Consider the following 70,873-nt stretch of genomic DNA (forward strand, 5'->3'; position numbering starts at 1 on the left):
AAAGGCCTCGCCACTTCCTCTCCAGCTGATGTTCTCACCCTCGCTGAGCCTCAGTCTCCCCGTCTGCCGAGTGGGGGTAAGGAGACCAGCAGCCTCATGGGAGCATTGGATGTCACACGCTCAGACACTTAAATAGCCCAGGCCAGAGCTGGGCCCATGGAAAGCGCTGACTCATGTCACCTGAACCTCAGTGGGTCTGGGCATCCCTGCCCGAGGGGGCTGCCGTGTGCCATCAGAGCAGGGAGGGTTGGGAGGGCAGGGGATTTGCAGCCCCATCACAAAGGTAAACTGTGTCGCATGCAAGTATAAAATCCTTGAACATGTGTCAGAGATTTTATTAACTCATCAGTTAATGAGGGAACTTGCAAAACGTGGTAGCCAACTTAAAGGAGCATGAAAAAGCACACCCATGTGTCCGCGATCAGGGATGCTGGCGTGAATGTACAAACAGGTGCAAAGCTGGTTGCGAGCCGCAGGGCAGTAAGACAGTGTGTCTGTGCCCGATAGAATGCATTTGTGTATCTGGGACTGAGGATAATTTGCATTACAATCAGTTTGCTACAACTTAGAGAGTTGTCACATAGCTTGAAGATGAGGCCAAGAGAACCAAGAAGGGTGCACTAAGCAAGGCACCCGTAATCTTTTTGGCCTGTTTCAAAGCGTCTCATCATTTTTCCTGACAGTCTGCACATACACAGACACACGAGCACACACATGTATGCATGCATGCACACGTAGTCACGCCAACGCGTGCCCGGATCCCACAGACATGTCTCACACTGTGTGTGTGTGTGTATCTGGGTGTCTTTCAGTCTCTCAGATGGCTCTCTCTGCGAGAGAGTGACTTTGACATTGACTCCCACCTCCACACCTTTGCTCCGGATGCCTCCCCTGCTAAGCACAGTCCCTCAAGGCTTGTCAGCCCACTGACATCATGCGCATCTCTCAGAGCTCCAGGTGACTGCCTCTCTGAGCTGGAACCCCTCCAAGCCTCGGGTCTTGTTTCCCTCCCTCCATGGGGCGCCCATGTCAGGTGGAAGGAGCGTGGGCTCCAGAGTCGTTCAGTCTGGGTTCGAATCCCAGCCCTGACGCTTCCCAGCAGGAGGCAAGTCACAGCGGCTCCCAGAGCCTCAGTCTTCCCACCTAGGAGGTGGGAGAACAGAACCAACCTCATGGGGATTTTGTTTTGTATTGTTTTTAAAGATTAAATTAGCAGAGGCGGGGAGTGCTCTTGGCAGAGGGCCTGACACGTAGTAAGTGCTCAGTCTCCTGTCATGCTATGAAAACAGGGCTCTGAGTTCCCATTTCCTGCGTGGCTGTGAGGCCCCTCGGAGCAATGCCTGCAAAAGGGCTCTGTCAGCATGTGTGTGGGGGTGAGGGGTTGCCTACGAACAGCGGGGTGTGTGGGGGGTCTCCTTGGCTCCTCAGGCCTGCCCCCGCCCAGCTGCTGTCAGGAGGTGCTGGGTTCAAAGCTGGGATGAAGTGGAGAGGCTGCCGGGAGCGCCGGCCCCAGGAGGGGATGCTGGGAGCCCAACGGCTGCAGCTGAGCTCAGTCCTGGGGCTGCTGTGGTTAGCGGAGGAAGTGGCTGCTCCGGCCAACAGCTGGCTGACACGGATGGATGGCAGAGGCAGCAGGGAGGCAGGGAGGACCGGAGAGTCCGAGGGGCTGTGGAGGGCTGAAGCCCAGATCCAGGACAAAGCTGCCTGGTGCTCAGCTAGAGAAGCAGGCTGGTGCCCGTGCTAGGCTTGTGGGTGCGGGGGTTGGAGACGCAGAGCACGGGCCTCCCAGCTGGATGACCTCGGGCACAGTGTGTCCCAGACACACCTTCCTCGTATCCCATCACGAGAGCGTCTTTAAACAGCCCATGAGCTCCAACACCAGGCCTTTGGGAGCCAGGCTGTGAGACCTTGGCAGGTAGACCCAACGATAATGTGATCCCACTTAATCCTCATGACCACCTGGGAAATGGATTCCTGTCATCCCAAGCTTGCATATGGGGAAACCAAGGCTTGGATTGCGTGAAAGAAGGCAAGACATGTGTCAGGGCAAAGTCCTCTCCACGTCCCACAAAGCCAAGAGCCCCCTCTAAATGGCACTCAGCAATCCTTTCCTGTGCTCGTCAGCTCTGGCTCGCTTATCCAACCTCATTCATCCGTTCCTTCATTTGTTCACTCATTCATCCGTCCATCTACCAAACCCCCAAACTGGCCTTCTTCCTCTATGCCAGGCCCCGGCTAGGTGCGAGAGACACCTGTGTCCTCAGACACAGACCCTGACCTCACAGAGCTCACAGCCCCCAAAAGGCAGACGGACCAAAAGCAACCCAGTATATCCCAGCCCAGCATGCCAAGTGCCGGGACTCAAGGAAGGACTCTGGGGGTGTGGGGGTAGTCAGGAATGGCTTCCTGGAGGAGGTGGAGCCTGGGCAAAGACTTGAAGGACAAGTTGAAGGAGGGACCCACTCTTCTCTTGACAGCACAAGGAAGTGGGAAGGAGAGGTCTTTTCAGCAGGGGGACATTTGAGCTGCATCCCGAAAGGCAAGTAGTGGACAGAGGTAAAGGTGAGGGCTTCCAAGAAGCAAGGGCAGCACATGCAAAGGCCCAGACGCAAGAATCACACAGGGTGAGAGGAGAGGTGTACGACGTAATGATTCGGTATGGGCATAGATTGTAAAGGCTCACTACCGTTAGTCTAGTTAACGTCCATTACCACACACGGTTACAATTTTTTTTCTAGAGATGAGAACTCTTTTGTTGTTGTTTTGCTTTTTTGAGAGAGAGAGAATGCACGGGGTGGGGAGGGGCAGAGGGAGAAGGAGAGAGAGAATCCTATGCAGGATCCATACTCGGCGCAGAGCCTGAGGCGGGGCTTGATCCCATGACCCTGAAATCAAGACCTGAGCTGAAATCAAGAGTCGGACCCTTAACTGACTGAGCCACCCGGGCGCCCCCGCCCCGAGATGAGAACTCTTAAGATTACTCTCTTAGCAACTTCAAAATATCCAGCACTGCATTGTTAGCTAGAGTCACCATGCTGTACGTCACCTCCCTGGGACTGACTTATCTTATAACGAAGTTTGTAGCTATTGACCACCTTCACCCGTGTCACTCCCTACCCCTACCCCGGCTTCTGGCTACCACCAGCCTGTTCTCTGCATCTACGAGTTTAGTATTTTTACATTCCACATATAAGTGAGATCATACAGTGTTTGTCTTTCTCTGTCTGACTTATATCACTGAGCATAATGCCCTCAAGTTCCCTCCATGTTGTCACAGATGGCAGGGTTTCCTTTTCCTTCTTCTTTTTTTAAATAATGGAATAGTACTATATATATATATATGTTTTTTTTTTTGTCTGTTCATCTGTTGATGGACACTTAGGTTGTTTCCACGTCTTGGCTGTTGGAATAATACTGCAGTGAACATGGGGGTACAGCTATCTTTTCAAGGTAGTGAATAAATACCCAGAAGTGGGATTGCTGGATCATATGGTAGTTCTATTTTTAATTTTTTGAGAAACCTCCATAGTATTTTCCATAACAGTGGCTCCAGTGTGCATCCCAACCAGTACACAAGGGTCCGCCTTTCTCCACATCCTCGCCAATCCTTGTTACCTCTTTCTCTCCCCACCCTGCTTTTATAATAGCCGTACTAACAGATGCAAGGTAAACCATTTTGAATGCTGGGCAGGGTGTGACTTTATCCTGAAGGTGCTAGGGAGCCATGGAGTGTTGCAAGCAGGGGAGAGACTCATGAGATCTGTGTTCTAGATAAAGAACCCTGGCTGCAGTGTGGAGGGTAGACTGGAGAGGAGATGTGGGCCATTTGAAGGACGAGGCACTAATTTGAGAGCGAGGCTAGCCTGGGCAGGGACCCCAGGGTGGGTGGGCGGAAATGACAGTACTGAGGATGCACAGTGGATAAGGCTGAGGGGCAATACTTTCCCGGGCAGACATTACCACAGAGAGGCATAGATGTTCTGGTCACTGGTCATTTAGCCGCTCATTCTACTGCACTCAGCGTGGGCTCCAAATACAGCCGTGAGGAAAGGACTCTGCCACTGACCAGGAGTGGGGAGTGGGGAAGAGAAAAGGATACCAGAGCCACCCATGGGGTGCTTTCCTGCATGCTCAGTGGGTTGCGGTGCGCAATACCCACATCTGACCCTCATCAAAACCGAGAAGAGGGCGTAAATATGAGTGTACATGGCATGCGGTGCTGGAATTTAGGCTGGTGGCTACATTTGGGGAGGAGAAAGGAAGGGAGCAGTGAATGGGGGTGAGAAGGATGGGGTTTTCTGGGATGCCGACAGTGTTTCAGTTCTCGCCCTGGGTAGCTCACGAGTGTGTTTTCTTTGTGCGGGCTCGTTGAGCTGTGACTTAAGATGTGCTGTGCCTTTACTTTTTTCTGTAAGGTTTTTATGCCTCAACTAAAAATAAAGGCATAAAGAATGTGTTATATTGCATTTTACAAACGACAAAGCATTGGGTTACGTTTTGATGGGGTCCAGGGCACACTTAAGGTTCCATTAGTAGGTGGAAGAGCTCAGATCGGAACCCAGGAGTGCTCAAATCTGGAAACTTGGTTCTGGTCTCTTTCTTGAAGACTTTCAACTGAGCTGCCCTTCCCCTAATGACCTGCAGGGGGAGGCAGAAAGCAAGGGACGCGCCACTGGGGCCAAGACGCACCCGACCAGAAGGGGGCGCTGCTGTCACAGGCGGCGGGTGCGGAGAGTGGGGGGCGGGGGTGGTGGGGAGGCGGGACAGGGCATGCCCCAAGGAGTCAGCTCTTACTCCATTTTACAAGGAGGACCCTGAAGCCCTGGAGCAGGAAGGAGTCTCCCAAGGGAAAAATTAGCATCGCAGGATTCCCCCAGTCCGGTGCTCCCGCTGGGGGAACCTGAGCTGCATTTCCCAGGTCTGAGGGAACCGGGGAACACTCAGGGGTCAAGAGTAGGGTCCAGGGACCCCAGCTCTCCCTTATGAGTAAGCCCTTCTGGTTTCACTGATGCCCGGCCCAGCTCTGGTGGGAGGCAGGGGGATGATGGAGATGAGCCTCAGGGCATGATCCCGGGAGGGAGCCAAGCCCCTCTGAATGAACCTTCCAGGCTTCTCCCCGTGGGTGGGCACCCAGCACGCCCTGTATAAAGGGTGGGGGGAGGGGCGATGCCAGGGGGCGCCCTTCAGGCGAGGTGTCCTGCAGCTCATCTCTTGACCTTTTTAATTTCCTAACTCGAGGTGCGGGAGCAGCAGAGGGAGGCCTCTGAAGTAACACACCCGTGGGGTTCCAGGCCCCCACCCATGGTGCCCCATCGGTAGAAGGCAGAGGATCCAGGCTGATATAATGCCCCCCTTCTGTGGCCTGGGTTTCTTCCTGCTCTCCAGCAGTTAGATTTAGCAAGTGTAAGCTAGGGGAAGCCAGTGGGTTCAAACCTTACAGCTGCCTCCCACACCGTGTGACCCCGGGGCTCTGTAGTCACCTTTCTGAGCCTCGCTTGTAAATTGGGGGGGGCTGAGCCCCATTTTTGCCAGAAAGCAGCCTCTTATGTGAAATGAAAATACCCCACACAGGCCTGGCACACAGAGGGGGCTCTCTGTCCTCTGGCAGACCCCATTTGGCCAGCTGGAGTCTACAGTGGTGACAGCCAGAATTTAAGGCTTTGCTGATAATTTTTTTTTTAAGATTTTATTTATTTATTTGACAGAGAGACAGCCAGCGAGAGAGGGAACACAAGCAGGGGGAGTGGGAGAGGAAGAAGCAGGCTCCCAGCGGAGGAGCCTGATGTGGGGCTTGATCCCAGAACGCTGGAATCACGCCCTGAGCCGAAGGCAGACGCTTAACAACTGCGCCACCCAGGCGCCCCTGATAATTTTTTTTTAATTGGGCGAGGGGTAATTCTCCTATGCAGATTTCCAAATAATTCGCCTCTATCAGCTCAGTGAGAAGGACAACAGCAACAGTGATAGGTTGTCCTGAAGGCATATACCCATCGTCGCATATACTGTGAAGAAATGGTCTTTCTTCTCGGTGGTCTCCCTCCCAAACACACTTCCTCCCCATTCTGATCATGAGGAAAACATCAGACAAATCCCGATTGAGGGACATTCTGCAAATGCATGACGAATACCTCTCAAAACTGTCAAGGTGATCAAAACAGGGAAAGTCTGAGAAACCGTCCCAGCCCAGAGGAGCCCAAGGACACGTGACAATTCCATGTAATGTGGTGTCCCAGCTGGGATCCTGGAACAGCAAAAGGACATTAGGAAAAACTAAGGAAATGCCACTAAAGCACGGACTGTATGTAGTTAATAAGAGAGAGTCGTTGTTGGTTCATTACCTGTGGCCAGTGCCCCACGGAATAATAGGAGAAGTGGCTGTGAGTCTCCAACATTCTGAACCGTACTCACCGTCCCCAAGTCTTGAGTCTATTAAAATTTAAAGGTTATTAAGAACATTTTTGAGGGTGGCCATGAGATTGCTAAGTTCTTATTTTCACTATTGAGCACATTAAAAACCTCACCAAGCCATTACCCCCCACCCACAGTTTCAGAAAAGGAAGGATATTCGCAACAGCAGGGAGGCCTCCTGTCTCCAAGACAGAATGCGGGTTGACAGGGAGTGAGTCCAGGTTAGCAAAGAATTCAGACTCGTCGTTTTTCTCATCTTGCCGAGGACGCATGAGAAGCTGGGGTTTGGCATCAGCCCTGGAGGATGTGGGCAGGATGACAGATGGTTAAAGACGATGACTGAGAACAGCAACCCCCGACAAAGGAAGGGGTGAGGTCCTATAGCGCAGGGTGCTAGGGGGGCAGAGCTGGGTGGCAGGGACGGCAGGTGACAAGGCTCCAGACCCAGCAGGGTGACTGACTATCCCATTTTGCCTGGGACAGAGGGCATTTCCTGGGCATTAGGCTTTTGGTTTATAACTGGGACAGTGCTAAAAGAAAAAAATAAAAATCTAAAAACCGGGATAGCCTTGGGCCAGCCGGGTTGCATAGTCACACCTAACCAGGCAGGTGGGCTGGGGGATAGGAGAGAGCGCAGACTTGTCCTAAGGGGACGGCACCAGCCTTCAGCGGCTGTCCCTAGCTCCTAGAGCGGGAAAGGACGGGCCTGTGTGGCTAGATCTTGTGATTCCTATTATTTGTTTGTTTATTTATTACTTTTTTCAAAAGAAGCTAGAAAGTTGTTGTTTTTTTTTTTTAACACAAAAACTTCCAAGTTTCAAAGGTGGGCAGCTAATTCAAACAACCGTGGAATCCTTGCCAGGCCAAACCAAACAGCATGTTCCATGTTGGCCCCCAGGCGGCCAGTTTGAGACCTCTGGGAGTAGCTCTGATTTGCATCCTCAAGCCGGTCCTGTGGCTCTTCCGTGCCTCAGTTTCCCTGATTGTGAGATGGGAGCCATTTTGCCTCCTGTAGGGCTGTGGGATCTGTCTGCAAGGCAAGGGCTCAGGCTGACACATAAGAAGTTCTCCATCAACGGGAGTTAACAAGAAAACACCCCCAAGGCAACCGTAGGGCTGTCACTCACCAGATGGATGCATACAGTGTGGACTATCCATGCAATGGAGTCTTACTCAGTCTCAGAGGAATGAAGCACTGGCACCTGCTGTAACATAGGTGAATCTCGAAGTCATGATGCTAAGCGAAATGAGCTGGTCCTTAAAGACCATGCCTTGTACGATTCCATTTATAGGAGATGTTCAGAATAGGCAGAAATGAGCCAGTGGTTGTCCGGGGTAGGGGGAGTTGGGGGAAAACCGGAGTGGGGGGCAGTTGCTAACGGGTGTGGATTTTGGGGAAGGGCGATGAAAATGTTCTAGAGTGGATGGTGGTGACGACTGTGCAGCTCTGCAAAAAACCACTGAATTGTACACTGTGAATGGGCGAATCGTCTGGTATGTGAATGATATTCCCATAAAGCTGTCAAAGAAAAGCAAACAAGCCACGAACACAGCTCGTCCTCCTTCCAGCCCTGCTCCAGCTCCCTGTGCAGCCTGGAGCAGTGCACCCCCTCTCTCTGGGCCTCGGTTTCCCACTTGGAGAGCTCAGGTGTTGAATCAGGGGCGTCCTGAGCGTGCATCCAGCTCTGACAGCTTCTTCTATTATAACAGATGGTTACATATTCACCAGGGCCACCTGCCCACCAAGACCCGGGGTAATGTGGGCCGTGGGTGGCCCATCAGCTTGGAAGCATGTCATTCCACCCTTGTCTGACAGATTGCAGAGACTGGAAGGAGCCAAGGGGATCCCAGCGGAGACACGCAGATGTTTGCTGCTGACAATAGACATGTCAACAGATGGGACTGAAGAATTTGCCAGCATTTGTTGCCTGTTTACCAAAACTCCCGCAGTGAAGTTCACCTTCAACTCACAGAAGGGGTGCATGGGGGTGGGAAGTGGGAGGCACTGCTTGGCTTGGAGTCTGGGATGCCTGGCTCTGATGTCCGCTTTCCTGCTGTGTGGTCTGGGGCAAGTCGCTTGACCTCTCGGAGCTTCGGATTTTGCAAATCTGAAAGGGAGGTGGTACTACCGACCTCCCCAGGGGGTGGCAAGGATCCAGACTGACAATGTGTAGAGAGCCTTTGGTGCTGTGTCAGCACCACATGGGGACCCTATCAGTGGCAGGGCTTTTGAGTCCTTAACCTCTCTAGGCCTCTGTTTCCCCATCTGTAATCTGACAGGGTTTATCTGGATCAGTGGTTCTCAACTGATTTTACCATCTCCCCCCGTCCAGGTGACATTTTTGATTGTCACAACTGGTGAGGGGTAGGGGGGGATGTGCTGCTGACATCGAGGGGGCAGAGACCAGAGATGCTGCTGAACTTCCCATGACGCCCAGGACAGCCCCCACAGCAGAGAACGATCCAGCCCCCCAGATGTCCCTATGGCCGATGCTGCAGAACTCTGGACCAAGATCGCCTCTCAATTTCCCTTCAGCTCTAGAAGATATTGGGGTTTGATCTGCGTTAACCTGGGCATGCAGTCTGCAGACCCCCACTGGGGCCTGGAACACCTGTTCTTGCCTGGTGTGGGCTGGCTTTCCCTGTTTCAGACTCAGCCTGGGCAGGTGTCACATGGCACCTGGCCAACCCCACTGCCACATCTGTCCCCTGTGGGGAGGAGACAGTGTCCTTCGTTCTCAAGAAGGGGGTGTGCAGGCCACTGGCCATCCAGCTGCCGCCAGGAGGGCTCCATGGTCCACGGGGGCCCGAAGCCTGGTGCTGAAGCTGGAGCGTTTTTCCATCTGGTGCCTGACTGCGTTGCGTTTTCCTTGGCGACTCCGAGTCCACCATGCAGCGGGCATAAATGTTGGGACTCTCCTCTGGTGACAGGCAACAGATGTGACCTGATCACCAGCTTGGTTTTCTCAGCCCCCAGACTCAGTTTCCAGAAAGTTGCCATCTGATGATTCTTCACTTCCCCAAAGCATGGAGTTCTCCCTCTCTTTCCTCCCCTGCCTCCCCCAGGGGGCTGCTCCAGCGACCCCGGGGGTAGCAGTCAGGACAGTAACACTCACCGATGAGGAACATTTGTTTGTCCTTTGCCGTGCACTGCGCCTTCTGCTAAGTGTTTTATACTCATCCACTCACCTAATCTTCACAAGCACTTAGGAGGTTCAAGTATTACTCCATTTGACAGATGACAAAACCGAGAGACGGTTTCTTGGCCAGATCATACCGTGACTAGGTACTCCCCCCAGATTGGGGTGGCTTTTTAGCTCACCCCCCATGTGCCCAGGTGAGCTGCTGCACACAGGCCAATGCCCCAGGGGGTCCTGTTTTCTGATTATCTCAGAGGATTAGAACAGGTGACAGGCTTAGAATTCTGGGCTCTTCTGCCCTCTTGGCCTGGACCCTGCCCTGGAGGCCTGGGCAGCATCTTGGAGGTAGGAGGGGAGAATCCTACAACCCCAGGACATCTCAGCCGGCAGGCAGGGCCCTGGGGTGGGTGTTACCCTGTCTTACCTGTCCAGGTGCCCCAACCCCTGTGGGACCAGCACCCAAATAGCGTGACTCCATTTATACGAAATGTCCAGAATGGGTAAATGCATAGAGATTCGGAGTAGTGGTTGCTAAGGTTGGGGTGAGCGGGGGTAAGGGATAGGGAGGCGACAGCTAAAGGGTTTCTTTTGAGGGTGCATAAGGTGCTCTAAGATTGATGGTGCTGATGATTGCACAGCTCTGAACAGACTAAAAACCATGGCGATGTGCATTTAAAGGGGTGACTTGTACGGCATCTGAATTGTACCGCGATAGTTTAAAAAAAAAAAAAAAGAAGAAGATTCCAAGGCTCCTGACTGAGCCAGGCGCATTTTCCATTTATTTCTTTAAACGTGACATACTCGGCCTCCAGGGGGCCGTGTTTGGCTGGTGAAAAATCAGGGCATTTTTATTCGTGTTCTGCGCTCTGTAGTTACATAAATTCCTGTATCTGCCTTGCTCACCGTGTGCACCCCAGCATTTCACCTGTGCACTGCCTGCTTGCCCTCTGCGCCCAGGACTGTCTATCCATCCCTCAGCATCAGTCCCAGCCTTGTTTCTCTCTTTAAAAGGGGCTACCAAGGGCTTAGGGGGGTCAGGTGGGGCCACTGCAGGAGACCTACATGTGAATAGAAGGGTGAGGTATCCCGTGCTGGGACCTGGGACAGCCAGGGTCCTGGAAAACAGCCTGGGGAAGGAGGGACAGGAGGATGAGAGGTGGTGACCCAAGCCCAGAGGCCTGGGCTCTGACACCGGAGGAGGGGACACAGGGAGAGTGGGAGAAGCACCCCCGCTTCTAGCACAGGGTCTGGGAAAGGAGGCGGGCTCCGTCGACTGATGGAGCATCCTTGAGAGCCCGGCTTGACCAGGTGGCCTCTCAGGGGCAGTGAGAGGGGCCCCAGCACGTGATGGGGCACAGGGAGAGGGAGCATCACCACCTTCCCTGCCCTCTCTCCTGAATGGGAAGGTCACTAACGCCTCAGCCGTGACTTTGCCTCGTGGTTCCTGCCCCATCGTGTGCAGATTTGGGTCACTCGTGTTGGGGCTGATCTGATAGAGGGACCCCAGGAGTAGGAGGGAGGGGGGCAGGGGTGGCTACAGTCCCATGTCCTTGGCCTGCAAAGGTCAGGATGTGAGTCACCTACCTGCCTCTGCGCAACTATGCAGAAGCCAAGAGTCTCAAGACAAGTGAGATGAGGAAGGAGGCGGGCAGGTGCAGAGGGAACGCTGAAGACACACTGGGTTCGAATCCCCCCTCCGCCAGCCTCCAACTGTACACTCTGGGCCAGTGGTCTCCCTTATCAAGGCTCACAGTCCACATCTGGAAAATGGATCTACCATTGCCTATACCTTGTATGTTTGTTGTAAAAAAATTAAAGCCCTTGGCCCACGGCTAGGGTGGTTTACNCAGCCTCCAACTGTACACTCTGGGCCAGTGGTCTCCCTTATCAAGGCTCACAGTCCACATCTGGAAAATGGAGCTACCATTGCCTATACCTTGTATGTTTGTTGTAAAAAAAATTAAAGCCCTTGGCCCACGGCTGGGGTGGTTTATGATCAGTCAGAGCACTGTGGGTGAGGCTCTGGAGTTCCAGCCCCGAAGGAATTCTGGCCAGCTGTGTGACCGTGGGCAAAACCCTCAACCTCTCTGAGCCCCGTCTCTACATCTGTAAAGTGATGATAACTGTCCCGCCCACATCACAGGGGTGCCGTGAGGAATTATGTGGCACCCCGCAGAGTGCAGGCAGCTCCTGCGCCCAGTGATTCATGGAATCATGACTTGGTCCTGCCCCCCAACCCCCGCCCCCAGGGACAAACGTTGGTCCAGACTGTCCACCACAAAGCAATCCTCTCCTCTCTCCAGCTTGCTTGCTTCCTCCCTCGCCAGCACTCTTTCCCGTGAGCAGCCTTGCCATTTGCTGAGCTGAGGCGGGAACGGGGCTGTCTGTGGAAGGCCTGTCCTGGTGCTGTGGTTGGAAACGAGGCGCTCTGCCCCCTGGCTGTGACTCAGCAGCTCGGATGGTACTTCCTATCCCACGGGGGCTGGGGGCAAATCAAAGAGGAAGCCTTCCAGAGCCGTGTCTGCGTGGCGTGTGTGTCCCTTTGTCCTTACAGTACATTTCATAATACCTCAGCTGTGCAGGTGACTGGCTCTGTCACCTACGATGTGTGTGACCTGTGAAGTCACCGCAATCAGCTTCCGTTTCCCAGTCTGCAAAACAAGCGTCGGGACGAGACCCCATTTGTTCATTCTCTGGTTTGTGCATCGTGCGGTCGTCCCACCCACATTTGTTGAGCACCTATGGGTGTACCTGCCGAGTGCTGGGCTGAGCTGGCAGGATCCCGCTGTGAACACCTGCNAGTACATTTCATAATACCTCAGCTGTGCAGGTGACTGGCTCTGTCACCTACGATGTGTGTGACCTGTGAAGTTACCGCAAATCAGCTTCCGTTTCCCAGTCTGCAAAACAAGCGTCGAGACCCCATTTGTTCATTCGCTGGTTTGTGCATCGTGCGGTCGTCCCACCCACATTTGTTGAGCACCTGTGGGTGTACCTGCCGAGTGCTGGGCTGAGCTGGCAGGATCCCGCTGTGAACACCTGCGAGGAGAGCCACCTGCCGGGTCCTGTGAGGAGTTGCCTGGGGGCCGAAACCTGCAGCGTGGGCAGGAGCCGGCTGTATAGGGTGTTGGAGGACGAACATTCTGGGCATCGGAGGAGCACGTGCAGAGACCCTGAGGCAGGGTGGGGTTTGTGTTGTCAGCGCTCACTGGAGGGTGAGGGAGCCCCATGGGCAGAAGGAGGGAGAGGGGAGATCAGCTGGGGCCCCCAAGACAGCCTGGGGAGCTGTGCTTCACCCTGGGCTCCCGAGGGAGCCGTCGAGGGACCCTGGGCTGGGGAGGGACTTGACTGGATGTGTGACATTTGCGCTGGGCTCCGGGCACAGATGGTAACGAAGGGAGTTCGTGCTGAACGTGTGCTCTGTGCCAAGGACCACAGTAAGCCCTGAAATTAATATATGTGTGCGTATGTGTGTATTTTAATTTAAAAGAACCCCCAGTGCAACCTCATAATGACTCCGAGATAGGCCTCCTCCATTATCCTCATTCTAAAGGTGGGGAAACTGAGGCACAGAGAAATCAAGTGGCTTACCTCAGGTCCGTCGGTAGTGAGGGGAGGGGTTGGAGAAAGGGGCTGAGTGTTGTCAGGATTGGGGTGGCTGGGGGCGCCCCCCTGGTGTCCGGCTGGGTGACTGGTGGGTGGCGATGCCCGCAGTATGTGGGGCACGTGCCGAGGAGCAGGTCTCCGGGTAGAGGAGCTGGTGAGCAGCACAGGGTTCTCCCTGAGTCTGAGTACTGGGGTGGAGCCGGGTCTGTTTGCTGTACCTGGGTTTCCAAGAGGCAGCATGGAGCGGTCGTCAAGAATACAGGCCCGGAGCTGTGTGACTTTGGGCCAGTCACATAACCTCTCTGTGCTTCAGTTTACTTATCAGTAAAATAGGGAATGAGGCGGTAGCTCCTCCCTCGAGGGTCTGTAGGGATTAAATGACATAATGTCTGTCCAGTGCCAGCTCCTGGAACCTGCTCTGATTGTGTCAATAAGGAAGAAAAAGGCTCAAGCCCGGTGAGGTGAGCAGCAAAAGGGCCCCGTTCCAGGAAATGCCTCCCAATGAGTTGCTGACAATGGTGACAACTAGCCCAGCCCAGGCCCACTTCCCAGAGCTCAGGTATCCTCCGCTGCCCAGGCTCCCTTTGGGGTAAATATCGGGGTGCAGGGGCTTGACTTAGCTCCCTGCCAGGCTCTAGCAGGGGGAAGGGGGGCCGCTGTCACTTTGGCCAGATTCCTCCCACGGTTTCCTTAATCTGAAGCAGAGACCAGAAGTGCCAATCCTCGTGCCTGCCCCCGTTGGGGCTCTGCCACTGCCCACACAGAAAGGTCAGGCGACAGTCACATGGTGCTGCATGTGGGCATGGTGACCATCTTTGGGTGGCACAGTCGTCTGGTCAGAAACGGTCAGAAACCACATGACCCTCAAAGGGAAGGAAGGCAGAGAACCCAACTGTGATGTCCCCAAATCCTAGGGACCCCTCTGGCAGCCTGGCGAAGCCCATGGGCCCCATATAAAGATTTTACTTTATTCCCAAATATCTTAGGCTCTAGTTGGACAGGGTATCTCCCAGAGGTACTGACCGCGAGAAAAATGAAAAAAAAAATGCAAACAAAAAGGAACCCCACATAGCTTGAGGGTAAACAGAGGGCAGCGCTGATGCCCTTCCCGGCACACCCACATCTGGCTGGCCTCCGAAAGAACAATTCTACAGATGCAGGAGAAATGCAAGTATCTTGGTCAAGTCAGAATTTCCACAGTGGGCACTTCTGCAGACCAGTCTTACCCAATAGAAACATACTGCAGGCCGCGTGTGCCGTTTTAATTTTCTCGTACCTGTGTTTAAAGGAGTGAAAAAGAAGCAGAGGAAATTAATTTTAACAACGTATTTGACTGAGTCCAATATATCCCAAATAGTAACATGTCAACACGTAATCAATATTTTAAAAATCTTGAGGTATTTTCTGTCCTTTTTTGTTTTTGTGTTTGTATCACGTCTTCAAAACCGGGTGTGTGTTTTCACAGCATGTCTCAGTTCCGACCAGCCGTATTTCAGCTGCTCAGGGGCACGTGTGTCGCCAGAAGCCACCGAGTTGACAGCTCTAGACATCGAAATGTCCTTATAGGGAAACTTGGGTTTTTTTCTCCTTAATTTTACAGTTACTTAGGACCTGTGCTCTGTGTCTCGTTCTTGCCCTTCTTTTTTTTTTTTTTTTAAGATTTTATTTATTTTTATTTATTTGACAGAGAGAGAGACAGCGAGCAAGAGAGGGAGCACAAGCAGGGGGAGTGGGAGAGGAAGAAGCAGGCTCCCAGCAGAGGAGCCTGATGTGGGGCTCGATCCCAGGACTCTGGGATCACGCCCTGAGCCGAAGGCACACACTTAACTGACTGAGTCACCTGGGTGCCCCTGGTTCCTGCCCTTCTTTTGTTCTTTGTTTTCTCTGTGTAATCTGATTTTAATGAGGACTTGTTAAAGTTGATCTTTAAGGTGAACCTTCTGTCTTTGCCCATACTTTGAACGTTCTTTTCTTTCTCAGTGTCGTCCTTTCCTCTCTTTAAAAAATATTTTCCTCCAATATTCTATGATGAAAATGTTCAAACATAGAAAAGTTGAAAGAATTTTCCAGTGAACAGCCATGGACCTATCACCCACATTATATTTTGTATTTATTTTCTCGCTTGCCCCTCCATCCATCCTTTGGTCTCTCCATCCCTCCATTTCCTATCCATCCATCTCCCATCCATCCATCCCACCATCTCTCCATCTATCTTGCCTTCCTATCTTTTTGATGCATTTCAAAGTAAGTTGCTAACGTCAGTACCCTCTCCTTGAACGCTTGGGCACTTTGTTTTTGTTTTTGTTTGGGGCATGCATTTCAGTAACTAGAGTGGAGTATTTGGGATCTTTTCCAATGCCCCCCCCCCACCGCAAAATAAAATACACAGCTTACAAAAGAAGCTAGCTAAGTATAACCACAGTGACAGTCATGGGATATAAAAATCCTTGTGATTCCTGTTGGTGACAGAGTCACAGGCCCGTGGGTGTTGCTACATTAGGAAGCGAAGTTGTATACTAAATTTCAGTGGGAGGCTAGTGAAATAAGATGTAATTTTTTTTCCTATCTGAATCCAAAGATCCTCTGAATTTGGGGACCCCTAGTTAGTTTTTATTTCATGAAGCCCAAATAAATCCTGCCATTCCCATGTTAAGGCAAATGCTACCAAGAAGAAATATTGAGCATTAATTTGTGCATTATTTCATCCATAAGGATAAAAAAAAAGCTGTTTCTCTACTCACAACTCGTCTGACATCAAATATGCGGGGATTTCCCCAACCGGTTCTTCAATTCTCTGCTCACCAACTGGGTATCCCCTAATTTAATTCAATTTCGACCTGGCTACCTGGAGTTAACCCCACAGGTTAAGGGCCCAGTCCCACAAGCCTACCCCACTTCAGACACCAGTCTCAAATATCAGGTGCCCAGAGGGCCCCCACTTCTGTCTGACTTGGCTGCCTTTGAGGATCCTTAATGCCCCCCCCCACACACACCCAGGGTTGATAATTTGCTGGCACGGCTCACAAAGCTTAGAGACACCTCTGTTTCCCAGTTTACCACGAAGGATACGATAAAGGAAACCTATGGATTATGGACAACCAGATGAGGGGATAGGGTGACGCCTGGGAGGGTCCCGAGCGCAGGAGCTTCCGACCCTGTGGAGTTGGGGTGCGCCACCCTCCCCGCACATAGTTGTGTTCACCTGGGAAGCTGGCCGAAGCCTATAGTTTCGGGATTTTTATAGAAGCTGCATCACGTAGACATGATGGATCACTAACTCAGCCTCCAGCCCCTCTCCCCTCCCTGAGGACAGAGGATGGGACTGCAAATTCCTCCTAATCACCGCTTGGTCTTCTGGGAGAGCAACCCCCATCCAGGAGCCCACCAAGAGTCCACTCATTAGAACAAAGACGCTCCTATCACCCAGGGGATTCCAAGAGGGTCAGGAGCTCTGTAGGCTATGGTCTAGACTGACTTAGGGAAACCAGCCGGCTGGGGCACATATCCCACCTCTGCAAGCTCGGGCGAGCCACTCAACCTCTCTGTGCCTTAGTTTCCTCTTCTGAACATCAAGATACTAGGACCCATCTCAGAGGGTTGTCAAGAGGGACAACTGAGTTAATACACGTAAGCACTTGGAAGCCTGGTACACACGAAGTGCTGTGTAAGTGTTTGCTACGCTTATGGTCTAGAAAGTGCGTTCATGCCAGGAACATTTCAGTAAGGTTCCAGCCCCAGAGCTGCAGGGCTGGCCCCAGAAGGTGGGTATCCCTGCCACTGGCTGTGAAGCCCTCCCATTCCTGCTTCCTTGTGGCACTAATACCTTGTCCAGAGCCTGTGGCCCTGATACCCCAGCTCGGGTCACATGCCCACATCCTAGCTGCCAGGAGCCTGGAGTCTTCCCCAGAGTCTTCCCAGTGGGAAGCAGGGCTTCGGCCCCCTGAGACCCATAACTAGGGTAATTTCTCCAAGTGTGGGAAGGGCACGGTCTGGGCCCCAACAGATGGTGCTCTTCTTGCCCCGTATGCAGATGAGCAGAATGAGGCCCAGGGAGGAGAGGAGCCCGGCCTGCAAGGGAGGGCCCGGCTGTCTGGCTCTTTCCTACTCCTGCCTCCTCCATAAACACCCAGGGGCTTTGTGCCGCCCAGAATCCGCTCTTGCCCCGGGGTAGAGATGCCGGAGGCGTCCCACAATGCAGGCCTTGAAGGAATGAAAAGCCCAGAGTCCTGGATCAGAAACGCCCTTTGTTGTCCCACAGACAAAAGGTTTCAGTCCACAGGGCCAGGGCTGGGACGCTGATGGCAAAAGGGGGTCCCGCTGGGGATGCTGATCCCTGATCCAAGGAGGGAGGCAGGAGGGGCTCCTGCAGTTTGGGTTTGTGTTCTGTTTTCCGGCCTGGCCTCTTTTCTCACTTTGGGGCCCACTGTCAGGGCCCCAGGCTGTGCCCCGGGGGAAGGACAGTGCAGGGGCGGGGTAGTGGGGTGTCTGTGGTCAGACAGCAGCAACCACCGGACCGTGTTGCAACCAGAGAGATGACACAGGCGCGCTAGGACGGGGAAGGCTCCCGGGGCCCCACGGCCACACCCAGATGTGTCCATACACAGCTGGCCACGGGAGGCGGGGGAGGGGGAGGTGGAGGGAAGCGCTGACAAGGGAGTGACCTGGATGGGGCGCTGGCCGGAGGGGCTTCGTGCACGCATGTGGGCAGGTGTGCGAGCACATGTGTGCATATCTGTGCACGCCTGACTGCGTGTGCATGCTCGCGTGTGGCATCTGTGTGTGTACGTGTGTGTGTCTGTGTGTGCACATGTCGCTGCATGACTGTTTGCATGGAAGTTTTTATTGGGGATTACATGTATTCCCTATGCGCATCTAGGTAGCCTCACCCACACCTGTGGTTTATGCTAATAACCGTAGCACTTACATGGCGCTTTCTGTATACCAGGCTTCCCAACGCTTATGTGTATTAACTCTGTTAACCCTCTCGACAGCCCTTTGGGGTGGGTACTATTGCCTCAATTTTCAGAAGAGGGAACAGAGGCACAGAGAGGTCGAATGATTCCCCTGAGATTCTAGATGTGGGATCTGAACCCAGCCTGGCTTCCCTAAGTCAGCCCTCAGGCTCCACCTGAAGGGCACCCCTCCGGGAATGTGTCCACCCATGTTCCATCCCAGCGAGATGTATACACGCAGTCAAGTGTATACCTGCGCGTGTGGTCTGACATGCGTGTGGGCAGCTCTGTGGTTCACGTATGTGTGTACATATGTGTGTGCTAGGGGCCAAGAGGCCTCCCTCCCTCCCCAGGCCCTGAGTGGGGGCTCCAAGAGGGGCCTGCAGGCACCGGACCGGCCACCCTTTTTCTCTAAGAGCAGATCTTAGGGAAGGGCAACCCCAGACCATCCCCCCTCCCAGGCCCTCCCACTCCCCACACACCCCATCAGGGCTCTAGCCGGCCTTTGTTTCCTCTGCTGTGGGAATCCTGTGGAATTCTAGGCATTTGCTTTTCGAGGGTGAGGGGTGGGTGGAGGGCGCAGCCTGGTCACATGCGGGGGCTGGACCCTGTCCTCGGAGGGAGCAGGGCTGGTGATGTTTGCAGAACCCAAAGCAGGGTCTGGGTGACATCTCCCCTGGGCCTGGAGCCCTGCCCGCAGCCGCCTCCATCTGGCTCTGTGGGGCTTCCTCCAGGACGGGCCAGCTAAGGGACCCCATGTGCCGGGCCGCCGGGCCAGAGGGCCTTAGGGCCAGGAGGGGGAGGTGGCCCAAGACACAGCTGTTTGTCCTGAGCTGGGGCCTTCGGGAGCCTCGTGGCCTCCCTGGGCTGCTTCCTCCTCTGCAGAGGGCTTTCCAGCAGGGAGTGAAGCCTGGTGACCCTCTGTCCTTGCCCAGCTCTGGTGCCTGCCCCCATTCCCCCCCTGCTCATCCTCCCGGCTTACTCAGCTTCCCCTTGCTTTCTCACTGCACCTGCAGTGGCTTGGTAGTGACCCCTCCCCCCCAAAAAAAAGATATGACCCCCCAGGACCTGTGAATGTGACCTTATTTGGAAACAGGGTCTCTGCAGGAGTCATCAAATTTAGGATCTCGAAATGAGATCTTTCTGAATTTAGGGTGGACCCTAGACCTAGTGACTGATGTCTTTAAGAGGTGGGAGGGAGGTTTGGTGACAGAGAGGCAAAGATACCTGTGACGACCAGGCCCATGGAGGGACGCGGCCCCAAGCCAAGGAGCCCCTGGAGCCCCTGGACACTGGGAGAGGCAAGGATTCACCCCTCAGGCCTCCAGATCCCCGACAACACTGCCTGAGCACCTGGATTCAGCCAGGCCTAAAGCTGTTCCACTCCCAACTTTCTCATTCTGCCGTTCTGCTCCTCCTCTCTATTCCACCACCTGCTGGGTCATGGTGAGCCACGTGAGGGGCTGGGCTTATCCTCAGGGCCTTAAGGATCATTGAATTAATTCTGGTTCAAGGCCAAGGCCAGACTTCCTATGTCTCTTACTGAGTTCCTTCTGTTGGTATCCCCCACTTTATGGTCCAGACCTGATTCTCATGCCCATGCTTTTCCATCCAGAGGGACCATGAGTGGGAAGGGAAGTGAGGAGCCAGGACTCCCAACACAGAGAGGTTTAGACACCCCAAAGATTGGGGCTCTGGTAACAACTGGCATAAGGAAGGTCAATCAGTGTCTTCGGGAGCTGGGAAGGGCCCAGGAAGACACTCCATACACACACACACACACACACACACACACACACACACAGGGTGACTGATTCCAAAATTTGCACCACCGCCACCCAGGCCTGGGACACTGAGAGATGTGTGCAAAGGTGAGACTTTCGGGGCACCTACCACACACTGGGCTCTGGGCGGAGGAGAATCTAACCCACCATTGTGTTTTACCCACGCTGCATCCTGCGATCTGTACACCACTGTAGCCCCAGAGTCGGGATTCGAACCCAGGGTGCTCAACCATGGTGCTCAGCCCAGCTGCAGCCCACTGAGGAGTCCCTCCCCTCAAAGCAGGTATGGGGTGCCGCCAAGGCAGGAAGGAGCTGCCCAGATCCTGTTTACCAGGCTGCTCTGGGCCAGGTGCTGTGATTAGAGGCTGCCAACAGCTCGGCTGCCTCCCCCACCCCTTCGCCCTCCTCTGCAGCCCAAAGGGGATGACATTCCCCTCCTCCTGCACACCTCCCCCCCAAAAAGCCACATGCACCCAAATCCCCATCTCAGGCTCTGTTTCTAGGGGACTTAACCTAAGATGAGGTCATGTCTGATTTCCCCAGCCTAGAATCTTCCCATATGGTGTCCGTCCTTCAAGAAAGAGTCTCACTTCCTTGGCTCACTCAGCCTTTGAAGCCATTCCTCATCTGTGCCCTGCTGACTTCCCCCAACCCCCCTTGCTTCTAAGGTCCTGTGCTAGCCCACCTCTCAGTAAGAAGGGGCCAGATCGACTTCTCTGGACACTTTCTATGGAGATGTGGATTTCCAGAGGTCCCCTGGTGCATTGCAAGCATTTTCTGGGTGTTGATTTGGCTGGACATTCCATAAAGTGTTTTCCTGGAGCTTTAGAAAACCCAGTCTGTTCCCAGGATTCTGAGCTGGAGGAGAAAGGAGGAATGGCACAGACATTCTTTTCACAGGAACATGGAATATCTGGGGCGGCTTCGAGCATAGCAGGTTCTTTGGGGCCACACCAACCTCAGGGCTGGTTGGGGCCAGGATGAGTAATGGTTCTTAGGCAGAATAACCTGCTTGGGAAATGAACCAGGTCTTCATTTGGCTGTTGATTCATCACCAAAGAATGAAAAGTATTTCCCCCTCCCTCCAATTTCCTTCAAAGAGCAACTATGTTTTTGTGTTCTGAAGGGCTGTGTTTGCCTTGGGCCCGTGAAGAATCGACAGGCCTTGGTACATTAGTACAAAGCCTAGTACCTTAGGAGTCATCCAGCTGCAAAGAACAGAATCCCACTGAGATCAGCTTCTGCCAAAACAGAACCTATTGTTTTTCGTAGCTGGAAAGTTGGGGGTGGAACAGCTTCAGGCCTGGCTGAATCCAGACGCTCAGGCAGTGCTGTCGGGGATATGTCTCTACCTCTTGGCCCTGCTTTCCTCTGTGTTGCCTTCATTCTCAGGTGGGCTCTCTCCACCTGATGGCAAAGATGGTGCCCCTGAGCCCCAGGCTTTTATCTCACCGGCCTAATAGAGACTTCCTCTTCAAAAATTCTGGCAAGAGTCTTGGCATAGAGTCTCATTGGCTCAGCTTGGGTCCCATGACCATTACTGAAGCCATCACTATGGTCAGCCTTGGTCATGTGCACAGTTCAGCCCCGAGAACCTGGAATGGGGCTGGGAAGAAGGGGAGTTCTGGCAAAAATGTGAAAGATGCTATCAACACCCAGAGGGCGTGTCTACATCATAGGGGGTGGAGACTGGCTGTCTGGCAGAGGCTGCTGGTGGTGGTGGTGGTGGTGGTGGGGTGTCTCTAGGGAGGCAGGCTTCTGAGTGGCAAAGGCCTGCCCCCCTGGCAAGGAGGATCAGATCCCAATTTCATCAGACTTAGAAAAGTATAGTAATGAGATCATTCTCACAAGTATTATGGAAACATTCATACCGTTTACTGGGAGCAAGTCCTGAATTCTGGGACTTTCCTCAGTCAGCTCAGTCTCCAGAACTTTTAAGAAAGTGTCTAAGAACATAGGATCTGGAGTCGCTCTCTAGGTAGGAATCCTGGCTTTGCCAGTGACTAGCTGTGTGACCTTGGGACAGTCACTTGACCTCTCTCTGTGCCTCCGTTCCCTCACCTGAAAAATGGAACCATGACATTTCCTGCTTCATGGGACCTCTGTGAGGATTAAATGAAGCTCTGAGAGACTTGCCCCTATCTTGGGGGCTAGGATTAGCACCAGCTTGGATGACCCCACATTCTAGGCACTTTCTGTCCCCAGTGCTGACCCAAGCAAGAGCTTGGTGACTGTTCAATGAATGAAGGAAAAGTTTCCCTCCTTCTGCTCTGAGCTCCCTCACTGGGCTCCTTGAGCACTCAGTACAGGCGAGCTCAGGGTCTCCTGAGAAGCCTGTCTTAGACTTGGTTCCCCAGAAGCAGATTTAGACAAAGATTCGGGGGGAAGTCATCCCAGGGCACACCGTGATCTGTTCCTCTTCTGGCAAATTCTAACCCAGAACCACATGGGGAGAAGGTTCTGGGAAACTGGTTTCCAGCTTAACTGGGTGGACACAGCACACTTGTCCCCCCCTTCCTTAGGTCCTCCAGTCCGGAGCCGGGGCAGCTGGGTACCTCAGCTCTCCCTCACATGACCCGCTCGTCCTCCCAGAGGGTGCTCATTTCCTTACATGCTGGTCTCGGGCAGAATTCCAAGAGCGTGAGGGTGGAAACCCGGCTTCCTAAGGCCTAACCTCAGAATTTGCAGGATCACTTCTGCTGCATTCTGTGGGTCAAAGCAGGTCACAAGTCCCGCCCAAATTTGAGGGGTGAGGACACAGATTCCATCTCTTGATGGTAAAAATTGCAAATTTCCTTGGCCGTGTTTTTCCATCACAACACACCTAACTGCCATCGTTGGACGTTTGTTATGAGAAACATATTTACGTACGATGACAGAGAATGTAAATGGAGTCCCCTCGAGATGTGCAGTGCACGATCTATGCAACTGTTTGGGTGGCCCTGCTGGTGCTGTGGGATTCACCGTTGTCACACACTCGCTGTGGTAGGCATCTGTTACTTTCGAATGCCCAGTGTCCAGCACTCCTTTCGGGGCTAGTCACTACCCATCCACCAGCTGTATTTTAGTGGGGCTGACCCTCTCAAACTCCAGGTGTGCGCATGTGATCAGGAATTCTATCACCCTAATCATAGGGATCGATCAAAGGAGGGGCATATAATCCACACCGGACCAGTGAGATTTAGTCATGGGCCTTTTTCTGAAACTCTTGGGAAAAAGGTGTTCTCTTTCCATCTTTTTGGGTTCCTTGGCTGATAGGAAGCCTGAAACTGCTGGGGATCATCTTTGCAATCAGAAGAGAAGAGACTGCCTGAGAATGAAACAGTCTCAGAGGAGAGCAGAGCGGGGAGAGAGAGAGAGAGAGAGAGAGAGAGAGAGAGAGGTTCCTGATGACAGCATTTGAGCTCCTGGATCCATCCTCGCCTGTAGTCCTTACCGTGACATTCCATTTTTGTAAACCCATACATTCCCTTTGATGTTAAGTTTCTATCCCTGGCAACCAAAAGACATTTTAATGATACAATGCTATACGGCTACTTGGGTCATAACGAGGATTCAATGAGCTGACGGTGTATAAGGAATACAAGGCTTATAGGGGCCCGTGAAAAGTAAGCTCTCAGGAATTTCTCTTCTCTTCTCCACCGGTGGATATAATTCCAACTTAAAATCTACTAAACGTATTAAACCGTTTAGAACAGGCATGGATGGTTTTGGCTAGTTGTAGAACAATAAACACGCAAAACCAAAATTTTATATTACCGCCTGGACTCTTGACACCCTCTATTCTTCATTTAAATTCCAAAAAGGCAGCAGAAAAGGCACGGCTTTAAATAACCATGTGAAATGTTGCAAAAACAATCTCAAGAGACAGCCTTTTTGTTTTCTCTGCAAGAGGACAGAAATGGGGCAGTGTGGAGAGATGGAAATCTGTAAAGACCGTCTCCTCCATCTGCACAGAATTAAACAGAAGTTCACGAGTGTGGGGTCTAGAAGTGGCGCTTTCATGACTGCCTCCTCCTCAGGCGCTCGGGCCGCCCTAAGTTTGTTTTTCCTGGGTCTGAGCTTAAATGTCAGCCGGGTGGAGGGGTCCTGGGATTTCTTCCCACCCAGTGAGTCGGGGGAGGCCGCAGGCGGCTCCGCTCGGGGTCTGCCTGTTTGGAAAAGCATTCCAGCTGATTGTTTACTCTGGGTCGACTGCCGGCCCACGGTGGCCACACCAGGCCCTCCAGATGCTTCCAGCTGGGGCCCCATAAACAGGCCATGCTGCCTGGCTCACCACGGAGCCTCGTCTGCCTTCCCCACTCAGGCTGCTGGAGTGGGTTGCCAAACCCCCCAACCGAGTCGTACCCCCCCTTCCCCGCCGGTTCCCGCCACCACCAACCGCTTTGAACTGGCAGGTCAAGGACCAGAGCGAGCCCACAGATGCGTTTTGTTTTGCTGTGTTTTATTTTGTGTCGTATTGTTTAATTTGAGCTAGCAATTCAAACTCAGAAGGTTTCACAGGGGACTCTGGATTCTGGTTTGTCTTGCAAAAATGGGGAGGTCTTGTAGTCCTGGGCCTGTCTTCCCCCACCAGGGAAAACTGGCTGTAGCTAAGCAGAACTTGGGCGGGGCCCCGAGTTTCGGTGGCCCATGAAGCGGGTTCTGACACGGGGCCCTGGGTGCAAAGCAGTTTACGAGGGAGAGGGTCCCGGGAAGCACAGAGGGGGGCTGGGCAGGAGACGTGGGGAAGGGGTACTGGTGTCAGTGGGCAGTCCCTGCTTTCGGCCCGCTGGGCACCCCTGGGACACCACGTGCAACGTGCCTCAGAGTCCTGCTGCCTGAGGGGCCAGGGAACTGGGCTGGTGCCCTGCAGCTCCTGTCTGTCACTGGTGGGGGGCTGCGTCCAGGGTATTAACTCCCCCATGGTCTGCCCAAGAGAAGGACCTCGGTAGGAAATCACGTGGATAGTCACCGTACATGCTGCAGCCACAGCACCTGCCACACCCTTTCAATGCGGCCTTGTTCTCCATTTGCCACAGTCCCCACCCCTCCCTGTTGCCTGTCCTCCTGGCAGGAGGCGGCACAGGATTCCTTCCTCCTGTCATCATAACCCTGCGGCTGATTTTCTTACAGATTTCTTGCAGAGAAATGCCTCTCTCTGTTCGCATCACCCTCAAAAGTGCAAAAGAGATCTATTAGCTCAGAATGCCCTGTGGTTATCAGTCTGCTCGGCTCACTTCTGTTTCTGTCGCTGGCCTGGTTCCTGCAGGGGCCTGAGCGGGTGGCCTCTTACACGAAGTGTGCAGTGCCTGCGGACCTCACGGGGCAGTTAGGGCCCCTGGGGCGCTGGCTTCCACCTGATGATACCACGTGGAGCTGTGCCAAGCTCTCAGGCCACGTCTCTCTCGTCCATCCTTGAGACAGCCCCAAGCAGCCCCTCGAAACCCTCTGCCCACCAGGGAGCGAGGACATTACCAGGGTCCTTGCTGGGAAGAGAGCCATCCTGTGGTCAGCTCACCCCACACAACAAAAGCCCAGGGGAACCATCCAACGTGCTCTTCAACAGTCCCATTCCCACAGTAACCGGAGTGGGGGCAGACCCCTAGGTTAAGGACTCAGACCCCTGGCGGCCCCCACTTCAGATGTCAGCCTACTCACCCTTCTGTCCAGCTGACTACAAACTCGGCGCTACCCACAACCCACCCTCCCAACTTCAAGTTCCATGATTCACTAGAAGGACTCACAGAACTCAGGAAAGGACTATTCTTGATCTTATCGTTTTTTAAAAAGGAATTTTTTTTTTTTTACAGAGGAATTTTTATTACAGAGAAACAGCCAGATAAAGAGGGACCTGGGGTGTGGAAAGGCCCTGAGCGCAGGGTCCTCAGTCCCCGTGGACTTGGGCTATGTCACCTTCCCACCATGTGGATGTGTTCACCAGCCTGGAAGTCCCTCGAACTGCATCACATAGGGGTTTTTATTGAGATTTCATTATTATGGAGGCACGACCGGCCACTGGGGAGTGATTTCATTATTATGGAGGCACGACTGGCCACTGGGGAGTGAGCTCAGTCCTCCCCGCCCTCCGGACTAGTCCAATCAAGATCAAGATCTCACCCCTGCCTGGAGCCGTCTCATTAGCATACGAAAGACCCTCTATCAAGCAGGAGGTCCCAAGAGTTTAGGGGCTCTGTGCAAAGACCAAATACCTATGTTTTAAGATGACCTTCCTGCTTCTGCTTTTCTCAAACTCCTTCAGCTTGAAGATGTTTAATCCTTACTGGAGCTGGTCCCCTTGGCACCTGCGACACCTTTCTGCCACCTGCCTAAGCCTCAGCTTCCCCGTCTGCACAGCAGGGTGACCCGTTGCTTGCGTGTTGCGGGAACGAATGAGTCGTAGGGGTGTGTGTGCGCGCCAGTCCCCGGGCCTGGCGGGGAGCCGAGGGGCCCCAGGGAGCAGCGATGTTGATGTTTGTCCTATCACTGTTTCCATCTTTGAGGTGAAACCAAGCTTCGGTGAGTGAAAGTGGCTTTGCCCAGAGACATCCGGCAGCGTGTGGCAGGGCGCAGGCCAGCTCTGAGTCCAAATTCCGGTTTCCAGGATGATGTTTCTGTTCAGTCTTTCCCATAGCCACCACCGTGTTCCTAGTTCCGCCAGCCTGAACTGCCCAGGGGTTACCTGCCCGCTGAGCCTGCACCTGCGCCACACCTTGGATCTCATTGTCCCCCTGTAACAATGCCCTTCCCTCTCCTCCGCCAATGAACCCTGGCTTCACCCAGAGCTGCTTCCTCCTGGAAGCCTTCCCTGACTGCCCTCTCCCTCTGGGGGCTCTCCCCGGAGTCCAGTCTGAATCAGGAGGGGCCCTGCCCTCCAGGAGTTGGCAGTGTGTGAATCACAGATGCCTCTGCCGAGGGGGCAGGTCTAAACAGGCAGACAAACCCGGCTGTGAAAGAGGTACCCAGGTAATTAGGAGAAAGCAGCCCCAGGGACCTGGCATCCGGCTGCATTGTGTGTCCCCCCAGGTGGCACAGGAGCTGTGGTCTTTCTGGCCACTTGAGTATCCTTTCCTCTCTCCCACCACAAGGATCAGAAATGGAAACATAACCCAGAGTCAAGAACCAGACTGGCTGGCCCTCTCGTGGGAAGAGGACACCTCCTGGTTATGCCCCACATGGGACAGCTTTTGCAGGAACCACGTGCCCCCGTGCCTCTCCAGGGAACAGGGATCTGGGGTGATGGGGAGGGGACCCACTGTCATCAGGAGCCACAGGGAAGCTCCAATGGTGCCCAATCCCCTCTGGTCTAGCAAGGTGGAATTGTTCCCACAGAGAGCTGACTCACCCCTACGTGTCATTTCGGCCCCTCCTGGCCTCCCCGCCCTTCTGGGGGTGGGGGGCTCATACAGACAGGTGGGGAGCAGGGGTAAGGAAGTTGGTGGTTGGTTGTGAGCTGGGGCAGGGGAGTGGAGACACCCTCTTATTTTCTGCCAGGGGTCTTTGGGGGCTCGGGATCCAGGGCTTTCGTGTTCTGGCCTCGGGTATCTTTCTCTCCGGGTTTCCTGGGCATGTAATTGTCCTGCTGGCTGGGTTGATTCTGCCGCCCACTGGCCACATGCAGTGTGCTCTTGCCACAGATGGCCCCACAAGAGGTCAGCCAGCCATTCCCATGGAAACCACCTGGGAGTAGACTAAGGCCCCTCCTTCCTCATTCTCTACCTGCCTTCCACCTGGCTTGGGCCTGAGCATCCCCCCTCCACGGGCTGACACCCACCTCCCACCCCAAGCCGTGGCCCCATTGCCCGCACTCCCAGAAGCCACAGTGTCACAGGCCTGGGAAACCACCTGGTCTGACTTACTGGAGAGGCCTGATGGTAAATCTGGACCCAGCTAGCCTTGTTTGTGCAAGATTCACTCCTCCAGTTTCGGTGGCGTGGGCGGTACCTTGATATCCTCAAGCTCTGAGGCTGTGTTTCCATCCTCCCCGGGGGCATGTGGTCCTGCTGGGCACCTACATTCGGATAAACTTCTTCGCCAGGCCAGGTGGGGATCTCAGAGCCCCCAGGGGAGGAGGGAGGCCACCGCATGTCACTTGTGTGTTTGGGCAGGGGGAGGGGGAAGTCTGCTCACACTCCTCTACCCTGCCCACAGCATGGCAGCCAAAAGGCTTGGGGGGACATGCTCTAATTAGCTGCTGCTTTAATAGCTATTTCCAGGTAGTGGTGGGTGGTAAAGAGTTTTTACAGGCATGTCCTCTGGAGGTAGGTTTGCTAGATTTAGCAAACAAAAACAGAGAAGGTCCAACTAAATTTGAATGTCAGATAAACAGCAGATGATTTTTAACGTAAATACATCCCACGAAATATTTGGGATGTATGTATGCTAAAAAAAATTTGTTTATTGTTTATTCAACAAATTTAACTGACAGTTCTGTTGTTTTCTGTTAACTATATCTGGGATGTAGGACAGCTCCTACCCCCTTGGCTTTTCCTTCCTCCTCCTCCCCCTTAGATTTAGTTACTTGTGTGTACTGGGTAGGGAGGGGTGTCAAAGTATTTCAGTCTGCATTGTCATTTGTGATGAGGCATTGGTCTGTCCCCACATACAAACTGCCCACCAATTCACATCCTCCCAACTCTACCCAAGAGTGAGACCCTGGCCTCATGAGCCAGCTGTTCCTCCTTCTGGTACATCATGGGCCACCTTGAATGGTTGTACAGGTTGCACACAGTGCTGCTCCATATTTGAAAATACAACCCTTTGCAGTTGTGCAGTGCACAGCCTGCACAACCCTATCCAGCAACCTTGTTCCTATGCCTAGATTTTAACCACCAGGAGCTGCTTTCTTTCATTTGCTCCTTAAATTGTGCTGCCCAAGGACACCATCCCACTGCCCCCAACTCCCTCCATCCAAGGGAAACTTGGGCAATCTGGGAAGGCACTGTAGCAATGTTTAAACACAGTTGAGCGCCCAGGCTGTGCACAGAAGGGCTTTTGATTCTCAGGGCCGACCTGACATCTGCTGGAGCGGCACTCCCTTCCCGCTGCCCAGAGTGCGCAAAGAGCCGGATTAAAGATTTCCTGCCTGCCTGCCCGCCCACCACATCCTTTCCCGCTCCTTGGCCTGGCCAACCCCCCAACCTAGGCATAATTTTAGAAACCTAATAAGATGCTGTGCTGCGCATTCTTGGCCTGGAGCCTGTGGGGGCAGGTCCTAAAAGAATACAGACATTTCTTTCTTAGGCCATGCCAATAGAGATCCTCTGTTTTCCCCGGGGACAGGTTTCTGAGGGGCCATTGTACATAGACGGGCTCCTCGCACACTCGCTTCTTTGTGGGGTCCCCCCACTACCCCATCCCACCCGCGCTGGATTATTTTGCAGGGTCAGTGCCAGCTTCTCTTTGCCTTCTCTGAGGTCCCCAAAGCTAGCAGGAGCAGTGGGGATGGGGGCGGGGGGCCTGCATTCGAGGGCCCCCAGTGGCCGTGGTGGTGAGGATCCCCTTGCACATCGCTGAGGTCATTTGGTATCTCGAAACTAGAAATGATGGACGAGGGCCTCTGGATCTGGGGAATACAAGGCTGGCATGAGTTTAGGATCCGGAGCTGGGACAACAGTGAAGGCTTTTGTTCCGTTCCCAAGCCAGGAAAGCCTGCGCCGTGGTCTTTTCAGATTTCAAGGAATTGCCTCATTCCTGGAACGGGCGTTCTTGCGGCTTCTGCAGTTCAAGGGAGAAGCGGGTAGGAAGAGGCACATCCAGAGTCTAACGTCGAGTGACTCATGTCTATGAAGCCCTTGTATGGCAGGCTCCAGCTGCAAGCGTCTCCTTCATCTTCTCTTCCCTCAGCCGTAGCAGATGGGTCACCATTGATGTGCCCATTTTACAGATAAGGAAGCTGAGGCTCTGGGAGATGAGATGCCCATGGCCATGCAGTGAGGCAGGGTCTCAGCCAACACTGACGCCTGAATCCTCAGCCTTGAGAGTAACCCACCCACCCAAGTCTTTTGTTGTTGTTGTTTAAAAAAACAGCTTTTTTGAGATCTCATTCCCGTACCATACGATCCCCGTCTCCAGGGTACAGTTCCATCAGTGGCTTTCAGTAGCGAGAGTTCTGCCGCCATCCCCACACTGAGTTTTAGCATGTTCTCATTATCTGGAAAAGAAAGGCTTACCCTGTAGCTATCACCTCCAATCCCCCTACTCCCCCAGCCCCTGGCAACGACTCGTCTGCTCTCTGTCCCTGTGGATCATGGCTCATGCATGAAATCATACAGAATGTGGCCTCTCATGCGCGGTTTCTTTCACGGAGCATCACGTTTTCAGATGGGAGGGCGATCTGGCTTCGCCATCCGTCACCCCACTGATGGCCAGGGTTGATTCGGCTGATCTGGCTGGCTAGGCGGGCATCCCCTTCCTCCCTCACTGCCCCACGTGAGTACCCCCTGAAGCTGTGTGCTCTGTGGAAAGCATGACCTTCCCCAGGAGAGGAGGACCGTTCTTTAGTCGAGGATGTCCCAATAGCTGTGCTCCCCACTGCTAGAACCTCCAGACAAAGCTCTCACTGAGCATCGTGTGTTCAAGGCTCACCCGCATCAGAACTGTGTCAGATGTGACTCCTTTTATGACCGGATAGTATTCCATGACGTGGATGGACCTCATATTTATGCGTTTGTCTGTTGATGGACATTCAAGTTGTTTCCACCTGTCGATTACTGTGAATGGGGCTGCTATGAACATTCACGGGCAGGTTTTCCATTCTCTCGGGATTCCCCCCCACCTGTCATAAGAAAGTTGTTCCAGTGCCTACCTGTGGGCCTTTCTCGTGCTGGGACTTCCCTGCCTGGGGTCCCCCTGCCCAGTCAGATCTGCCTGATACCTCAGGCTCCAGCTTACCTCCCTGTCCTTGCAGTGATCGCTCTCTGTTCTTCTCAGCTTCCACAAGTGGCAGGGTGGTTGCCCTGCATCTGCATTCTTTGCCCTGTCAGCCTCTTGCTGTGTGATGTCGGGCCACTCGCTCAGCCTCTCTGGACCCCAGTGCCTTTCTCTGTGAAATGAGGACTTGATTCTGACCCTCTGGGGCTGCCGTGAGGACTGACGTGGGCAAGAGCTCTGCGCGCTGGCAGCCCGGAGACAGGTGATGTGGCACTGAGGCGAGCATGTCTTCATCTCTGCGGCTGGGGATCCTCACCCCGCCAAGTTCCAGCCCCGCCCCAGGCCCTGGTTGCTGTCCTAAGGTACCCTCAGCCTGCCTTGGAGGAGCTCGGGCTAGAGCACACGTTCTGTACCTCGTGCAAGTTCACCGCTCGGGGACGTTTGGCAAGGGACCCCTTCAGCTGTCACAATGGGGTGAGGGCGCTTTTAGCATCTGGTGGGAGGAAGCCAGGGCTGCTGCTGAGCAACGTCCAGGGAACAGGACAGCCCCCAGCAATGAATCTGCCAGCTCCAAATACCAACGCCGAGGTTGAGAAACCCGATCTAATGATAGCATTGTTCCTCGTTTCTCGTGTGTGTATTTATTTACCTATTAACGTTGTTCTTACTGAAGTAGAATTGACATGGAACATTACGTTAGTTTCAGGTTCTTATGTATTGATTCAATATTTGTATATGTTGTGAAACGATCACAATTAATCTAATTACTGTCACTATACAGTTACAAAACCCTTTCTTTCCTTTGATGACAAATTTCAAGATCTACTCTCTTAGCAACCTCCAAATACGCACCATGACATTATCGACCATAGTTACCGTCGTGGACATCACATTCTCGTGACTTGTTTATTTTATAACCAGAAGGTTGTACCTCTGATCCCCTTCATCCATTTTGCCCTCCCCACCGCCAGCACCCCCGCCAGCAACCACCAATCTGTTCTCCGTATCTATGAGTTTTGCTTGGTTTTGTTTGTCTGTCCTGCTTTTAGATAACATGTGTAAGTGAAATCCTACGGTATTTGTCCTTCCGTCTGACTTATCTCACTTAGCATAACGCCCTCAAGGTCCATCCATCCTGTTGCAAATGGCAAGATCTCATTCCTTGTTGTGGCTGAATAGTATTCCGTGGTATATCTGTACCACATCTGCTTTATCCATTCATCCATCGACGGACACTTAGGTTCTTTCCATGTCTTGGCTCTTGTGAACAATGCTGCAGTGAACATGCGGATGCAGATAATCTTTTCAAATTAGTGTTTTTGTTTTCTTTGGATAAATACCCAGGGGAGGAATTGCCGGATCAGACGGTAGCTCTAATTTTGTTTTTTGGGTTTTTTTTTTTAAGGTTTTATTTATTTTTTTATTTGACAGAGAGAGAGAGAGCAAGCATGCAAGCAAGGGGAGTTGCAGGCAGAGGCAGAGGGAGAAGCAGACTCCCCACTGAACAGGGAGCCCGACGCGGGGCTCCATCCCAGGAACCCGAGATCATGACCTGAGCTGAAGGCAGTTGCTTCACGGGCTGAGCCACCCAGGTACCCCGAGTTTTAACTTTTTGAGAAGCTTCCGTACTGTTTTCCAAAGTGGCTGTACCAGTTTGTATTCCCACCAACGGTGCATGAGGGTTCCCTTTTCTCCACATTCCTGCAAATACCTGTTATCTCTTGACTTTTTGATACTAGCCGTTCTGACAGATGTGAGGGGATCACTCATTGTGGTTTTGATTTGCATTTCCCTGATGATGAGTGATGTCGAGCATCTTTTCATGTTTTTGTTGGCCATCTGTATGTCTTCTCTGGAAAAAAAATATCTGTTCCGATCCTCTGCCTATTTTAAAATTGGATTGTTTGGTTTTTTTGTGATTGAGTTGTATGAATTCTTTCTTTTTGGATATTAACCCTTTATTGGGTATATGGCTAGCAAATATCTTCTCCCATTCAGTAGGCTGCCTTTTCATTTTGTTGATTTATTTTTTATTTTTCTTTTTTGTGCAGAAGCCTTTTAGTTTGATATGGTCCCATTTGTTTATTTTTGCTTTTGTCAGCTTTGGAGTCAGCTCCAGAAAAATCATCACACAGAGTGATGTCTGGGAGCCCACCGCCCCTGTTTTCCTCTAGGAGTTTTATGGTTTCAAGTCTTACAGTCAAGTTGTTAATACATTTTGAGTTAATTTTTGTGTGTGGTAGAAGAAAGTGGTCCAGTTTCATTCTTTTGCTTGGTGCTGTCCAGTTTTCTCAATACCATTTATTGAAGAAACTGTCCTTTACCCGCTGTATATTCTTGCCTCCTTTGTCATACATTAATTGACTGTATGTGCATGGGTTTATTTCTGGGTTCTCTGTTCTGCTCCATTGATCCATGTGCCTGTCTTTATGCCAGTACCACACTCTTGATTACTACCGCATTGTAGCATAGCTTGAAATCAGGGAGCATGATGCCTCTAGCTTTGTTCTCAAGATTGTTTTGACTCCTTGGGGTCTTTTGTGATTCTGTACAATTTTTAGGACTGTTTATTCTATTTCTGTGAAAAATACCATTGGAATTTTGATAGGGATTGCATTGAATCTGTGGATTGCTTTGGGTAGTATGAACATTCTGACAGCATTAATTCTTCCAATCTATAAGCATAGAATGTCTTTCTGTTTTCTTCTAGGAGTTTTTAATTTCTTTCATCAATATCTTACAGTTTTCAGTGTAGAGGTCTTTCATCCCTTGGGTTATATTTATTCCTAGGTATTTTATTATTTTTTTGATGCAGTTATAAATGGGATTGTTTTCTTAATTTCTCTTTCTGATAGGTTGTCCTTAGTTATACAAATGCAACTGATTTTTGTGTGTTGACTTTGTACTGGAGTTATAACTTTCCTGAATTTATTAGTTCTAACAGGTTTTTTTGTGGTCTTTATGGTTTTCTATGTATAAGTCATGTCTATAAAGAGTGACAGTTTTACTTTTTCCTTTCCTAGTTGGGTATCTTTTATTTCTTTTGCTTGCCTAATTGCTATGGCTAGCATTTCCAATACCATGTTGAATAAACATGGTTAAAGTGGAGATCTTTGTCTCATTCCTGAGCTTAACGGAAAAGCTTTCAGCTTTTCACCGTTGAGTATGATGTTAGCTGTGGGCTTGTCATACACGGCCTTTATTATGTTGACATATGTTCTGTTCATACCCACTTTGTTGGCAGGTTTTTTTTAAATCATAAATAGATATTGAATTTTGCCAAATGCTTTTTCTGCATCTGTTGAGATGATCATATGGTTTTTATCTTTCATTTTGTAATGTGGTGTATCATGTTGATTGATTTGTGAATGTTGAACCATCCTTTCATCCCTGGAATAAATCCCTGTATGTATTTATTTATAACATTGCCACTTGCCAAAATGGATTAGCAGTAACTAACAAAGATAACAACAAAATGATTTTTTTTTAAATGAGGAAGCTGTCATAAAAAAAAAATAGGAGGAAGGGATAATAAAACAACACCCATGTTAAAGCACACTACTGCTTCCAGAGCTGGGATGTACATTTGCTCTGAGGTTCCTAGTGGCCAGAGCAAAAAGGGAAATAATCAGAATGTTTACCATTCCAAAGTTGAAAACAGATTAGGAGCTCAAGGAAAGTCTGGTTTTCCTGGGTGTAAAGAACTCCAGGCTTTTCTCTTATCTTCCCTTTATACACGGCCCACAGCCATGGGCTAGAGCTGACAGCACCGTCCTCAACGACAACCCTACGTAGTAGTGTATGTCACATTCTCCAAAGCAGGCCTGTGACATAAGGCTGAGGCCAGCTCAGCAGACGCAGCCCTTTTCCAAGCGCCTGACCTGAGTAAGGTGGTTTGCTTTCGCAGCCTGCTGGCAGAAAGCAGGGCCAGTGCTTTACGCAGTTCAGAACAGTCATGGGAACAGGTGTTTTGGATCCAGATTACCTGTGGACAGGACCCAGATTTTCTCCCAAGTAGCTGCGTGACCCTGGGCCTTTCTCTAAACCTTTCTGAATTCAGTTTCCTCGCCGGTAATATGGGGCAGAAATACGGCTTACCTCGAAGGGCTGTTGGAAGAACGAAATGAAATACTATGTCCCCAAGGCTGACCCCAGCGCCGGCAACAGTAAATGCTTAATCCGTATCAGCTACCGATTCTGGGCCATGGAGGGTGCTTGGTAGGTATTTTTGGAACACCTCCATTTGCTACCTGTAATGAAAGATTCAGCCTTTGGGGTAGGGTGTGTTCATTTGGGATGCAGGCCCGCTCTGGATAGCAGTGAAAGGCTGTACGGTTTTGCCTGGGGGAAATCCTGCAGCCAGACACGGTCAGTTCGGATCTTGCCGTGCTCCTGCTGAAAACCTTCTCTGATTCCTCACCACAGAAGGGCAGCCCTCAAATGCTTTATCCCAGACACTGGGGCTCATCCCTGACTTGCCACCAATCTTCCTGCTCTACACCCACTTCCATCCTCTGCCCCAGTAATTCCGAACTCCAGACAATTGTCAACTCACCAGGTCTTTGCCCAGGCAGTGTCCTCTGCCTGGAGTGCTCTCCCGCCATCTGCCTCGCTCATATAGTAGCACTTGCTTGAAGCATCGGCCCCTTTAAAAAGTCTCTGTTGAACTTCCTACCCCCTAGAGAACAGTGGTTTCTGCCTGCTTTCCTCCCCAGCTATTTCTCTAAGACTGCCGCCAGAAATCACTTCACTCACTCATTGATTCAATCAGTCCAATGACCCGTGTGGGCCTACTGTGTGCTAGCCCTTCTTCTAGGCCCTGGGGTGACAGCAGTGAGCAGAACAGACAGAAATCCCCACCTTCAGGCTCCGTGTCTGCAGCCCTCAAAACCAGCAGTCAGCTGTCCCACCAGAAAGCTCTCCAGCTTTATCCTCCACCTCCCCACCCCCATGCGCTGGGTCCCGGGGGCAGTGCAATGGAGTCCCCCAACTATGTCCCACGGGCCCCCACCTCCTTGTCCTTGCTGTACCTCCTGCCTTGAATGCCTGCCGAGATCAACCCCGTTGCCATCCCCACTTTTCCGGGCCGAGGCAGCAGCTCAGAAAGGCTTCAGAGCCTGCCTAGGTAACACAGCTAGTATGCCCCAGAGCCATAGTGGGTTTCAGATCCTCCCGAGTGCAGAGCTTGTGCAGCAGCTGGGCTCTGCACGCTGTTGAGGCCTGTGACTCTGAAATCACCCCGGGTTGGACCTAGGGCCACAGTTGGAGAAGGGAGACAACATCACAGGATTCCATGAGGCCCTAGGCCTGGGTTCAGTAAGCAGTCCGTTGGGGCAGTGGGTCCTCTTCACAGAAAGGAAGGCATCCCATGATCCAGCCGGCCTGGATTCAAATCCCAGCTTCACCACCCACTGAGTTCTGTGACTTGGCTAAATTCACCTTTCTGAGCCCCAGCTTTCTCTTCCAAAAGATGGGGTTTACAACGGTCTCTACTCGTTAGGTTGTTGTAGAGATTAAAGGAGATGCTGTGTGTGAACAAACACACAAAACCACATAATCCAGTAATTGTTGGCATTGCGATTCTTATTCATAATTATTGTTGCTAAGGGTACTTTATTAATTGGAAATGTTCAAAATAAATAAGAGGACTCAGCCACTAGCTTCAGGAGTTTACATTCATCAGTCTTGGCCTCATCTCCTCCAGGAAGCCCTCACTGACCACTCCACCCTGATGCACCTAGAACCTCTAGGTTCTTCTTCTTCTTCTTATTTTTTTTTTAAGATTTTATTTATTTATTTGACAGAGAGAGACAGCCAGCGAGAGAGGGAACACAAGCAGGGGAAGTGGGAGAGGAAGAAGCAGGCTCAAAGCGGAGGAGCCTGACGTGGGGCTCGATCCCATAACGCCGGGATCACGCCCTGAGCCGAAGGCAGACGCCTAACCGCTGTGCCACCCAGGCGCCCCACCTCTACGTTCTTCTGTGCCCTTTTCCCATTGACCATTGTAAATGCATTTGGTGGTCTCATTTAATTCCTGACTCCCCACTGGATTCAAACTTTGGCTTGGCCATTTCTTGTTCTCCAGGGCCTGCCATAGTGGCTGGCATCTTGGAATGACTGCTACATACCAAACGGGGATGGGACAGCCTCCGATTCCTTCGTTCCTCCTTCCGGGGCCCAAAGGACGACATTCCTGGAGTCCTCCCAAAGGAGAGAAAGCAGGTCAGGCATTCCTCAGCAGGGTGCCAGTGGGGCGGAGGGTGCCCACATGGGTGTCTGTCTGCAAGAGGAATTAACTCCTGGCCCTGGAAACTCTGCCACAGGCCCGTCTGTCTTCATGCTGCGGGGGAGCAGTTGGGAGGGGTGAGGCGGGCCCAGCACAGCCTCACCTGCAGACCGAGGGCTGTTGCCAGGCAACAGGGAGCACCTACCACAGTGAGCTAGTTTCCCACGCCCTCTTTACCTGTTCATTCAGGCATCGCTTCCTTGCTGTGTGGCCTTGGGCAGGTCATTTCCTCCCTCTGTGCCTCAACTGTGTCCTCTGTAAAATGGGACAACAAAAGGCATTACCCTCAGCGTGGCAGTCAGGATGAGGTCTGACCGTCCATGTTGCCCAGCCTGAGAACTACTCTGAAGACGTGAGCTGTCTTCTGAAAATTCTCTAGCCTTATTTGTTCACCCAGCAAGGATTTATGGAGTACCTACTATGTGCCAGACAAGCTGAGTGCCAGGGCCTGGAGACACAGTCAATAGGATCCCGCTTCAAATAAACCAGATTCTTTTAAAAATGTTTATGAGACAGCTGGGGGAAATGTAAACCCAGACTGGATGACATTGGATGGAATTCAGAAATGTGTTCATTTTTTTTTTCCAGCATGTCTTCGCTTTGCGGTTTTATTTTTAAAAAGAGTCCTCATCTTTTAGAGACTCACACGAATCTGTTTACAGATGAAATGAGATGATGTCAGGGATTTGCTTCGACATAATGCAGTCGTAAAACTAAAATGATTCCCCAAAACAAGTTTATTAAAAAAATAAGTAAATCCAGGGGCACCTGGGTGGCTCAGTCGGTTAAGCGTTTGCCTTCCGCTCAGGTCGTGGTCTTGGGGTCCTGGGGTCAAGCCCCTCATCAGGCTCCTGTTCAGCAGTGAGTCTGCTTCTCCCTCTCCCTCTACAATCTCTCTGCTTGCGCTCTATCTCAAATAAGTAAATAAAATCTTAAAATAAAAAATCCAGTGGCGGAGGGGATGTGGTGGGGCATGGATGAGATCAGTAGATGCTGTTAATAGTGCTTGGTGATTTAGCAAAAATTCAACCCCTTAACTAGGTGGATAATTACATACCCTGTGTGAGCAAGGCCCTAAGAAGAAAATGGGGAGCCAGAAGTGGGGTTGTGAGTCAAAGGCCATGGTGGGAGTTTGGTGGATTCTAACTGGGCCACGGTGCCAGGTCCACACCCTGGAGCAGGGGCGAGGGGCACCGAGAAAGTGCCTGCCGACCTCCTTTCCTTCTTTCTGGCCCTTCTTCTGCAGGAGCCTGCCTGCGAGCTTTAGGGACGAGATCCCCGGACCTCTAGGTCTGTGGGGGTCGCTGGAGGCAAAGCCAACACGGAGCTGTGCCCCCAGCTGTCCATCTGGCCCATCTCAACACCTGCTGGACCTTGTCCTCTCTGTTCAGCGTATACCCAGTGCTATGGACTGACTGTTTGTGTCTCCCTCAAATTCACACGTTGAAACCTAAGTCCCCATGTGAAGGTGTTAGGAGGTGGGGTTTTGGGGAGGTGATGATGTCATGAGGGTGGAGCCCTTATAAATGGGATCCGTGCCATTGATAAAAGAGACCTATGGAGCTCCCTGTCCGCTGATGCCATATGAGGACAGAAAGATGGTTACCTCCCAGCCTCTGGAACCATAAGAAAGAAATCGTGCTGTTTCCAAACCACCCCATCTATGGTATTCTGTCGAAGCAGCCCAGACAGAGGGAGACACCCTGCGTAACATGCTCTGGGCCCCATTCTTCATGGTCACCACCTACTGATGGGGTCCACGGCACACAAGGCAACCCACCAAGAAAAGATGCCCACCCTCCCAGCCCTGATTCCGGGCCGCCAAGAGCTGGGGTGCCAGGCTTCCACAGTGGGAGGCCAGGAAGAGATGCTCTCCCCGCCCTCCGGAGCCCTTGGGGCCCGGCTGAGGGAGGAGGGTGCTCTTTCCCGCATTGCTGCGGCTCCCTGACACGGGCATCTGGGTCACCGATGGCTCACGTTAGGGGACAAAGGTGGGGATGGTCTAACCACCCCAGCGTCCATTCTTTTAGAAGGCGTGAGTCCCAGCTCTTTCGGAAAGCAGTTTGACAGAGCGTTTCAGGGGCCCAGAAAGGTCTACGCTTTCCTCTCCAGTGATCACACTTCCGGGAATTTGCCCAAAGGAACTAATCCCCCCCCAAAAAAAAGAGAGAGAGAGAGAGAAAGAAAAGAAAGCCACGTGCCCAGTAGTATCTACTGCAGCGACATTTATAATAGGAAATCATCGGGCGCACCCCTTGTGCTGTAACCCTTGGTGGATTCGTAAGTAGGCATTTTTTAAAAAGGAGTCATGAGGGCTCTTTATCCACTTATCCACTTGGAAAATGCTGATGATTTAACGCTAAGCAGAAAACACAATGGCCTTTGGGGGGGGTCCCAGCCTGGTTCCCCAGCTAGCAGCTGGAGCCCTGGGCCCCCCCCTGGGGCACCCATTCCATTTTCAAAATGAAGTCTGGCATCTTAAGGCAGGTTTCCTTTTTGGAGGATCCTGTGGCTTTCTGCAGGGGTAGAAAAGGACCAGTGGAAAAACCCAGGGAGGCTCTTGAATTCCCCCGGGAGGCAGCACCCCCTCCGGACAGGGATTTGGCCCTTTTCACACTTGTTGGCAGCTCAGACAGCCCTGGCCTCTTTCTTGGAGACTGAGGCAGGCACATTTGCTTCTTTCCAAAAGGTTCTGAAAGCTCTTTATTTTATTGCAAAAGCAATCCACGTTCATTGTTAAAAAAAAACGAAAGTACAGAACTGTGTAAAATAGAGGTCCTGTCCGTCACCCCCTCTCTTCAGAGGGACCCACCTTTGGCTGTTTGGGTCTGTCCTAAGAAATGCTGTCTGGGGTTGTGTCTCTTATCCTATCCTGCCCTGTCTGTCCTGTCTGTCCTGTCTGTCCTAGCCCATTCCATCCCATTCCATTCTGTTTAAAAGACAAGGCAGCTGGTCATAACCAGTCATATGGACAAACCACTGCTGGCTGTGACCTTCAGGGAAACAGAGGCTGTAGGTGTTAATGTTCAAGGTCAGCTGTTCATCCCCCACACCCTCCCCTTCCTCCCTGCTCTACAGCTTGCCTTTCCCGCTTGAGGATTGCACAGCCCCATCTCTGTCACTGGACATACAGGGCTGGGACCATTTTTCCTCCTTTCATGGCGGTAGAGGAACGTCTGTCGAAAGGGACTTCTCACGATGTATTCATTCAGCTCCTTCTTAGTAGCCATTTGCATTGTCCACGCCCTGGGCTGTCACCAGTGAGGTTCTGTGGGATGTCCCATGTGTGCAGCGGCAAGGACATCTGTGCAGTGAGTTCTCATGGCGGAACACCACGTCCACAATGGAGCACCTCTCAGACACCTCGATGGCAGTCAGGAATGGCCCCGAGAGGGGCTCAGTGAGGTGTGCTTGGGGTGGGTCCAGGAGCACTGTTTGCTCCCCGCAGGGCGCCCTGCGTTCAATGATTACACAGGACTTCACTTCTGTTTTGTGGGAAGTAACTGTATGGGTGTGAGAAATGAGGCAGGCCCCGGATTCACTTCTCCTTTCTCCTCCTTCACTTCTTCTTTTGTCGCTGGAGGGCTTTAGAGGAGGGGACCATCCTCAGCCCTGATTCCACAGCCTTTCTGGCCAGGGGCCTTAGGGTTCTCAGGTTGTGTGACATGGCCTGTCAGTTCCCAGGTGGGAAAAGCTGGCTCCATGCACACATACACGCGATTCGGAATGGGGGCCCCTCGTTGCAGTGAATTAGAATGAGAATTCGAGCAGTTAGTACCACAATTTATTCGTAGTCCTACCTTAGGTTCAAATCCTGGGTCTGACACAGGTGGCAAAACCTGGGATCTTGATTGCCTCCTCACTGATAACGTTTTAAAGAGGGGACAGCCAGTGCAAAGGCCCTGAGGCAGGACTGTGCTACAACAGCTGGGAGGTCGATATGGCTGGAGGGGAGTGAGTGAGGTCAAGGCATGTTTGGAGATGAGCGCAGAGAAGAGCAGGGCTTAGATCACCTAGAGTTCTGGAGGCCTTAGGGAGGGCCCTGACACCTCTCTAGGTTGTGAAGAAACAGAGTCAGGAGCTCAGGTTGGAGGGGGTGGTTGGTGACTTGTGTCTAGAGTGCATTTGTTTGAGCGGGTTCGTTTTCTCATCACCGAGTCATGGCTCCTGCCCGCAGATCAAAACTGTGATTCTAGAAACAAATGGAGGCATGCTCCTAGGCCTCATGGGTTTTTGTTTTTGATGGAAGGGGAGCTCTGGCACAACAGCGACACAACTGTAGCAGCTCTGAACGACTGAAGCCTCGCTCCGTGCCAGGCAAGGTGCCATGCTGCCTCCTTTAGTGATTTCGTCTCACTGTCACGGCCACCCTGGGAGCTGGCAGGACAGCTGAGAAACCGGGGGAGTCTGGAGGGAGGGGCTGGCTGAGGTCTCGCTGTTGGGAAGGAGCCAAAGGGAACTTTGGCCCAGGACTCGTGCCAGAATTGAAGTCATCATAGGCCATTTCCTCTAAGCAGAGGGGCCTGACCCCCCACCCCCGACCCGCGAGCCCTGCGCAGAGCCTCTGGAGGTGGGGCAGTCCCAGGCTCCCGCGGACCCGCACACACAGCCCCCCGCCTGCACTTTTGCTTCTGGCTGGAGGAGAAGCCAGCCTCGAACCAAGTTCTGCCGTTGGTGTCAGGCGCCTCAGAGCTGATGGACCAACACTGGCCTGCAGGTTCAAATTCCAGAAAATGCAGAAACAGGCCGGCAGTGGTGTGCCTTGGAGAAAGCCCCAGATGAGGAGGTCCCTTTGAAAGCCGAATAGGAAGCCCTGGACAGACACAGCCATTCCACAGCCCTGGACTGGATGGGTGGGCCAGTGGGGGTTGTGGGGGGGGCCGGGGAGGGGAGGGGTTGGAACATAAATCCCAGAGTCATACTTATTTAACACACAGTCACATGATGCACCAGGCACAGCTCTCCCCAAACCCTATGACGAAGCATTATCATTTCCCGGTCACAGATGTAGCAATCGAGGCCCAGAGAGGTTAACAGCAAAGGTGCCAAAGGTCACACAGCTGGTAATGGGAGCGGCGGCATTTGGAGCCAGTCTTGTGTTTAGCCACCATGCTGTAAGAGCTTAGAGCCTTCCAGAAGAAGTAGACCTTTTGGGCCATAGAGCCTCAGAGCCGTTGCCTCCAATGCAGTCTCCTATGGAGCGCCAACACACCAGACAGAAATAAGCAGTTCTGTGCGACCTGAAGCACTCCACCAACTTCCCCCAGCCCCGCCGAGGTCTCCAGGCAGGTTCCCTCCTCTGCCAGGGGTGCCCACGCTGGCCATCTGCCTCTTGCTCTTCTGTCCCCGCAGGTGCCCCAGACGCTGGTGCAGCCCGAACCCCTCTGGGTCTCAGTGTCCACAGTTCTAGAATAGGAGGGTTTTGTAAGAAAAAATGAGATAATGCATGTAAAAGTTCTTTGTCCAGGGCCCGGCAGCTAGTGGTGACTCGGCTGGTGATTCCCATCATCCCATCGTCACCATCACCACCACCATCATCGTCATTGTTCTGTCTCAGGGGGCATTCTGCATGCTTTCCCAATTGCAGTGACTGGCATCTGTCCCGTTGAATAGAAAGGCGGACACGCATCACAACATCTGGGTGTCATTATGAAGGGAGGTCCCGGCTCTCATTCCGAGGACACAATTTCCCTGTGATTTTGGGGGTCCCCACAACAGGTGACCCAGTCCTCACTCTGAGCAGGCCAGGAAGGACTCTACCTGCAGCTTGGAGGGCCGGGGGAAGATGGAAGGGTGGCCAGGTCTGGACGGGTCTTCCACACCCCCAGGGCAAGGAGAGGCTGACCCACGTAATGACAGGGCTGGGGAAGCTCACGTGGGTCTCCAGCAGGGTGCTGGCTGCAGGTGCCAGTGCTCACAGACAGAGACCAGGGACTGCCTGCTGACCTGGGCCTCCTGCTCTGGCCCCCGCAGACTGGGCAGGTGGCATTGCCAGAGAGAGTGGAGAACATCCAAGGGAATGTGAGCTTTAGACAAACAAGGAGTGATTTTTGTTGTTGTTGTCATTAGTCTAAGTATGTGCAATGCAATATTGAGACTACGTTATAATTCTGCAATATTTAGGACATACGTACGCTAAGCAATCACTGGCTGTTTGTCTCACATTCACACGTACCCGGGCACCTTGTGTTTTTATTTGCTACATCAGGCAGCTCTCCCAAGGCCTCTCTCCAGCACCCCCCACCCCCCGCGCCCAGCTCACCCGACTTTGGCTTCATCTCGTGGCAACAGAAACAAAGGGCTTGTCCAGGGCCAGGATGTGGTCCCCCTGGCCTCAGTTTCCCCATCTGCCTGACTCTGCAGTAAGAATCCCTGCTCCATGGGGTTTCTCAGAGGATGAGTCGTGTGCCATGTGCAGGAACCGTGTTTTGCAAACGGAGAACGTATTATGGAAACATTAGGTACCAGAATCTGTAGTTAGGACTAGCACAAACCAGTCCGTGGAGGCTGTTTCTGGGGACTGAGTTCCTTCTCTGAAGATTCATTATTTTAAACAAGCAATTTGTCCGTGTCCTGTAAATGTCAGCGAAATGGAGGGGAGTAACAGGGGACATTCTCATTATTCAGAGACTACATTTGGTGGTGTTCTTTATCCTCAAGAAAGTACGAAGGCATTTTCCCAGGGGTGTGTGTGCGTGTGTGTGTGTGTGTGTGTGTATTTTTCCCCCCTTTTAAGAAAAAAACAGGATCATCTGCATTCTTCTAGACAACTCGTTTTTCTCACCCCACTGTTGTCATTGCCGATGTTCAGGAAGGCATTTGAGGGTGGTTCCCCCTTTCTGTCCTGTCCGTGTGATTCCAGGGCTGTTGGCGTACATGTGGTCACTTCCCAGATCTCGTGCTGAGCCTTTTTGGTTTAGATAACAACAGCAAAGTCTTCGGCGGGAAGAAAAACAGTCACGGATGTCATGAAAAGCCATCTAGCTCCCCACCCCGCCCCCCTCCGCCAACTTTTGCTGTGTCCTAATAGGGCATACATGGGATGCCCGGTTTAAAATTTTTTTTAAAGATTTTATTTATTTATTTATTTGAGAGAGAGAGAGAGAGCACGAGCAGAGGGAGGGGCAGAGAGAGAGAGAGAGGAAGGGGCAGACTTCCCGCTGAGCAGGGAGCCCACCATGGGGCTCCATTCCAGGACTCCGGGATCATGACCTGAGCCAAAGGCAGATGCTTCACCGACTGAGCCACCCAGGCCCCCCTAGTTTTTTTTTTAATTGAGATAAAATTCACATAATATAAAATTTAACATTTCAACTATTTTGAACCCTAGGATTCTGCGGCATTTAGTACATTCAAAATATTGTGCAACCATCCCCATGATCAACTTCCAGAACATTCGTAGCACACTCAGAGAAAAACCTCATACCCATTAGAAGTCGCTCACTGTTCCTTCAGGCCCCAGGGCCACCACTGATCAGTATTCTGTCTCCGTAGATTTGTCTATTCTCGGAATTTCATACAAATGGAATCATAGGAAATGGGACCCCTTTCGTGTCTGGCTTCTTTCAATGAGCATAATGTTTTCGAGCATAATGTTTTCATCCACCTGGTAGCACGTGCTAGTACTTCTTTCCATTTTATGCCCAAATGATATTCCATCACATGGAGACACAACATTTTGTTTATGCATTTATCGGTTGACGAACATTTGGGTCATTTCCACCCTTTGACTGGTGTGAATATTGCCGCTATGAACATTCCTCTCTACATTTTTGTTTGGATACCTGCTTTCGATCACTTTGTGTATATATTGAGCGCTGAACCAGCAGCTGTACCGTTTTGCATGGCCACCAGCAACGTGTGAGAGTTTCAGTTTCTCCACGTCCGTCCCAATACTTGTTATTTTCCATTGAGAAAAAAAAATTTTTTTTATGACCAACCCAGCGGGTATGAAACGGTATCTCATTGTGGTTTCGATTTGCATTTCCCCGATGACTAACGATAGGGAGCATTTTTTTCATGTGATTCTTGGCCGTTTGTATATCTTTTTTGCAGAAACGTCTACTCAAGTCCTCTGCCTATTTTTAACTTTATTTCTTATGGGAAAATATACATGAAAATTTACCATTTCAACCATTTTTCAGGGGTCACATCAGTGGCATTAAGTACATTCACAATGTTGTGCAACTATCACCACCATCCAGCTCCCGAACATTTTAAAAGCAGTGCTAAGGGGAGACTGGGCAGTGCAGTCGGTGGAGCGTGCGACTCTTGGTTTCAGCTCAGGTCGTGATCTCAGGGTGGTGAGATCAAGCCCTGCATCGGCTTCGCGCTCAGTGTGGAGTCTGCTTAAGATTCTCTCTCCCTCTGCCCCTCCCACTCGTGGCCTCTCTCTCTAAAATAAATAAATAAATCTTAAAAAAAGGGGGGGGCAGTTTTAAGTTCACAGCAGAATTGAGAGGAAGGTACAGAGATTTCCACCGCCCCCCCCAACCCCGGGCATGCACAGCCTCCCCGTTATCAACATTCTGCACCGGAGTGGGACGTTTGTTTGTCTGTTTCTGCCAAGAAGGCAGTTGGGATTTTGACAGAGATCACACTAATCTGTACATCAGTTTGGGGAGTCATGTCCATGATGATTAGTTTCATGCGTCAACTTGGCTAGGCTATGGTAGTCAGTAATTCAAGGAAACACTAATCTAGGTGTTGCTATGAAGATATTTTCAGGTGGGGTTAACTTCTACAGCAAGTTGACTTTACGTAAAGCAGCTTATTTTGGTAATTTGGGCCTCATCCAATCAGTTGAAAGGCCTTAAGAGCAAAACTGAAGTTTCCCAGAGGAAGAATTACACCTATAGACCAGAGCTTCTGCCTTCATGCTTCATCCGTCTCTCTGTCTGTCCATCCTATCCTGTCTACCTACCTATCTATCCATCTACCTACCTACCTATCCATCCTATCTATCTATCTATCTATCTATCTATCTATCTATCTATCTATCCTATCTATCTACCTACTTATCCATCCTATATATCCACCTATCCGTCCATCCTGTCCATCCTATCTATCCATTCATCCATCCATTCATCCATCCATCCATCCATCCATCCATCTACCTACCTACCTATCCATCCTATCTATCCATCTATCTACCTATCCTTTCTATCTACCTACCTATCCATCTTATCTATCCATCCTATCTATTATCCATCCATCCATCCTATCCATCCATTCTATCTACCTACGTATCCATTCTATCTATCTCTCTCTCTATCCATCCATCCTTTCTATCTATCCATCCTATCTATCTATCCATTCTATCTATCTNCATCCATCTACCTACCTACCTATCCATCCTATCTATCCATCTATCTACCTATCCTTTCTATCTACCTACCTACCTATCCATCTTATCTATCCATCCTATCTATTATCCATCCATCCTATCCATCCATTCTATCTACCTACGTATCCATTCTATCTCTCTCTCTCTCTATCCATCCATCCATACATTCTTTCTTTCTATCTATCCATCCATCCATCCATTCTATGTATCTGTGTATCTATGTATCTATCTATCCATCCATCCTATCTATCTATCTATCTATCCATCCTATCTAGCCATCCATTCTATCTATCTATCTATCTATCTATCTATCTATCTATCTATCTATCTATCCATCCTATCTAGCCATCCATTCTATCTATCTATCTATCTATCTATCTATCTATCTATCGCCTCCTTCCAGTACTACTAATCTGATAGAACTCTGACTGATATGCTACATGAACATCTTTCCATTATTTAGGTGTTTATTTTCTTCAGTAATGTTTTGCAGTCTTCAATGTACAAGTCAAACTTCCTTAGTTAAACTGCTTCCTGAATATATTTTTGTGTCATTCCTTGCTAGTGTGTAGAAATGCAATCGATTTCTGTATGTTGATCTAGAATCCTGCCATCNCTATCTATCTATCTATCTATCCATCCTATCTAGCCATCCATTCTATCTATCTATCTATCTATCTATCTATCTATCTATCTATCTATCTATCCATCCTATCTAGCCATCCATTCTATCTATCTATCTATCTATCTATCTATCTATCTATCTATCTATCTATCCATCCTATCTAGCCATCCATTCTATCTATCTATCTATCTATCTATCTATCTATCTATCTATCTATCTATCCATCCTATCTAGCCATCCATTCTATCTATCTATCTATCTATCTATCTATCTATCTATCTATCTATCTATCCATCCTATCTAGCCATCCATTCTATCTATCTATCTATCTATCTATCTATCTATCTATCTATCTATCTATCCATCCTATCTAGCCATCCATTCTATCTATCTATCTATCTATCTATCTATCTATCTATCTATCTATCTATCCATCCTATCTAGCCATCCATTCTATCTATCTATCTATCTATCTATCTATCTATCTATCTATCTATCTATCCATCCTATCTAGCCATCCATTCTATCTATCTATCTATCTATCTATCTATCTATCTATCTATCTATCTATCCATCCTATCTAGCCATCCATTCTATCTATCTATCTATCTATCTATCTATCTATCTATCTATCTATCTATCCATCCTATCTAGCCATCCATTCTATCTATCTATCTATCTATCTATCTATCTATCTATCTATCTATCTATCCATCCTATCTAGCCATCCATTCTATCTATCTATCTATCTATCTATCTATCTATCTATCGCCTCCTTCCAGTACTACTAATCTGATAGAACTCTGACTGATATGCTACATGAACATCTTTCCATTATTTAGGTGTTTATTTTCTTCAGTAATGTTTTGCAGTCTTCAATGTACAAGTCAAACTTCCTTAGTTAAACTGCTTCCTGAATATATTTTTGTGTCATTCCTTGCTAGTGTGTAGAAATGCAATCGATTTCTGTATGGTGATANCCATTCCTTGCTAGTGTGTAGAAATGCAATCGATTTCTGTATGTTGATCTAGAATCCTGCCATCTTGCTGAACTTGTTTATTAGCACTGACAGTTTTTTTGTGGATTCCTTAAGATTTTCTCTATATGAGATGATGCTGTTGGGGAACAGAGATAGTTTTACTTCTTCCTTTCCAATCTGGATGCTTTTTATGTCCTTTTCTTTTGAAATTGTCCTGGCCAGAACCTCTGGGACAATGTTGGATAGGAGTGGCAAAAGCAGACATTCTTACTCGTTCCTGACCTCGGGATGTGGGGGGAAGCATCCAGTCTTTGACCGTGGAGGATCACGTGAGCAGTAGATGTCTTTATCAGCTTGTAGAAAGTTTCCTTCGATTCCTACTTTGTTGAGTGTTTTCCTCATGAAAAGGTGTTGGATTTTGTCAAATGCTTTTTTAGCGTCCATTGCGATATTCACGTGCCTGGTTTGCTTTCCTTCCCTTCTCTGAAGCATTGGGTTGGAAATTCAATCTCTGTGGTTTCTCAGGAATTAAAAAAGCAGTCAGAGTTTTACAGCTCTCCCCATAAATAATCGCCAGCTCCCAGGCGCAGTGAAGTGCTTAGGCTATATGAAAAAAACAAAGCCAGCTCTCGTTGTGCTCAGCAGTTGCAGGCAGAAAAAGGAACGAAAACGTGGTAGCACTGAGTAAAAGCAGTAAATTCAGTGTGCAGTTACTTTTCCTCCTGCAAAAAGGAAAAAGGAAAGAAAGGGGAAGGGGAAGGCAGGCAGGCATGCAAGAAGGAGAGGAAAGGAGGCAGGGGGGAAAGCATTCACACAGGGCAGTTTCCTAAACATTTTGCTCTGAGTTTCTCTAGGCTCTAGAAAGAGGCTCTAGGCCTTGTGTCTTGCTAGTGGCAGTCTGTGATACTCTGCGTTAATGTCGGGACGCCAGGTCTTTTTGCCCACCTTGAGAATGGAGAGGGGCAGAGGTTGGGCATAATCCAACTTCTTCTATCGTGTTTTTTTTTTCTAAGATTTTATTTATTTGACAGAGAGAGAGACAGCCAGAGAGAGGGAACACACTGGGAGTGGGAGAGGAAGAAGCAGGCTCCCAGCGGAGCAGGGAGCCCCATGCAAGGCCCGATCCCAGGACTCTGGGATCATGCCCTGAGCCGAAGGCAGATGCTTAATGACTGAGCCACCCAGACGCCCCCCTCTGTCGTTTTAAAATAAAGGATTGGCCTCCCTAATAACACCTCCCTGGCGATTTCTTATGGTTGGGAGGACTTTGGAATCCCCTCCTCCGATTGAGTCCATGGCTGATAATGGCTGGCTCCACATGGTAAAAGGTGGTGCAAGCTTTGGACAAGGATGGAGGGGACAGTTTGCTGTGGGACTTTGGGCAAGTCCCACTCCCTGTCTGGGTCTCAGTGTCTCTGGGGTCTCAGTGTGAAGGCAGGGGATTCTATCAGTGGAGGAGTTCTAGGATCCAGTAGGATCCAGGTCTATGAATCCCTCGAGTGGCTCATAGGCTCTCCACCCAAGTGGCATTTCTCTAGATGGCCACATTAGGGTTCCTGGCATCTCCAGGACTCTGTACTCTGAAAGCCGCACGAGCTCCTTAATGCCTGGGGATGACTTCTCAGAGGGCCTCGCTGGATCAGGGATGCTGCTATTACCCGAGCAGGCAGACAAGGCTCTCACCAGATAGGCAGGCAGTACTCATTTAGGGCTAGAGGATTGAGTGGATGTTGAAACCGGAGATACTGATTTCCAGAGCTTTTAGTGATGGAATGAGAAAGTACCTAGGGGCCCTGGTCCGCCCTGGGGGCATAGGAAGTAGGAAAACAGCAGCAGATGGCTTTTTTTTTTTTAAACACCCAATCTGGGCTAATCCCTTTGCCTGCATTATATCGGTGAATTCTTAGTAGAATTTATGAGACAGGTACTGTTATGCCCATTTTACAGGCAGGAAGCTGAGGCCCAGAGAGAGTGGGGGACTTGCCCAAAGGCACACAGAGTATTTCGGGCTGTCTGGATGCGTCTGAACGTACAGAACTGAGTATTGGGGAGAAAAGCGCTGCGCTACGAAGGGCAGGGAACCTTGGATCTGGGACTGGTGGTTGATGGTCCACGTTGTCTGAGGGTGGGGAAGGGGAAGGAATGCCAGAGATGGGGTGCCTACGGGAGTGGGGAAGAGCAGGAGGCGGAGATCGGGAGGGGAGGGGACCGACGTTTAGGGGCAGAATCCCTAAGGGGAGACCCAGGGTTGGGCGACTGGGGACTCCGAGGTCCGAGCGAGGGCCCTGGGCTGAAACTAGCGGGTCCCGGGAGTGAGCGGGGTCGGGGTGTACTCTGGGGATGCTCCGAGGAACGGAGGGGACGGGCAGCTGGCCCCTGGCTCGGGAGCAACCGAAGCCGAGAGATCCGCGGCATCGCGCCGGTCGCGGCGGCGGAGACCCCGGCGGGCCCCGGGGGTCGAGGCGGGCTGGAGGGCGTAGGGGTTCCGCCGAGATGTGCCGCGCGGGGCCTGCCGGGGCCGGGGGACAGGCTGGGTTCTGCCCATCGCCCGGGCTGGGGTCGTCTGAAAGAATTTCCGGACGCCGGTCCCAGAAATTCGGCTTTTAAGGGCCTCGCTGTATCTGCGCTTTTTGCCTCGCCACCCTCAGCGGATGCCTTTGCGGACACCCGGGGAGCCTAGGGAGCCCCCCAAGAGGTGAAAATCCGGACAGAGCGCGAAGGAGTCTTGGCCCTGGCTAGATCCCTTCCCCGAGGGTTAAGGTGGGCACCAGGTGAGTGCAGGGGTCGGCTCAGACCCGCCCGCTGCCGGTACCGGATGGATGCCCTTGGCACCGGGTGGGGAACCTGTGGCAGAGGTGGACATCACCCCTCCCCTGGCAAGCCTGGCAGGTGGCCTCCTCCCCTCTGCTCTCCAGGTCAGTATGGATCTCGGCAGTGGGGTTGGTGTTGTGTCTGCACCTCCCGGTCAAGGTCAGGGGATGGGGAAATGGGCATATTCTGGAAGGGCAGTACATTCCAGAGATCAGGCCAGTTGGACCTTCACCAGTTTTCTGGTTGCTTTTGTGCTTCCGATTCATGGGGCTGATGTCATTATCTGTTGGACTGACCTTTGGTGGTTGGGAAACCCAATTTCTGGAAGCCANTTTGTGCTTCCGATTCATGGGGCTGATGTCATTATCTGTTGGACTGACCTTTGGTGGTTGGGAAACCCAATTTCTGGAAGCCACAGGCCCTTCCCTTCTTAACCCATCAGGTTAGACTCTCCCACCAGTCTTCCAAGAGGGATAAATCCCTGCCTTGGGCCTGGTGAGCTGGTGCTGGTTCAGGGGGTGCCTGGAAGGCAGGTTGGCCCTGCCATTCCCCTGGGGCCCTTGTAAGGAAAGACATGGTTTGCATTAGTGTACGCTTGACTGCCTCACTGACCTTCCTACACCCATCCCCGGCCTTTTCAGGGTGGTTCTTTTTTTTTTTTTTTTAAAGATTTTATTATTTATTCGACAGAGATAGAGACAGCTAGCGAGAGAGGGAACACAAGCAGGGGGAGTGGGAGAGGAAGAAGCAGGCTCATAGCAGAGGAGCCTGATGTGGGGCTCGGATCCCATAACGCCGGGATCACGCCCTGAGCCGAAGGCAGACGCTTAACCGCTGTGCCACCCAGGCGCCCCTCAGGGTGGTTCTTTTAAAATAGGACTAACCCGGATGCCATTGTAAAGAGAGGCATGAGCTCGTGTCTAGGACTCCACCACCGGGTTTGGTTTTGTCGTAGTTAGATCAGAATCCAGAGAGCAGGTGACTTGTTGTACCTGGCATGGAATAACATCTCCTGCTGCACTTGGCTTACCTCTAAGCCAGCCTTTGTCTGGGATCTGAATGTGCACCAGCATCTCTAAGAAACATTAATGGTCGATCTACTCTGAGGGAGGGCCATCTTCCCTCTTTCCTGTTTTCCTGTTACTTTAAGGCATTAATAATAGATGCTTTTATTCACATTCGAAAACGTATCCTTGTAATTTTTTTTGTGGGTGAAGTGACTGGGAGATTGATCTGAGACAGAGGATCAATTTCTTAGGTCTCTAAAATACTAGATAGTTTGGTGAGTATACCTCCCTTTGCTCCTTCAGTCCCTTTTATTGGCTGGCTGTGGGGAAACAAAGTGCTACCCTTGCCCTTTAAGGGACACAGGAGAAATGGCTCCTGGTCCAGAGGGGTTTACTTTGTGGGTTGAAAGTGGAAACACATTCAGGTGAAGAAGTCAGTGCTCTCTAATGCGCGGAAGGAGCTTGAGGGGAGTGGAAAGGAGGGAGGTGTGGGCAAGGAGCCAGGATAGCCACAGTGGGTTTAGTAGCAAAGCTGAGGCCTGAGCTTATGTGATAGAAGGGACATGTGGACACGGTGAGCAGCTTTCAAAGGAGCAGAAGGGTCTCAGCAAAGTTTCAGAGGAGGCACAGACAAGACGAGGGTTGGACCATAAAAGGGGAGCCACAGAGAGGGAAGGAGCCAGAAGGTATTTCCAGACTAAGTTAATTTTCAAGGAGGTCAGCAGTATATACTCTTGCTCTTAACCTGTGTATAATACCGCTCTAAGAATGGGCTGGTGCCCACCTGGGACTTAAAATTCTCCCACCAAAGATGAATCAACCCAGAGCTACAGTGATGGCGGAAGAAAGGAGACTCATAAGAGGAAGTCCTAGAGCCTTGGCACTAAGTCTGGTATTTCTTTTTGCTTTTACTGTAATGAAAACAGCCCAGTGGGAGAGTTGGTCCATCTCATCAGGCAGACAGACCTCCTTAACTCTGCCTTTCTCTAATACAGACGTGTTTATGATGTCTTCGGTGCCCAGTTGGCCTGCCCTGGTCTGTTCTGAACTCAGCTGGTGTTTTCCGAGCCTTAAAATTGTTATCTGTGCTCAAAGTGGTACTTTCCTAGGTCCCTGCAATTTCTTCTTACCGTTTGAGCCTGCGTTGGTATTCTGGGCTGCTGTGAACACTTCCTTGGCTAATGTAGTTATCCCTGGTTTACAGGTTATTTCAGTAGAAGTGTGTGTAATTTCATAGGCTTTAAGACACGGAACAGAGGGCTGCCTGGCTGGCTCAGTCGGTACCACTTGCGACTCGGGATCTCAGGGTTGTGAGTCCGGGTCCCATGCTGGGGGGAGAGATTACTTAAAAATAAAATCTTAAAAAAGAAAAAAAAAACAGAAGAAAGGACAGATTGAGGGTGTTTGTGTGGTGGTTCCCTGCTCACCTGTAGTAGGTAGAGGTTCGTTTTGCCAGGATCCTAAAAGCTCGAGGCACTCCCTGCTTTATCACTTTCTTCTTTATAGGTGTTAACTTGAGGGAAACGAAAGGAGAATTTCAGCTGCTTAGCTCATGGAACTTGAGAATTGACGTGTTCCTGGGGTAAATTGAAGAGCTCAGCATTGACTTGCCTTAACCTTGAGTCCAGGGAGGTTATTCGTAGGCGATGCATTGAGGTTTTTGAAAGTTATATAAAAAATAACACTATTGCAGAAGGCGTGGAAGATAAAGAAGATCGGCCATAATCTCAGTCTATAAACCAAACAGCTAGCCATCAGTTTTCCTTGTTTGTTCAGCAGCTCGACCTTTTATCAGGGGTGGCTGTTTATTTCTGAAGCTACAATCAGAGTACATACAATTTTGTATCCCGTTGCATTCCTATTAATGTTCTCATTGTGCCGCTTCATCAAAACTCATCATTCCTGTGGAAACTTGCGGATGTGGTTTCACCAGGAATCCAGAGGGAAGTCGCCCTCTCTGATTCCGGGGGAGCAGCCCACCTCCCCAGTGGAAGGATTTTCCATTCCGTAAATCGGTGTAATTTGTACTTATGCCATCTTTGAACCTGGCTTTCAGACTGTGGTAACTTTATCTTTGATTTGTGGGACATGTCACCCCATGGAAACAGACAGAATTCAGAGGATGGCATTTGAAAATACTTTCTCTGAATTATTTCCTATGAGCTTTGGTGTTTTTACTGAAGTGTACTGAATTTGAATTTGTTTGAGGGCAAATAGCCCAAGAGCTGTAGTAGTGTTTTCTCACTTCCTTTCCCAAAGAGGGCTGGAGATCCCATTTTCCCCTCTTGTCTAAATTCTTCCTCCTTACTAATTTAGAGTTTAGAAAGCACCATTCGCCTGGGACATTTTCCGGAACCGTGGGCATGTTAAATTCCATTATAACAAAAACAGCATTGCAGTATCTTTGTATTTTCTAGTTTGCTAGCCAGTGGCCCTTAGTTTAAGAATTTTGAGCAATATTCGGTGTAATATACGTACAAGCCAGATAGTTTCTTAGAATTTTTATAATCCGGTTTTGCTTATGTTCACATTATTATAAAGAATATTTTTCTCCAGAGATCACAAAAGGTCAGATCTTTTTGGCCTTCTCACTTGGTTCTCCACCTTGTGTACAAACAGGGCTGTTTTCTTAGGGTTCCTGACAATTTGCTGGAGTGCCCTTTGCTCCACCCCACCCCCCACCTTTTTCTTTTTTTGCTGAAGGAATCCCTTTTCCACTGGGGTCATTTCAGTGATGTGAATATTCGAATATTGGGAGCTGGTCTCTGGGCTCCTTTTCTGGGGCTGGAGGGTGGGGGCAGGGAGCAGAAGTGAATAATCTTTCTTTTCTCTCCTTGAAAGAACTGATTTTCAGAAGGAGGATTAAGTTGGTGGTGAAAAAGCTGCTTTATCTTCTCCCCGAAGGCCTTGCCCTTTTCTGTGTTGATCTCATGTATTTTTAGAAGAGTTTATCACCCACATGTGTGTAAAACCACTGTGAGAGTTTTGAAATCAGTGTTTTAAGGGAGGGGTACAGATCTGTGGCCAGGCATCCTCGTGCATCCAGCTGGGAGGGGTTTGGAGATTCCTTAAACCTCAAGGCCTGTACATTCGCTTATATTTGGGGATATCTTTTTCTTTCTTTTTTTCTCTTTAACCTCCCCAATTAGAAATAATTAGAAACCTAGTCACAGAAACTGGCTTCACTTCATCTTTTGCATTTAACCAAAATACACTTAAAGAAAAAAACAACTTTCTTAAAAAAAAAAAAACAACAACAACAAAAACCAAACACGACACCTTTAAAAATTTTTTGGTGTTTTAAAATCGAACCTGAACGCCTTTGGGTGAGGCCTGCCTGCCCCGGTTCACCTTATAGTTTAGTTTTAAGTTTGCAGAAAAGTTGAAGCTAGCACCGGGAGTTTCTGTTGTTAACGGTGTTGTGCGTCATCCCCACGGTCCCGTCAAACCAAGGAACTGACCTTGGTGCCTCGCCATTAACAAAACTCCAGAGTCTGTTTTGGAGTTCACCAGTTTCCCCTCTGCCTTTTTCTGTTCCAAGGTCCCATCCCGGGTACCACAGTGACATTTTAACTCCTTTTCCCAGCAGCCTCTGGTCTCACAACGTCTCAGTCTTGTTTCCGTGACTTCTTGAGGAGTACCAGTCAGAGATTTTGTAGAAATTCCCTCAGATTGGGTTTGTCTGGTGTTTTTCTCATGGTCGGGGGAAGAATTGGCATGGAGGTGAAATGCTTTTCTCGTGACATCAGGGGGTACCTGCTATCCACAAGGCATTGCCGATAATCCGAACCTTCCTCACGAGGTTGAGGTTGTGGTTGCCAGGTTTGCCCATTGCCGAGTTCCTGTCTTTGTCTTTTTTGTAGACTGTCCCTTAAAAGCAAGGTAGTAATCCAGCCCACACCTGGGAGAGGGATGGAGGGACTAAGCTCCACCCCCTGGAGGGAGGGGTATCAACACACTCCATTTGGGATTCTTCCGTAAGGAAGATTTGTCTTCTGTATTTAAAAACTACACACTTATAAAAGAGCTTGCATAGTAGATATTGTCATCGTATATGGGGTACATATGCTGTGTATGTGTGTAAAGTCACAGCTCTACAAGGATGTAGTATGGACATTGCCCTTGCCCTGGAGGGGTGTTATGTGGTCCACTTAGGGAGACAGAATCTAACTTGCAGACAGGAAGCACTTAGGATGCACGAGGAAGGCGTATGTTGTGGGGGCTGGATTGTGTAGGCAAGGCCCGGGGCATGGGGGCAGGCTTTAAGAGCACTCAGTAAGTGACGTTTACCACCCTGTTCTCACCTGAAGTCTTGCTAAAGGCAAGGCGAAGGTTTACCCATAATTTTCAAAGACATGACAGTTATAATCCCCGCAGTCAATTGAAACATAGCCAGAATTAAGGAAATAAGCAAATGTGAGACTCCCAAGTAACACAGATATGCATCAAGACAGACGCCCAAGTGTGTTTACCTCACTCACAGAAGGCACCCAAGGAAACCAGTAACTTACTTTGCACAGAGTTCTTACACAGTGGATGCTGGTTTCCCATGCTCAGAGGCTTTGACACAGCAAGGGCAGGGGTGGGATGGGGGCTGCCAGCAGCCCCAGGCTGGACCTTCCTCAGTCTGGGATAGCACAGAACCACCAGATGCCGACCCGGGCATCTTCTTCTTCTTGTTTTTTTGTAGACTTTAAGGAAGCAGAGAGAAATACGGGGCCGATATTAGAAAATAGTTCAGATACTCTTTGGGTAGGGATGCTGCTGGAAGCCGCCCGTCAGAATGAAGCAGGAGGAGAAGTTACGAGGCTGGGGTTTTCGTTGTGTTCAGACATGACGTGGGGCGAGGGACCCCCTTGGCTATGGGCCGTTGGGCCTTTGATGTGTGTTTATACTGATGGGAGTTGCCCCGTGGCTTCCGCCGTGGTTGGTTTCTCCTGGTGTTCTACGTTTTGAGGCTTATTTTTAGAATCTAACTCTCCTTCTTGGCAGGAGTTGAATTTTTTAAGGGGGTTTTTCAAGTTGCTCTTGGGCTGCTGGTTAATTAAGCAGAACCCTTGTGTGGGGTCCCTCCCTGAAAGGTCCAGCCGGGCGCGCACCTCGCCAGGACCAGGCAGGCTCTTGGTGGTGGGAAGGCTCCCGTGATCAGACCCCACACCCCTGGCCACCTGCTGCTCGCCTCCCCACAGGACACAGGTGTGCCTGTTTCTGCACATCCAGCCACGCTGTTTCCCACCCCTGACCTGCCCTTGCCTGTGTCCCCTCTAGACCCTCCGCTTGCCTTAGAGTCTGGACTCTTTCCCCTTTGGAAACATATCTTCCCCGTGTTGGCTAACTTTGCCTCCCCAGAGGGATTCCTTAAGGCCAGTGAGGGAGGGTCCATGTCTCCCCAGTCCCATATAAACCACCGGCCTTCAGAACCCCCTGCATGAAAAATGGGTCATAGCACAAAATTCAAAGAGAAGAACTTTATTTTCGTAAATAGGACATTGTTGGTACAAATTTGGGGATGATATAGTGAGATTAATAGTTTACACATCTTGTCACCAAATAGAAGTAATCAGAAGCTTTAATCACTCTGCAAACACTCAGGGAGGGGCTAAGGGCCAGGTGCTGGGCAGCAACGTGAGATGTTCACCGGACAAAGGGCTGTGATGACATCATTTCACCCACAGGTGGGAGTACATGGGAGGCTGGGCTGGGGAGGGCAGATACGGGTTAATTTTTAATTTATGTCATTGTAAATATGTTATGATTCATAAATATTGAGTCATGTAAATTTAATAAGCTATAATTAATAAATCTATATTATTGAATTTTTTCTTAATTCGATTTTTTCATTATGTAATATTGCCATGGCTCAGTATACAAAAAGATCAGCCAAGTGTCGGTGAAGAATGTCCTTCCAACTGCCTGCCCCAGTCCGCCCCCCTCCCCTGCTCATAGGCAGCCACTGTTACCAGTTTCTTTTTTTTTTTTTTATATTATGTTAATCACCATACAGTACATCCCCATGTTACCAGTTTCTTATATATACTTCTGGAGACATTCTAGGCACATTCCGTAAGGATATATGTATATCCTTCTTCCTTATACCCAAATGTTGGCCTGCTATGAGCACTGTTGGGGCTTTTCTCATGCAGTGATATGTCTGAGAGGTGCGTTTCCACACATAAAACCCTTGCTTGTTCTGTTTTGATGGCTGTGTACTATCCCTTGGCGTGGCTGGGCCATCACGGATTTGCCCCTTCCCCTGCTGATAGATAATTAGGTGGTTTCATTGCAGCGAAAACCCCTGTGCTCATGATTTGTCACTTCACCCCTGCGTGGGCTCTCTTGGCTCCAGATACCTAGAAGAGGAACTGCTGGGTCCATGGTCTCATGCACATGACATTTTGGTAGATGATTTCATTGCAGATTTACAGAAAAGTTGCAGAGTTAGCACAGAAGTCCCATATTTACCCCATCCAGTTTCCCCCACTGTGTAAACATCTCACATCATCAGGGCGTGTTTGTCACAACTAAGAAACTGACGTCGGTGTACCGGACTCTTCACCCGCTGCAGACTATGTGAACTCAGAGGAAAACCTTTTCTTTTTCTGCTGGACTCTGTTCCAGGATCTAATCCAGGATCCTACACTGTATTTAGTTGTCATGTCTCCTTCTCCTCTGGTCTGCGACAGTCTCTCAGACTTTCCTTATTTTCTGTGACCTTGGCGGCTTGGAGGAGTGCCGTCCTGGTTCTCTGAGGAAAGTCCGGGTTTGTTTGATGTGTTCTCGTGATGAGCTTGAGGTTGAGGGTTTGGGGAGGAAGACCAGGGAGCTGAAGCTCACTTTTCACCCCGTCGTAGCAGCAGGTGCGTGACGTCCGTGTGACTTCTCACTGATACTAAGCTTGACTTTCGGTCTCTGCACCATTTTAACTGCATCCCCTCGAGCGAGATGAGCCCGTGGGAGTGGTCCAGGATGGGCCAGGGCCAGCTTGATAGGTGTGTGGTTGAGGAGTGCGTGCAGGCCCCTGCGTCACGGGGGACCTTTTTGGGGAGGGCTGGTGGGGAAGGAGCACCCCCTGAAGGACACAGAGGGGCAGGCCTGTGTCAAATGAGGAAGGCCCTCCAGCCTGGGGAGAGGAGAACAGGAAATAGGAAGTGGGCTTAGTGGGGTTATGGCTGAGGGAGAAATGAGGCCCTTGGGGGTGGGGGGAGTGAACCTGGGGATGGGGAAGAAAAGCAGGGAGCCGGAGGGGCTGAGCACCCAGGCCGACAGAAGAGGGGTGTTTCTTTTTACATTGTGATAAGGAAGGATTTGAGCCATCATAGAGCTCTTAGGAGAGGAGCCAGCCGAGAGGCAGGACACATTGACAGGTGGGGGACACTGATGGAGCAGAGTTCTCGGGGACACGGCAGGGCATGCCAGGCTGGCGACGCTCAGTACATTTACATGAAGTCTGAGCCTCAGAACGGCTCCTTCTGTATTGAGGACAAGCAGACAGAGGCCTGGGGGTTCAAATTGGAGGCTGAGGAAGTCAGGTCTGCAGGGGGGGGCAGAGGCGTGGGGGGCCCCACGTGGGAAGGTGGGGAGCCCCCTCAAGAATCCACAGATCGGGAATCTGGGCAACCCAGCTGTGAGGTGGGTGTATTCATTTCCTATGAGCTCAGCGGCCCAAGTAACAAATCCAGTATCTCATGGGTCTGGAGGTCGGAAGTTCAAAATGGGTGTCACTGGGTTAAAATCAAGGTGTCCCGTTCCTTCTGGAGGCTCTGGGGGAAATCCATCTCCTGGCCTTTCCCAGCTTCCAGAAGCACCTGCATTTCTTGGCTTATGACCCCTTGCTCCAGTTTCAAAGCTGGTAGGGGAGCACCTCCTCTCTTCTCAGGTCCTCCTGCCCCCCTCTTACGAGGAGCCTCGTGGTGACATTGGGCCCACCAGGTACTCAGGACCGTCTCCTCATCTCTTAACTGAAGCACAGCTGCCAGCGTCCTCCCGCTGTTTAAGGCACCGTGCTCACGTACGCACATGTTCTGGGGATTAGGGTGTGGACGACTTTAGGGGGCAGTATTTCGGGTAGGAGTGCGGGTAGGTTGTGGCCCCAGAACGGGAGCACGGGGTGCATTGGGGTCTATGCTTGGATCTTGGCAGTGAAACCTCCGTGCCCCTGTGGGCAAGTGATGCCCTCCCTGGTCCTTGTCTGCTTCCCTGCAAGTCAGTAGCACGAACGCTGTTACAGTAACCCTCTGCCCAGGGTTCTGAGCACATCCACTTGCCCCACTCTGAGATATGGGTACTATTAGCCCATTTTCCAGATGAGGAAACCAAGGCACAGAGAAGTCGGGCAACTCTCCCAAGTTCACACAGCCTAGAAGCAGCAGAGTTGGGCGTTTGAACCAAGGGAACTTATCAGTTCCAGAGTTTCTGTTCTTAAACATTCGACCTGCCTCTAGATTCCGTCATCTTAAAATAAATGCATGCCATCACCTTGGGTTTCTTTTGAACTTTTCTTTCTTTTTTTTTTTTTTAAGATTTTATTTATTTGACAGAGAGACAGCCAGCGAGAGAGGGAACATAAGCGGGGGGAGTGGGAGAGGAAGAAGCAGGCTCCCAGCAGAAGAGCCTGATGTGGGGCTCGATCCCAGAACTGCGGGATCACGCCCTGAGCCGAAGGCAGACGCTTAACGACTGAACCACCCAGGCGCCCCTCTTTTGAACTTTTCTGTTCCCCTCTCTGTACCTTTCCTGCTCCTGTCCTTCCGTGTCTTCCCTTGTCTTGTGATCACTGGTGGGTCTTCAGCAGGCCAGGCTGTGGTTCCCTGCCATTCCTAGTGACCCCTGAGACATGGGTGGTACCTTCCCTCTCTTGTATGTGACGTGCATGTATGTGTATGTGCGTGCAGGTGTTTCTGGAAACCCCATGTGTGTCCATATCTTGGGCACCAGGCCCGCCTGAACTGTCCCTGAGCTCGGCGATGGCCGTGGCCTCCGATTCCCCACCAGCTCAGCTCCTGGTTGGATTCTGCAATGAAGCCCATCGTGTCTCGTACCGTTGCCCAACGAGGCTTCTCAGCATCATCTCTCTGTCCTTCTTTGCTTTGGGGGCTGCCTGTTGGTCATCTCATCAGAAAGAATGGAAGGGGCTCCTGGGTGGCTCAGTCTGTTAAGCGTCTGTTTTCAGCTCAGGTCATCCCAGGGTCCTGGGATCAAGCCTGGTGTCAGGCTCTCTGCTCAGTGGGGAGTCTGCTTCTCCCTCTCCCTCTGCCCCTGCCCCCACTCATGTATTCTCTCTCGCTCACTCTCAAATAAGTAAATAAAATCTTAAAAAAAAAAAAAAGAAAAGAAAAAGAAAGGGATGGGAGTGGGCAGGAAAAATGACTCGAGATGTTTTAAGTCCCTCATCTGCCGAGAGTATCCCTTCCGTCCTTGCCCGTTATAAACAGGCACTGGGGATCGAGGGGCAAGTGCAGGTGTGAACCCTGTCCCCCCTTTCCTGTCCACACTTGGCAGCAGGAGTTGCTGACGTTTATGGCATTTTGGTGTACAGGATAGTTAGAGCCTCTGAGTTTTCTTGACACCATGAGAAAAGGACAGACTGTCATTTCTGGAGAATGGATGACACACCATCTGTGGCGGCTGAGTGGCTCGAGAGCCACACCACGGTCCAGATAATGAACGTGGAGGGGCAGGTGTTTCTGAGTTTGGGGTGAGGGCAGCGAGTACCCGGCTCACGAGTCCGGATTTTGAACGGATGATCGTGTCGTTGGATGAACCCCCCATTCCCTTCAATAATCCCAACCAGAGCCAGGAGCACCTTCTGCAGAGCGGGTATCCCAACAGCTTCGCGAACTTGCATCGGGGAGTAGAAAGAGCCCATCTTGAGGTTCAGAGATGGTCGTTTGTTTTTTTTTTTTCCTTTCTGATTCTATCTTGTTCGTGTTTGCAAGCCTCCACACTTCTCTTTCCTGCTCATGCTTGGCTCGTTCTCCTGCCATGACACCCCGGGGTGCCCTGTTGAGAAACACCACTCTCCTCAGGAATCCTGGAGGAAATGAAGGATTTCAGACCCAATTAAATGATTCCAGCCCTGGAGCGTGTTTGGTGACGCTTTGGCCAAATACTCATGTTACCTTGAGCTGAACCAGGAGCCCGTCTGTTCCTGAGGTTTGTCATTGTATGAATCTCTTCCTGCAGAAGCGGTCTCAGCTTCTAAGCTGAGGTGGTAGGGGAGACCCTCCCATTTACTTCTGCTTCCAAATCCTGACGCCATCCAAGATGGGTCCGGTTTGCTACCCACATTTGTTGGAAGTGTCAGGGTGACCAGCTTGCCCTGGGTTGCCTGAGGTGAGCCCCCAAATCCCATATCCAGGGAAACCCCTCCATCCTGGTGGGTCACCCTGTAAAGAACCCATGGTGTTTTGAGCCTAGTTCTAGGTGCTAGGGATGCGGATTGTAATAAGTTTCAATCCTGGCCCTCATGGGGCCCACAGACTCATCTGGAAGCCAGACAACTACAGAAAAGTGCTCTGTGACCATTTCAGTGGAGAAACAGGTCTTGGTCACAGCTAACACATACTCACTGCTTCTGTGCCCCTCTTTGCTCTGCCTGCTTTTCACAAGGGGACTCATTGAATCGTCCCAAGAGCCTTAAGAAACCGCCGGTGTCCCCCTTTTATGGATGGGATAACTGAGGCACCAAAGTCATGCCATGAGGCATGCCATCTGACCGGAGACAGTGTGGCTACAGATGCTGTGCCCTTGATCTCTGCACTGTGTAGAGAGGTTCAAGTGGGGATTAATCCTCCCCTGAGATCGCTTCTTGGGGGAGGTGATGCACAAGCTGGGATAGGACAGGTGAGAGGGAAGGACACCAGGGGTGGGGGAAAGAGCATGCCTGGGATGTGTCTGGGGACATCTAAGCCAGGCTGCAGACACATGACAGACCTGCAGCGTGGTGGCTGGTGACGTGGGAGACAGGGTAGGGCGTAGGGTGCATGGTGCCCTGGGAACCCCCTCCATCCCGGGCAGCCCAGGATCTTCCGTCATCCTAGTCTTGGGGGCACTGGGCATGTCAGAAAGACCCCAGCGGTTTTGAGTTTTAGGTAAATGGGGCCCCAGGATGGGCTGAACTAAGTCTAGTGGTGAATTTGGAGGCTTGAATTGCTGGCCTTGGCTTGTGACCCGGAGACTGGAGATTTCTAGCGATGCCTTTCCTTTCCCCTTTGTGATTAAGGTGAAGCTCGCATAGCATAAAATTCACCATTTCAGAGTAACAGTTCAGTGGTGTGTAGCGTGTTCCCAGTGTTGTGCAAACATCACCTCAATCTTTCTCCAGAACACTTCCGTCACCCCAGTGAACCTGTATCAGTTAACAGCCCGCCCGTGTCCTCCCCACACCCTCCCTCCAGTCCCCTGGCCAGCACCGCCTGACCTTCTGTGTCTGGACGCCCCTGTTTCAGGTGTGTCATGGAAATAGACTCAGACCCTATGTGCTCTTTGCATCTGGCTTCCCTCCCCCGGCATGGTGTTTTCAAGATTCGCCTGGCGATCTCTTGGGGCCCACTGCTCGGTGGTAAGGCTGGTCAGCCTGCCGTCTCCAGGCCTCCCAGAGGTCAGAACCTTCCCTGGGAATTTAGGATCCCGGGCAGAGCGCTGCCGGGCTCGGCTCCGCAAACACCAAACGTGCATCTGTGCAGGCACAGAACGGGGAAGACAATCCCCCGAGCGGTGGGGAGCACCCAGAATAGCAGCCCCCACTCGGGCATTCCAGGGAATTCTGAGACTGTTCAGGCCGAAGTTTTTAGGAGCAGATCTGTTGTTGAAAGCGAGGCCTCTCTGGGTTTGTTCCAATGTCCCGAGGTCTCAGGACCAGTTCGTTAATAGCAGCTCAGGATGTGAGGCCCGCCGGACCTGACAGCGTGGCTTCTCTCCAGGATTTTGGGCGCACTTGGCTTCTCTTTCAACAGAGCAATATTAGAAGGCTGAGGCTGAGCCGCTCTGAGACTCCGCCGGCTAGGCACCTCTGCCTTCCCACCCGAGGTATTCCAGCAGGTGGCGGAGACACCTGGCACCACGAGGTCCCTTAAATAATGCAGCTTCGGACCCATGTTGTATCTCCGGGAGGTTCTGGGATCTTCCCTTTCTGTGTGTCTTTCTTCCAGAATGAGAAGGAAGAGCTTTGTGTGTGGATGGGTATCTGCCTTTGATTGATATTAAGGTCCTGGCCCCCTGATCCTTATTAGAGAAGCAGATAATTTTTTTTTGTTTTTGGATTTTTTTTAAAGATTCATTTATTTTGGGGGTGGGGGAGCAGAGGGAGGGAGAGAATCTCAAGCAGACTCCCTACTGAGCGCAGGGCTCCATCCCAGGACCCTGAGATCATGACCTGAGCCAATCAAAACCAAGAGTTGGATGCTTAACCGACTGAGCCACCGAGGCACCCCAAGAAGCAGATTATTTTAAATCACAAAGTCATCAGTGACGAAATTAGTTGGAATCCATAATAGGTATTTTTTCACCCTGTCTTGAGTGTGTGCTGTGAGAGTCTGCAGGAAATGGTCTTTTTGCGCATGTAAGAGAGGCAGAGAAATATGCTTCCATATTTTCAGGTTTCATTTGGGGGGTACGGTGATTGACTGTGTCTGTGTCTCCTGGCCTGGGAGGTGTTTGGTGAGCTCAAAAGCACTCCGGAGTCCCCTGGATGTGGGTTCAAACCCTAGCCCTGCCTCCTCCATCTGTGTGACTTTGGACAAGCAGCTTCACCTCTCTGGGCCCCAGTGTTTTCGAGTGTGAGTTGGGACGATGGTAACAATCATTCACTCAGCGGTGTGAAGGCTACATGGGATGACACGCGTGAGGGTGTGAATTCCAGAGCCTGGTGTGGTAAAGTAGGAGCTCACTGTGGTTCATCTTAATGCAGTTGTGAATCTGGGGTGGGGATGGGGAGTAGTTGATGGGTGGTGGATTTTGCTCAGGCCGGAACCTCTGGACTCAAAGATTCCCGAGTATGGTTGATTATCTGGTACCCTTAGCACCCTTGATTTTCTTCCTACGTGAGAATCCAGCAGATTCGATGCAGATTCAAGACTCAGAGGAGTGACCCCAGCACCCCCATCCTGCTTGGCCCCGTTATGCAGAAGGGAGTGCTCCCCCGAACTGGTTACCTTCACCCTCCCATCTCCCTTGGTCATGGCTCATTAGATTAAACCGTGAGAGAGCTGGGCGTTGTTGGGAAAGAATATACAGATGTAAGGGACCTCAGGCCTCAGTCAGTAAAGGGTTAAAATTTGTTCAGACAATTGGATTTATGACGGCAAGGAAAGGGGAGACACGTTTTGGGAATACTGAAGGAACAAATGTCGGTGATTTGAAAAACTCATTGGCACCCAAATACCTCATTCCCCACCTCTCTCCCCCATTCTCAGCGGGGACCCAGGGGAGTACAAGTCAGTTTTGGAGGAGGGGAGAGGTTAAAAAAAAAAAAAAAAGGAAAAAACAAGTCTTAGATATTATAGTGGTGTGTGGCCCTCCAAAACTCAACCCTATCCAATGAAATCTTATTTCTTAGTATTTCATTTTCTCTTGTTAGGCAGAAATTAAATTATATTTAAATTAATTAATTAAATTTAAATATAATTTAATTTTTCTCCTTGGGGGCAAGGGTGGGGGGGTTGGAGGCAGCTATAATGAAAACAAGACTGAGAAAACGCGTTCTGTACCCGGGTTTGATGAATGAAGCTACTCCTGGACTCAGTCCCATACACCCAGGAATAAAATATCCGTATACCCCTCACTGCCCACTTATGAGAGAATCTCTCACCGAGGAAATCGTGGAGACTCGGAACAAAGGGAATTTGCAGCTAGGGACCCCAGAATTCCAGGTGGCACATTGACAGGTGAGAACGTGGGGGCCAGGGTCGTGTGGCTGATCATGGGTCAATTTCCAGGTCCCTCTCCAGTCCTTCTCGCATTAGAAATGCATCTCCGTGCATCAGACCTGCCTCGGTTCCGTGACCTGCGGTCACACTGGGCTTCATGACCTGCGGCCCCAGCGCAGCATGGAAACGCCGGCCCCGGGTTCCCTTAAGTCTTCAGAATTTCAAGACGGTAGCCGCAGAGTGTTGGGCTGAGCATAGTCTCCCGGGGCCGAGGGCCTGTGGGGCTGCCCTGGTCACATTTTCTGATTGAACAACGGGTTTGGAATGCCTCTCTGTGGATTTGGAAGTCGCTAATGACAGAGCCATTCTGAGGTGGGGAGCGCGGAGCTCCCCAACCCTGAGCAATTCCTTGATCTCTGTGTGGACGGGTGGTGGAGGGGGGAAGGTGGATGGAGAATCGCCTTCAACTCGGTCTTTCAAATGGGCACTGGAGAAAAACCACTCTCAGGGGCCTAATAACAAAGTTAAACAAGTGGGGAGGGAGGAAGGAGACCCCCTCGTTTTTCTCCTTTATTTCCCCCCTGGAGGCTCCCTGTAACTATGACAACCTGGCATCTAAAGAGCCCGCCCCCACCCACCGCCAGGGCCGCCGCCGAAGGGATTCTCAAGGCAAAACTGTGGCTTTGCTCTTCTGTTCAACTCAGAGATGCTTTCCTGTTTGTCCCAGAAAAAGGAGCTCAGGTATTAGATGGAATTGGGCTCATACCTCAGCACGTTGGCGGCCTGATTTGGAGGGACAGAGGGTTCTCTGGTGACAATGAAGTGTGTGTGTGTGTGTGTGTGTGTGTGTGTGTGCGCGCCTGTCTGTGCATCTATATTTGGGTGTGTGTGGGGGGGTCTATTTCTGTGTCCTGTGTGTCTGTGTGCATGTCTGTGGGTGTGGGTGTTGGACTGAGAGGGACTGTTGGCTGCCCTTGATGACTTTCGCGTTGTGGGGCGAGGACCAGGAGGTGAGGCAGGTTGAGCAGATTCTTTCTGGAGGGGTGAAAGGGGGGGTGGCTAGGTGGGCCTCCTGCCCCCTGGGGAAGCCGAATTAAAAAGAAATGGGGGTGGGGAGTGTGGGGAGAAGAAGAAAGAGAAGTGGGATTGAGCGAAGTGGCATTTCCTGGCCTGGGGCCTGGCGAAGGGAGGCTGTGGAATTTATTTAGAAAAGCCCTCAAACCAGCTGCTTATGGGTTGGGTTTGGTTTTTACCCCTCTAGCCTGTCGCTCTCGCTCCTTTTCAGAATCCTAAGCGCTGTTTACGTGGCTGTTTGATACAAAATCAGTGTTCCCGAGAGGCAGGGTCCCGAAGTTCAGAAACTAGGCTGTGGCCATGAGACCAGTGATGCCTGCGCGATAAGCCGGCCGGCCTGCCTTGATTTCCAGAAGCTCAGGCCTTTCCTTCCTTGAGAGGAAAGGATCACCGCCCCCCCCCCCCCCCCCCNGGGGGGAGGGAGCAGTGGTTCCGAAGGGGAGGGATTCAGCTTCCGAGTTGAGTCATTGTTTCCCAGCAGTTTGACCCAGACTTTTTTTTTCTGCACAACTCAGGGCGCCCCAAGACCTCATTTCCCCCCTCCCAAAGCACTCCCCTTGCAACCGCGGCGCACCGTGCTATTTTAGGCCCTCTGTCTGTCCCGGTGTTTTCTGCTCTTGCGGTTTTCTGCTGTGAGTCAGTTTTCATGATAAATTGTGTAGGCAGCTGGGGGTCTGCCTTTCCTGAGACAGGAAGGGACAGCGAGTCCCTGACGCTCGGCGAGGTCGTGAGTTCCTCCAGCTCCTTCAGCGCACCGAGGCGGCCGGCCCCCAACCGGAGTCTCTGAGCACAGGCTGGGCCAGAAGCAGCTGCGCGGGGCCCGGGGGAGGGGGGCCGTGTTCCTGGGGCCTGGGAAGGGACATCAAGCCAGCTTCGAGGGTGAACCGGGGGCTGATGTTTGTGGTCTGCCTCCCTCCTTCCTTCTGCTTTTCTGTTCCCGTATGTCAGAGGATATTGACCACATGCCATAACCGCTTCTCGCAATCGTTTTCTCATTTTTAAACCCTGGACCTGTTGTCACCTAGATGCCCTGCCATCTCCGTAGCTCCCCTTCTGTCTTCCTGATTAACTGTCCCTGTAGACTTGGATGTGGCCGCCACCCACCATCCCCTCCACCCACACCCAGGGGCCTTCCAATGTTTGCTTCTTGCTTCTCTGACAGACCTGCTTCATTATGCTTTCTAGGGTTTCTAGGGTTCCCTATAACCTTCCATGGCTCCCCATGTTCCATAGTGCTGCTGTCCTGTAAAAGCAGAAAACTGTGAGCCACATGGGTAGTTTAAATATTTCCTAGTAGCCACATTTTAAAAAGTACAAAGAAACGGGTGAAAGGAATGTAACAATGCATTTTACTGAACTCCAGCTCTCTGAAATGTTATCATTTCCGATATAAAAAATTACGAACGAAATATTTCACGTGAATGTTTTAAAAATTTTCGAAATCCAGGGTATATCTTATGTTGACGTCATATCCCAAATTGGATGCTAATATTTTGTCAGAATTGTTTGATCTAGATTCAGAGCCCATTTTATTTGCTGTTGGAAAAGTAGATTCACATAGCCGAGGTGCCCCTTGAAAAGGTGGGAAAAGTTACGTAAGTTTCTGTAACCTTATGCAAGTTTTCCAATAATTGCCTGGTGTATTGGATTTTATTTATTTATTTATTTTTAAGAGAGAGGGACAGAGCATGAGAGCTGGGGGAAGGGGCAGAGAGAGAGGGAGAGAATCTTTTTTTAAAAAAAGATTTTATTTATTTAAGAGAGAGAGAGCTAGAGAGCACAAGCAGGGGGAGTGGCAGAGGGAGAGGGAGAAGAAACAGGCTCCCCTCTGGGCAGGAAGCCTGACTCAGGCTCCATCCCAGGACCTTGGGATCATGAGCTGAGCCAAAGGCAGATGCTTAAATGACTGAGCCACCCAGGTGCCCCAGAGGGAGAGAATCTTAAGCAGACTCCATGCTCAGTGCAGTGCCTGACTCAAGGCTTGATCTCATGACCCAGAGGTCATGGCCTGAACCGAAATCAAGAGGTGAGTGCTTAACCAACTGAGCCACCCAGGCGCCCCTAGATTTTAAATTTAAACCATTTAACTTTTACAATGTAAAAATTCAGTTCCTAGGTCACACCAGCCACACTGTGAGTGTGTGTGTGTGTGTGTGTGTGAGAGAGAGACGCTGCTGGGCAACCATATTGGACAGCCCAGATGGAGAACATTTCCATTCTTCCAGAAGGTTCCATTGGGCAGGCTTATACAGTAAAGCCCAAACACCTCCATCGGGCTTTCAGTTTTCCTACAACCTGGCCCCAACCTCTCTAGCTTTATTTATTGACTTTATTTGACACATGTCCACTTTCCCATGCTTCTCTTTCCCCTCTGAAGTCCCCTGTCCTCTCTTCCCCTGGAGAAATCGCTTTTGGTCTCTGCTTAAAGGCAGAGAGCTTCCTCGAAGGAGTCTCCCCTTCTCCCCGCAGCAGAATGACTTGCTGCCTCTGCTTCCCACGGGTTCTTGGAGACGAGGCAGAATGTGGGGGGAAGAGGCGGCAGGCCTGTCTGAGCCCCTGGCCCCGTGGCACACCGCCCTGGGAGCTCATTTCCCCATTTCTCCTGAGGCAGGTTTGAATGGATCTTCTAAGGCAGCATTAGCCCTGCCCCTTTAGAAAAACAGAACGACACAAAGGGCTGCACTGTGTCCTTCTCCAGCTGCCCCGGGGCCACTGTGCACAGGGCTGGAGACAGGAACACACCCTGGGTACAGGCCACGTAATTCTAGGCGGTCATCAGCTCCGGGGGGGGGGGCAGAAGCGGGAGTTGGGGGGCACCCTTCCTCTGCCCTCACAAAAGGAAATATGTGCCTGGCTCCTCTGATAGTCCTTTTTCAAAATGGGAGCTGGCTTGTGTGTGCCTGTGTGTGTGTTTACTTTTTAAAAGCTGTAACATACAAATAGAAAAATGCACACATCTTAATTGTAGCGCCTGGATTTTCACGTAGTGTGCACACTATGTGATCAACCCCAGATGAAGAAAAAGGACAGGAGCAGCCCCTTAGAAGATCCTGCACCCCCCCCCCCCCCCCCCCCNAATTCCGCCTGCTTGTGATCTGGGTGTAAATGGCATCACACCACGTGTGCGTTTCTGCCCCCTGGCTTCCTTCACCAGGCACTCTGTTTGCCATAGCTTGTGGTTGAGTTTGAGTGCCTTTGTCTTTTCCGGCATCTGAAATGCTTTTAGTAAAAACCACAGTGGTTAAAAAGAAGACAGTACTCCATGTGAAAGGCCGCTGTTGCTGGTAGTTTTGAAGGGTGAAGAAGAGAAACTTCTGCTCTAAGTGGGGTGATGTGTGCCCGGGGATTTTCTAGGTTTTGATGATTTGGGGTTGTAACTATTTACCTTTTAGCTTTATTTAGGGAATCCCGTGTTAGGGTGATAATTCTTGGGTCTGGGAGGGACATTAACTCCCTTTGTGGCTTTTGGACAAGGCTGGACACAAGCCACGTCTTTATGTTTTCTGTTTGTCCGGTAGAAATTAGAAGATTTGGGGGAAAAGTGGGAGGGGGGGTGTCACTCGCATTTCTGATCCGGTGTCTTCTGGTTTTGCTTTAGGTAAAATGTCTGTTCCAGGATCCTACCAGGCAGCTGCTGGGCCTTCCTCGATGCCAACCGCGCCCCCATCCTACGAAGAGACGGTGGCCGTCAACAGTTACTTCCCTATGCCTCCTGCCCCCGCGCCGGGGCCGACCACGGGGCTGGTGACGGGCCCGGATGGCAAGGGCATGAATCCTCCCGCCTACTACACGCAGCCAGTGCCCGTCCCCAACGCCAATGCAAGTATGTGCTGCCTCCCGCACCCCCCTTACCTCTCCTTGCTCTCCTTGGCCCTCCACCCTGGGCTTGGGGACTCGGCGAGAATCAGGGGAGCTACGGAAGCGACTTTCTCGGCCTAAGGGTCTAAGCCAGTCAGTCCGGCTTGACCCCTCGTCCTGGAATGTTTCCCATCTAGTCTTCTGGGATCCACATCTGGGGGGCTTGCGTCTTTTCCCTAACAAAGCTCAGTTTGTAAACTCTCCCAGTTCGGCCACAAAGCAATCCTTTGGTGCTAACCACAGAGGCCCACCAGCAATCCCAGAGAAATTGGGGAACGGG

The 70,873-nt window shown here is 51.1% G+C and overlaps 1 protein-coding gene and 1 long non-coding RNA gene across 3 annotated transcripts in view; one reads left to right on the plus strand and one right to left on the minus strand.

Moving 5' to 3' along the window:
* Positions 1 to 28,286: 28,286 nt before the first annotated feature.
* Positions 28,287 to 40,553, minus strand: LOC117804171. 2 transcript variants are annotated; one of them, XR_004628488.1, is made up of 4 exons: positions 40,159 to 40,553; positions 37,205 to 37,282; positions 36,870 to 37,081; positions 28,287 to 30,022 (listed from the first exon to the last, which is right to left on the minus strand). It is a non-coding gene; the product is annotated as an uncharacterized LOC117804171 (long non-coding RNA). The 2 variants fall into 2 exon arrangements; XR_004628487.1 differs by lacking the exon at positions 28,287 to 30,022 and having other exon boundaries at positions 36,611 to 37,081.
* A 29,780-nt stretch (positions 40,554 to 70,333) lies between these two features.
* Positions 70,334 to 70,873, plus strand: part of LITAF (lipopolysaccharide induced TNF factor) — a 7,826-nt gene continuing 7,286 nt past the window's right edge. Inside the window, exon 1 of the mRNA XM_034670364.1 lies at positions 70,334 to 70,558. Within this exon, the coding sequence (XP_034526255.1) occupies positions 70,339 to 70,558 (220 nt within the window). The 5' untranslated portion in view covers positions 70,334 to 70,338. The remainder of the gene's footprint in view (positions 70,559 to 70,873) is intronic.

The sequence above is a fragment of the Ailuropoda melanoleuca genome, chromosome 10 (genome assembly GCF_002007445.2).
Source record: "Ailuropoda melanoleuca isolate Jingjing chromosome 10, ASM200744v2, whole genome shotgun sequence".
Taxonomy (NCBI): Eukaryota; Metazoa; Chordata; class Mammalia; order Carnivora; family Ursidae; genus Ailuropoda; species Ailuropoda melanoleuca.